This window comes from Nuphar pumila, chromosome 11 (assembly GCF_984573655.1).
Source record: "Nuphar pumila chromosome 11, dmNupPumi1.hap1.1, whole genome shotgun sequence".
NCBI classification, from domain to species: Eukaryota; Viridiplantae; Streptophyta; class Magnoliopsida; order Nymphaeales; family Nymphaeaceae; genus Nuphar; species Nuphar pumila.
Window position 1 is genome coordinate 108,837,708 of NC_143259.1, and position 65,449 is coordinate 108,903,156.

Below are 65,449 nucleotides of genomic sequence, written 5' to 3' on the forward strand. Positions count from 1 at the left end.
TCCCGTTCTTATACTTTCTTGATCTTGGGGTGAAGAAGTACCAACGTTCCTTCCCATACACTGCCTTCTCTGTATTCATTATCATCATAAAGTCGCATAAAAAATCTTTTCACAAAACTGAACAAAATAAAAAAAGAAACATATATGTATATTGAGAAAGAGAGAGAGACCGGTATCCTTAATCAAAACTCCATAACTTCAATAGTAATACTAATCTACAAATTTGCAGAAAGGTACAAGGATCGTGTTTTTATTATTCTTCTTTTGTACTACTGAAGTTTAAGAATTTTGCAGCACTATACAAGACTTGAAGATGAATCTTCTTTTTCCAAGAAAATGCCTAGATGTATAAAAGAACAAAAATACAAAAAAAAAAAGTGTAAAATTATTCATCCCCTACTTATCCCAATACAGCATAAGGAGGGCTGAATCAGCCCCAACATCAAATTGAAATAAGGTCTATTCCTATTACAATTTTTGTTAGAGAGAGAGAGAGAGAGAGAGAATAATAAAGGCAAATCGTCCACTATTGGGTTGGGTGCACATTAAGGCAAAAAAACAGCCTTTAGCCACATCTAAAGTCTGTATTTTCGCCCAGAGCACAGCAGTCAAAGACTACAACTAAAAGAACACACGTCCAATGTTTTTCCATCCACTGTTACAGGTTTTTGTGTGTGTCTATATGCTTAACTATGAAAATCTAAATTATTGTACGCTGACTTTGGTTGGATATGCAATAGAGAGAGACAGAGAGAGAGAACCTATGAGTTGAGGTGGCGCCATGGAGTAGACGTCGACACTGGCGATCAAGTCTTTGAACTCATACGAGTCATCATTAGCAGCCTTCTTCCTTTCATGGAGGAAGTACCCCACCAACTCTTGTTCAGTGGGGACAAACCTGAACCCTACCCTTGGTTCTTTGGCCATCTCCTTGTTCTTCTCTTCAGCCAAACTCTCCAAAAAAATCCCGAGAAAATATTGAACTTCTTTGAGGCAGCCAGAAAAAAAATATCATATATATATAGAGAGAGTGAAGATCTTCTTGGAAGTCTTATTAGTTAGGAATTCCTATTAGTTACGACTCTAATGGAAGCAGGTCAGGATGGAAATGAGCAAAAGCCTCATGCTAAAATCGTGACCGTCCCCCATATTTTATGGATGAATGTCACGTGGCATTAAACGGATCTGACATTAAACGGAGCTGCTTTTCCGCCTATTTTGAATGAAAAAATATTAAAAAAATAAAATGTACAAGTCTTTTTCCCTTTCCCTCTGTTCGAACTCTCTTTGAATCCTTTACAATGTATGGGTCTTCTTCTTTTCATTTCTGCAAACCCTCTTTCAACCAGCAACATCCCTCCGTCCAAGGTAAAAGAGGGAGGTGGGTCGGTGAAAACAGAGTTTGCAGAGACGGAGAGAATAATTGTATATAGTTTTGCCCTGGGGTGAACGCATAGCGAAAAACAGATAGTGCATTGCGAGATAGAGAGGCATGGAATCAAGCGAAGAAGCAAAGCTGAAGGGGGCTGAAGCAAAAGAAGAGAAGAAACAGGAAGGGCTACCACCACCCGTGTTGAAGAAGATGAAGATCTTGGTTGGGTTCGATGAGAACGGGGGCAGCTTCTATGCCCTTAGATGGGCACTGGACATCCTGTTCAGCCATGGCAACCATGACTTTGGCAGGTTGATGATTATGAATGTCACTCAAGCTTTCCAGCAGTATTTCTTCCCTGCTGGACCAGGTAACGAGACCTGAACTTGGTCATGATTTTCATGGGATGCCAAACACGCCCATTCTTTTTTTTCTTTTGGTGGGAAATAGACATATACTAAATGGGAAAAAGGATTTGCAATTGGTTTCTCCCCATGTGTTTGTTAGATTTTTTTTTAAAGATCATAATCTTGGCAAAATGTATTTGGATGAGGAATTCCCATTTGGGGCTTTTGGTTGTGCAGGTGTTTATATTACCCCTGCTGTTATTCAGTCGGTGAAGCAAGGCCGGGAAGAAAACAGTGCAATGCTCTTGGGACGAGCATTAGCGTTGTGCAATGAGAAACATGTAAGTTTTTACTTTTAGAATCTTTGCAGAAATTATCATTTCCTGGTCAGGATGGGGTTATTAAAATGAAACATCCAACTTTGCAGCTTTGTCCTTTTTTCTATAATCTAGAATTGGCACACCTAATTTAGTTAATTCTTACAGTGTTGTCACGTGTATTGTTTGGAAGAATTCTTGCTGCCAGATAGCTGATTTAAATGGTAAAAAGATGGAAGCCATGTCCTTTTTGTATGAAATATCAACATCTTAGTTTATGTATGAAAGTCTGTGCTTGGGGTGCAAACGGGTCGGATATGGGCTAGATCATTCAAGACCCACTCTGATTTTGAGTTGCATGACAGATTTTTATCAGAGTTGGATGTGAATGATATATGATGAGGTAGGGTTGAATCAAGATCTGGAATATATATGGTTATACTGAATCCAGTAAAAACATGATTGGATTTTGTTCGAATCAGAACATAGATCCAACATAAAATACTGATGTAAATCCCATCCGAGCACAAAATTAATCTAATTAAGCATATCCAAGTCCGATCTAAAAGAACATTGAGATATTATCTTAAAGATCCATATCTGAAAATAATATATCATATTTGAATTGAATTACAAATGCAATATGTTTGCACCCTTAGTCAGTTATGTTTTTGCAATTGGGGCACTACCTTTTGTTCATCATGTCTCTTAAAAGTATGATATATAGCTCTTGATTTCTTAATTATCCATTAATTTTTGCAATGTGTGCAAGTCTAATGGCTACTAGCTAGTTTTTCAATTGAGATTGATCATCACTATTTACAAGTTCACACTACAGAATATGATTACTTAAAAGCTAAATAAGTCACAGTTACTCTTTGGTCTGTGGAAACCATCCCAATCAGCTTTTACATCTATTATTTGTGGTATCTACTTTTGTAAACACGAAACGGCAAGCATGGTGATAGCTAAGTCAGGATGCATGCTTCAATGCTGTTGTCTGGTTGGAAGTAGACATATTGAAAATTTAAACCTTTTGCCTTACATATCTCACTTCATACACCCTTATGCACACCAATATTCTAGTTGTGAAGAAATGGTTTTTGCAGAGAAATAGTGCTTGTTAGCCAAGACAAAGAAAATTTACAAACAAAACTAGAATTTTAGATGAGGACATTGAACAAAAATAAATAAAGAATTAATACAACAAAAACAAAATATATAGATTGTAATTTTAGTGATGAAGCTGGTGAAAAGAAAAAATGACATAAAAGCTATGTCACATAGGTGCGGGTGCAGCGATGTGGCATTTTAAAAATACTTGGGTGTGGGTGTGTTGGCTTTGAGGTATTTGAGCAAAAGTATAAACGTTCTAACATGGGTGACTTTCTGGAATTTCAGTGTTCATTAGAAAATTTGGTGATGATGATGTCCGCTAATGTTTGCACAATAGCCCCTATCATTAAGGCGGTGTTTGGTGACTTTTTGACGGAAGCAGATCAGGTCATGCTGGAAATGAGCATAAGGCTCATGCTAAAATGGTGACCATCCCTTACACTTTTCGTATGCATGCCACATAGCATTTAACGAAACTGCTTTTCTTTCTATTTTAAGTGAAAATTTATTAAAAAAATAAAATGTACGAGTATTCTACCCTTCCCCTCTATTCAAACTCTCTTTGAATCATTTACAATGCATGGGTCTTCTTCTTTCCCTTTCTGTAAACCCTCTTTGAACCAGCAACATCCCTCTGTCCACGGTAAAAGAGGGTGGTGGGTCGGTGAAAAGAGAGTTTACAGAGAGGGAGAGAAGAATCATATATAGTTTTGCCCCATGAGAGATGGAATGTATCATGCCAAATCAATCAACCAGAGCTTGTCAAGCAACTTAAGGTATGCTTATCAATTAAAATATTTCTTATTACGTCTTCTTTGTTTTCAATATTAATTTTGGCCTTTTTATTTGGGGACTGCAAGTATTCAAGTGATAATTGTTGCATGTACTCTTAGGAAGAGTTAAAAGCAGAAAAGTACAAAGTTGCATGATTGCCTCACTATGAATTTTTTAACACCTTATAACACATATATGTATGATTGATTCACTATACAATTTTTATGACACCCTTATAACACATATACGCATGATTGAATCACTATGAAAGTTTTTTTACAATCTTACAACACATATATGCATGATTTAATCACTAAAAAAGTTTTTTGACAACCTTAAAACACATACAAATATGCTTTCATCACTATGACAACCTTATAACACATATGAGTCTGATATTAGCATATATGAAAGTTTTTTAATGCCTTATAACACATATATACATGATTGAATCACTATAAATTTTTTTTACTACCTTAGAACATGATACATATGATTGAATCACATATAAAGTTTTTTGACTGCCTTAGAATACATATGAGCATGATTGAATCACTATAAATTTTTTTGACTGCTTTAGAACATAATATGCATGATTGAATCAATATAAAGTTTTTTGACCACCTTAGAAGACATATGAGCATGATTGAATTACTATGAAAGTTTTTTGACTGTCTTATAACACATATGAGCATGATATTAACATATATGAAAGTTTTTTGACTGCCTTATAACACATATATGCATGATTGAATCAATATGAAAGTTGTTTGACAACCTTAGAACATATATATGCATGATTGAATCACTATGAAAGTTTTTTGACAACCTTAGAACACATACAAGCATGCTTTCATCACTATAAAATTGTTTTACTGCCTTAGAACACACATATGCATTATTGAATTACTATAAAAAATTTTTTAGAACATATTTATTCATGATTGAATCAATATGCAAGTTTTTTTACTGCTTTAGATCACATATGAGCATGATTGAATCACTATGAAAGTTTTTTAACAACATTAGAATACATATAAGCATGATTTCATTACTATGATTTTTTTTTTTACTATCTTGTAACACATATATGCATGATTGTGATACATAATACATTTATTTGACAGCCTTATAAACCATATATGCATACATGAATCACTGTGACATTCTTTGACAACCTTAGAACACATATATGCATGATTGAATCACTATAAATTTTTTTCTAGTCTTAGAACATATATTTAAATTCTATTAATGTCCTTCAGTTTATTGCTAGTCTATATGTCATTCAGCCATTTACTTTGTTGTATTAGATTAGGTGCATTGCGTATAATTTATTTCATTATATTTTACTTATAAATACTAAAATTTTGGTTCTCTTGTAGGATGTTGGAGATGATCAGCGTAGAGGAGCTGATGGAGGCATGGAGGTTGATGCCCAAAATCTTGGCGAGGATTAGATTTGTTTGTTTAATTTATTTGACATACTTGTAACTAATTATAACTTGGAAATCACTGTATTTGGTTGTTAAAGTTTGCTTAACTTAGAACTTGTGTTAAATTTGTTTCACCTGTATATGTATTTTTTATGTGTACTTTTTTTTTATATGTATAACAAAAATTTTTTCTCGAGTTTCAAAATATTTTAATTTTTTTTAAAATTTTTATTAAAAAATAGCGATGGATAATATCCGCCGCTAATCCATCGCCAATTTAAAGCAGTCATCGATTTGCGATGGAATTTAAGTTGTCGCTAATGGTCGTCGCCAAATTAGCAACGGACATTAACGACATATACATATCCCTCGCTAAATGATAGCGATAGATTAAATTATGTCGCATAACCAAATCAATCTTTAATTAACGATAGATTAACGACATACATGATCCGTCGCTAATTCATCGCTACTTAGTGACGAATTGGTGATAGATAAATTTTGTTGCAGTTTAGCGACTAGGGTTATGCGACGGATGCTATCTGTCGCTAATCCATTGCTAATGTATTTAGCAATGGATAGCGTCCGTCACTAATACGCATTATTCTAGTAGTGTCATACATGCTGTAAAATTCATATTTTAGTTGAGATAATGAAATCTAATGTTTTAGAGAACATTGATTGTGGTTAATTGTAATCTTATATATAAACAACATAAAGGAGTTAGCACATCGTTGATTAGGACATTATATATATATATATATATATATATTGTCAGCATACCTAATTTAAAATTTCTAGGTTATCACTCTGTTTTCCTAGATTAGCTCATTTTCTGTAGTATCATAGGATTTTGTGCTTGGGTGTTCTTTAGTGTCACATCCCTCACGTAGTTTGCATCAATATGTATATTGTCACAATTGTTTACCCATTTCTTGAGTTGGGTTCTTGTTTTTTGTCATTTCATTCACGAACTTGGTTCTAGTGAGCTAATATCACTCGCGCTTGCGATTGGGTAGGCCCCCTAGTGCCTAACTCAATTTGAAGCATCACCATTTATAAGGCCTTTGTTAGCATTTATTAAGTTTATTTAGAGCATATATCTAGTTGCGTACATTGGTGGTGGGTCACGTGTCCGTGACCCATGTCTCATAGGCCTCTCTGAATCACTACACACCAAAAATCACTAAATTCTGATATACGGTTGTAAAGTAATTTCTTTGAGATAAAAATAAAGAACTCAATCATTTTAATAATTTCAATATGTGTTGTGTGTCACTCAAGATCATAGAACAATAAAAATTGAATTGAAATAAACTATATTAAGTATAATATGTAAAGATATTATTTTAACTATTATATATATATATAGAGAGATATTCTATTATAAATAACATGAATCCATGTTTTTACACGAGCCTGCTCATGTTTGGCTGGTCTTATCCAGCTCTGATGGGCTATAAATGAAGATGAGAAGAGCCACTAACTGAATCCACTAGTAAATGAGCTGATTCTGAACATGCCTTGTTCAATTCGTTCAGTTCATTTACCATTCTTAATAATACTGAAAAACTCATTGAATTTGATACATTTTTAATATGATATATCATTTGATTCCTTTTTATTTCAAGTTGAAATAATTGATTGATACAAAAATATTTTTTTTATTTAAAATTTGAAATTAATTAGAATAGTTAATAAACTTATTATTTTAAGCATGTAATCTTCTTAATAAACAATTAATTCTATTAATTTACATATGTTTTAGTACCTTTAACTAGTGGGCTTCATGAGGGCTTCAGTTTCGATAACCCCCCTCAAGGTTCCCTTGAGAGGTGGGGCCCACTAAATGACCTGGTTCTCGGCAAGGGTTCCTCCTCATAAAAATGGGGTCTATAATACCAATCATATCAAAACCCAAGCTAAAAGCCGAACCCATTTACTTATATGGGGCCTACTTTTTTTGAGCGATACCCAGACCTGAACCCAACCCAAATCAAGATGGGTCTATTAAAAACCCCGAATGATTCTGAATGTACCGGAACCGGTTAACCCATATGAGTCCACAACTTCTAAACGGACTTGAATCCCAATTAGATTGGGTGAGATTTGGGTCTTAATTTTAGATCAACCAGTTACAACTCTAATAATGATCAACTCTAATAATGATTCTCAACTTAATGGAAATGTATCTGACAACTTTTAACCAGCAGTGGACACATGTCATAAAAATATTAAAATGCTATTACAAATTTTAATTTGATCGCCCATCTATACGATGAACATCTTTAAATTTTGTTAAGACCAATCTGTGAGGTAAACTATCCAACCATGGTGTTTGAGTTGCCGTTCATCACATGGATAGATGAATGGCTTTCAATGCACCTGTGATGGAACAATAATATCCCTCAAAAGGTACACCTTTGACATGATCCTATCACTTCATGTTTACCATAAACCTTTGTAACCATATTGTACATAACCAAATTACCATTGTATATAAACAAATTACAACCTCTATCTCGGCTTATTGAAGTGTGTGTGGCCCTACTCTCATATACCTCGAGTGAGATTCATGGTTTCCAAGTGAGATGTGGGCTAAGTATTCAGTATTATCGACTATATCATATGAATATCACCATAAGAACTGTCGGTCCAAATAACATCCTCATTCCCCACATAGTTTCTATACATGGTAGGGCAGCAAGCAAATCAGATCTGACTGCATATTCTATCGGAATCCACCATTTTTTTCTCGATATATATAGTTAATTAAGATCCAAACCTATAATCAAATCTGTTAATTGAATTACTTTTGGATATGGGTCAGATTCAAATCAGCATTTTAAATCAGTCCTGAAATTGATTCGATTTAAAGTCTGACCCGATTGCATTTGATATTTATAATTAGCTTGTTTTTGTCCATTAATTTCTGGATCTTTATTACGACATGAATTTTGGATTCAGATTCAATCTTACATTTTAAGACCTAATTCAAATTCAGATTTACTACATATATTTCAAAACAAATTTGGATCTGGCAAGATCTGATATGAGTCCAAACAGTTCACCACTAAATACAAGTCGTCAGCGTTTTGATGAAGATCCTTACACAATGAATGGTAGTGATGAAAGGCCACTAACGGCTTGTGATAAATTCACATCACAAAATATTTGTGTTTTGGCATGTCACCTAATCTTTTCATACTTTTACCAGGTTTGGTAGATAGAGTCCTTTCCTTTATGGCTTTCATGAACCTAAGCCCTTACAGTTTACATTTGGTTTATCTTTGCAGGATTCCTCTTTGTTTGGGATCCTTCTTATCTTGTCAGCTTTATCTCCAAAAGTTCCCCTTTGATCGTTATCTGCTCTTTGGATAAGACCACGACTTGGGAAGGCCAACGTAGGTAAGACACCTACGTTGCTGGACCTGGGGTGCCTTGCTGCTTGCATTAGACTGTTTGGATAGGGTCCAAGAAACGGTTACTGATAACCTCTCTCTCTCTCTCAGGATAAACAAAAAAAGTCTTAAAATGTAAAAGTATAAAATACAGAGGATAAAAAAATCGTGGGCATCAAATAGACAGACCATCATAGCTGATAAGGAAGACTGTAAAGAAGAAGAAGAATTCAATAGAATTGCAAATTTCAGAGAACAACTAACATCACAAACTGTCCCTACATGCAAATAAATAATACTTAAAAAAAAGCGTACCACCTGACAACGAACACCAAACAAAACACACACCACCAAGAAAAAAAGAAAAGAAAAGGAAATGACATTAATGAAACTCATTCGTTCAGGGCATTGATCTTGCACTACCCAACTGATCTCGAACATCTAAAACCTTTAATGAATGACACGACGAATCTCAATCATCTAAAACCCACAAAAAACTAACTCAACCTTTCAAGATCGATCATAAGATTCTCTCTCTCTCTCTCTCTCTCTCTCTAGAGTCGGCTGAAGGGATAGACCACGTTGGGTCGACCCTCGGGAATCTCTTTGAGAAAGTAGCCTCTCTTCAAGTACATCAACGCCTGCTGTGCGAGGTAGCTGTCGTCCCGTCCATGTCTGAAGCGCAATCTCTTAAACACACCCTCCACCGACTGCGGGAAAACCTTAGTCCAGAGCGAGAGGGCTCCATACACGTTTCTCACGTCGTCCAACGTTACCGAGTACCACCTAATCCTCTCCAGAAATTCAACGCACAGCTGCGGCAAGCAATCCTCGAGAACCTTCATCATCGGCCACACGGCATCAATTCCCTTGCAATAGAGCTGGTCCAAGAGGACGCACGGTAGGATACCGTTCCGCAAGTTGACCTCGACATCAATGCCATTCTTTACCATGAGCTGCCGGAAATCGGCGTTGAGATCGTTCGAGGGGATCGTCAGCTTGACATTGAACAGAAATATGCACCTCTCACTGGTGTCGGGGTGGATAGGGAGGTTGCCGGACTTGTCCACGAAGGTGAGGCCGAGCTGGAGGAGATACAGGCCGTTGTAGAAGGGGCCGAACACCGGCCGTTCATCGAAGCCGATAAAAATGGCATTGGCGGTAACGTAGGGGTACCGGACGACTATCTGGTGGATGAAGTCGAGGTCTCGATCGACGTTGTGGGCCCAGACCTGCCTGACTGTGATGGGTTCCATGTGTTGGAAAAAATGTGAAAAAACAAGACTAAGAAAGAGAAGAAGGAAGAAGACCAGGAAGGGGGTTGCTCAATCCTTGGGGGGATTCGAGAGGATATATAGGTTCGTTATGGATTGTGATGGTGGCAGGAGTCAGGATTTTTTTTTTTTTAGCGAATATAGAGTAGAGATTAATTACCGAATACGTTCTGATCGGATAAACCACCAAGATGGGGATGAACATGGGAAAGCAGTACAAGCAGGAAAGAGAAATGCACTCATGCCAGACCATACCACGTAAAATAATATTTCTTATTATTTTTACATTGAAAATTTGTGAGTCTAGTATATAATTTCACAAACTATATCAGGTCCATGCATTAATCGAACATTCGGCTCCAGACCCAGGTCTTAATTGGGTCTTTTTATTTTGGATCCAAGTAAACCCGACCCATTGAACCCCTGCTCGTCAATATATAACAGTAATCCCATCCATATTAGAACCTGCACCTAGTACCCATGTGACATAACCCACCCACATGACTGAGTGCCAGCACTCTTTGTTAGGATGCGGAAGGCTGTGCTTTCAAAACACAATAGATTTGTGCTTCCCTTCGTTTTATCACCTGATCTAACCTTGAGCTAGAGTACGAACTTCACACTTGGTATTCACAACTCTCTTTCTCTCTGAGCGCGACAGGAGTTATCATAAATAAATGTCAAGATCAACTTGTTATTTGCTTTTTTTGGGTTCCATCGTTGGCATGCAATCCTAGCGAGGTTTAACTTGATTGCTGATGGATGGTGTTAAAAAATGGTTCAGACCAAGGTGGGACCGAACCTGGATCTGATTTCAGATGTTGGTACTGGGTTTGGAATCCAGTTCAATAAAACGCACAAAAACAAAAACCATACAATTGAGTGATGTGGGACCCAACCTGGATCTGATTTCAGGTGTTGGTACTGGGTTGGGTCTAGAATCCAGTTCAATAGAACCCACAAAAAGAAAAAGCATACAATTGAGGCCAATAAAACAATTAGAGAATATGATTTGGCCCTTTCTATTACAGGATGGTCAGAAAAATAATTATATTAATACCCACTGACTGCTAAGTAGATAAAAGTGTTTACAGTAGGAATATTCATAATATGCATCACAAATAGAAGAACAAGCATAGGCATGGTACCACAAAGAGCAAAATTTGGCCACACAAGCAGAAAAAAAAGGCATTATAACCATGATATCCTGATTCCACACAATCGATGTGTTAATTCACCCAAAAAAATCATATTAGAAGTTTTTTTTTTTGTTCACGAACTATTGATTGCACTTAGTATGCCATGAATCCAAGGTAAAATGAAATATCATAGCTCATTCCCGTTAACATTTATGTATCTTATTGTTTCCAAAAGCTTCCTCCACATACCTTAAGATGCTACAGGTTTTTAATTTCTGGTCTCTCACAAAATTTTCCTTCCATGATAAATCTTTTAATGCATGATCATCAATTGCACAAACATTTGTTTCTTGCCAAAGTTCTTGTAACTAATGACCTATTTGCCTGCAATCATCACTTCACTCTATTTTATAAAAACCAAGAGGTAATCCAGTAACTTTGTAGGATGCAGCAGCCACACTTTATTTTGGCAAGAACCTTGGCATGAGAGAATCTCAAGCTAAGGGACATATATCCTCATGTTTATGAGCTCACAAGAGCCAAGTATGGCAAGGTGTGTGAGTTTTGGTCTTCCACCATGAAAACGTGAAAGATTATGCTACATAGTAACCCTTTAGAACTAGCTTTTCAACAATGGAGCGATCTCATGGTCTCCCTAGGGTACCAGTCTCTCACATCGAGAGGATGTGGCTTATTAGCCTCTTTCTAATGATGGGTTATTCTCCATCGAGTCTATGTACACTTTTCCTGGGTCTCCATCCACGCAGTGGGTTTCAAATTGGTCATTACTACTTAGTTGTAATTTCTAAATACTTTAACTTATTCCTTTTGGTTAGATTCAAACTTAGTTGTCTTTTCTATTTACTTTAACTAATTATTATTTTATAATTGCTTAGATATTTTACTTGACAACCTTAATTTATACTGATTCTATATTGGATATTATTTTTCTCAAAATTTTATATTGAGTATCTAATATTTCAAAATTCAATTTCAAGTCTATACTTTTCAAAATTCATTTCCAAGGTTTTATTTTTTCAAAATTCAATTACAAAACTATAAATTTTCAAAATTCATTTATAAGGCTTTATTTTTCAAAATTTATTTTCAAGGCAATATTTTTTAAAATTCAAAAATGACTAATTAAATTTAATCAATTCTATCAACTCAGCATTTTATATTCTAGAGATACAAATCAACGTTTTTCATATTTACAGGTGTATTAAAATACCTGAAAATTCATGGGTCATATAGCCATAGACCCATACTGTCCTTAGGCACCAAGGCCACCTTCGACCGTCGCACACTTTGCAACCGCAATGTGCACAAGATGAGGTCCTCTCCCTTTCTTGCTCACTTTAATTAGTATTTTTTATTTTATTAACAAATAAAATTATGATTATTACTTGTTAGGATTAGGATTTAGGTTTTTGTTTTACCTTTTTGTTAATAGTTGCATTTTAATAACTAGGATTTGGGGCTTTTAGTGTTTTTGTTTCAATTAATATTTTATGTTTTTAATGAGATGGATATTAATTTGTTATTTCTGTATTTTTTTAATTAACATTATACAATATTCACATGATTGATTTTAGTTAAAAATTTGGGGGTTTTATTAATTTTTGGCTCAATTAGCTTATGTATGAAAATTATGATTAATATTTGCCAGAATTGAGGCTTTCATTTAGTATTTTTTCAAATAGCATGAATATTTAATTAGGTTATAGAGTTTTTTGTGTTTTCTTCATATAGCATTTAGATTTTTATTTTGTTTTTAAATAAGATGAATATTTAATTTAAGTATTTTTGTGTGTTTGTATTTTTAAATTAAGATTCTACATGCTTGATAAACATAAATGCATGGATGATATAATTAGAATTAGGGTTGCGATTTTATACTTAAAAAAATGCAATCCAAAGGAGAATCTTATTAAATTGGTGACGCTGAATCCATCTATAGGATTGGGTTTGAAAATAATAAGATTTAAGATGGGGTATGAATATGGCATATGATATAAGGGATGTGGAACCAAACTTCAGAGGAGTCATCAAAGATTCAAGACCAACATTAATGGTTATCTTACCATACGACAGAACAAGAAAACAAGACTGCGGTCATACTGTATCCCCACTCAACATCTCAGCTGAATCGCTTCCACCGTTCCCCATGCGAGATGTGCAGTGGGGATTGACTTGTAAACTTCAAAGCACAAATTTTTGTTTGTTTTCAAAAATCACCACCATCCATGGCACTTCATCACCACCGTTCATTGGGGTGCCTTGCTGCTTGCATTAGACTGTTTGGATAGGGTCCAAGAAACGGTTACTGATAACCTCTCTCTCTCTCTCAGGATAAACAAAAAAAGTCTTAAAATGTAAAAGTATAAAATACTGAGGATAAAAAAATCGTGGGCATCAAATAGACAGACCATCATAGCTGATAAGGAAGACTGTAAAGAAGAAGAAGAAGAATTCAATAGAATTGCAAATTTCAGAGAACAACTAACATCACAAACTGTCCCTACATGCAAATAAATAATACTTAAAAAAAAGCGTACCACCTGACAACGAACACCAAACAAAACACACACCACCAAGAAAAAAAGAAAAGAAAAGGAAATGACATTAATGAAACTCATTCGTTCAGGGCATTGATCTTGCACTACCCAACTGATCTCGAACATCTAAAACCTTTAATGAATGACACGACGAATCTCAATCATCTAAAACCCACAAAAAACTAACTCAACCTTTCAAGATCGATCATAAGATTCTCTCTCTCTCTCTCTCTCTCTCTCTCTCTCTCTCTCTCTCTAGAGTCGGCTGAAGGGATAGACCACGTTGGGTCGACCTTCGGGAATCTCTTTGAGAAAGTAGCCTCTCTTCAAGTACATCAACGCCTGCTGTGCGAGGTAGCTGTCGTCCCGTCCATGTCTGAAGCGCAATCTCTTAAACACACCCTCCACCGACTGCGGGAAAACCTTAGTCCAGAGCGAGAGGGCTCCATACACGTTTCTCACGTCGTCCAACGTTACCGAGTACCACCTAATCCTCTCCAGAAATTCAACGCACAGCTGCGGCAAGCAATCCTCGAGAACCTTCATCATCGGCCACACGGAAGGATACCGTTCTGCAAGTTGACATCGACATCAATGCCATTCTTTACCATGAGCTGCCGGAAATCGGCGTTGAGAGCTTTCGAGGGGATCGTCATCTTGACATTGAACAGAAAGATGCACTTCTCACCGGTGTCGGGGTGGATAGGGAGGTTGCCGGACTCGTCCGCGAAGGTGAGGCCGAGCTGGAGGAGATACAGGCCGTTGCTAAAGGGACTGAACACCGGCCGTTCATGGAAGCCAATAAAAATAGCATGGGCGGTAACGTAGGGGTACTGGATGACTATCTGGTGGATGAAGTCGAGGTCTCGATCGACGTTGTGGGCCCAGACCTGCCTCACTGTGACGGGTTCCATGTGTTGGAAAAAATGTGAAAAAACAAGACTAAGAAAGAGAAGGAAGAAGACCAGGAAGGGGGTTGCATAATCCTTGGGGGGCGGATTCTAGAGGATATATATAGGTTCGTCATGGATTGTGATGGTGGTAGGAGTCAGGAATAAATTTTTTTTAGGAAATATAAAGTAAATATTAATAACCGAATACGTTCTGATCAGATAAACCCCCAAGATGGGGATGAACATGGGAAAGCAGTAAAAACAGTAAAGATAAATGCACTCATGCCAGACCATACCAGGTTAAATAATAATTTTTTATTATTTTTACATTGAAAATTTTTTAGTCTAATATATAATTTCACAAACTATAGCGAGGTCCATGTATTAATCGAACATTCAGCTCCGGACCCAGGTCTTAATTGGGTCTTCTTATTTGTCACCGTTACCAAACCTTATAGGGTTTGATCCTATTCGGATCCAAGTAAACCCGATCCATTGAACCTCTGCTCGTCAATATATATATAACAGTAATCGTATCCATATTAGAACCGGCAGTACCCATGTGACATAACCCACCCATGACACCGGTAGGCCCAATCACTTGACTGGGTGCCAGCACTCTTTGCTAGGATGTGGAAGGCCGTGCTTTCACAACACAAAAGATTTGTGCTTTCATCTTCGCTACCTCATGATCATCGCCATCTCGATTTCGAGCTCCATGCATTAGTTTGGTTTGTTTGTTTGTTTTTTTTTAGGTGGTGGTACGTTCTTTTCTAACGAAAGCTAGCCAACAGACTTGATCAATATTTTCACTCCTAAAGTTTCTTATAATAACCTAGACAATATGCATAAGTGCCAAATTGCCAACTTGCTCAACAATTGTAAGAAAAAAGAAAAAATTTGTTGGTGTTATTATAAATAAATGTCAAGATCAGCTTGTTATTTGCTTTTTTGGGTTCCATCGTTGGCATCTTTCGGAACTAATGGCAATCTTACCGAGGCTTAACTTGATTGCTGATGGATGGTGTTCAAAAATGGTTCAGACCTAGGTGGGACCGAACCTGGATCTGATTTCAGATGTTGGTACTGGGTTTGGAATCCAGTTCAATAAAACACACAAAAAAGAAAAACCATACAATTGAGTGATGTGGGACCCAACCTGGATCTGATTTCAGGTGTTGGTACCGGGTCTAGAATCCAGTTCAATAGAACCCACAAAAAGAAAAAGCATACAATTGAGTGATCCATTCTCCCGCAAGACATGGCCAATAAAACAATTAGATAATATGATTTGACCCTTTCTATTATAAGATGGTCAGAAAAATAATTATATTAAGACCCACTAACTGCTAGCTAGATAAAAGTGTTTACAGTAGAAATATTCATAATATGCATCACAAATAGAAGAAGAAGCATAGGCATGGTACCACAAAAGAGCAAAATTTGGCTACACAAGCAGAAAAAAAAGCATTATTACCGTGATATCCTGATTCCGCACAATCATGTGTTAATTCACCACAAAAAATCATATTAAAAGGTTTTTTTTGTTCACAAACTATTGATTGCACTTAGTATGACATGGATCCAAAGTAAAATGAAATATCATAGCTCATTCCCATTAATGAATTGTCATTTATGTATCTTATTCCAAAAGCTTCCTCCACATACCTTAAGATGCTACATTTGTTTCTTGCCAAAGCTATATTGGACCTGTGACCTATTTGCCTGCAATCATCACTTCACTCTATTTATAAAAACAGTAACCTGGTAACTTTATTTGTAGGATGTGGCAGATACACTTAATATATTTCCTTTTTTCTTAAAAAAAAAAATCAATACTAAAACCGACTTAATGTACATAAATTCATGTCAATAAAATGTGAAAATTAACTTATATACACTAGGGTGTCAAAGGGTCAGGTATGACCCGATCCCAACAGGTACCCAAGTTGGTAGGGTGAAGGTTTGGTGACAAAGGAAGAGATACAATTAATTATTCCATTTGGACTCACGAGGTTTGATTATTAAACAACCCGGATATGTTTTATGAAATGTTATATTAAATCTGCATCGAACCAGAGTTCTGATTAAGTTTGCAAATTTTTAAAAGTAATAACCCTAGAAATATTATTTTTCCGAGTATGGATTGGGCCTGGTTTTTATAATCTTTATTGGGTCCGAGTATGGTTTGTCTTATAAAAAAATCTGATTACATCCGAATTCAGATCTGATATTGATGTCTCCTAGCTAGCCCAATCCAAGTCTGAACTCTGAACCCACCCATTTTGGCAGAGGTCCAATGCAAACCAGTTGACACCCCTAACTTGACAGCAATGGATAGTGACGATGCCCCATGATCACCGAACAGTGATGATGCTTGCTCTCGTTTTATTGGGTACTGAAAACCAACGTCGTCAACCCCTCCTGCTCGCTAAAATTCTAAAAGAGTGCAAAAGAAAGGTTGTTAGAGGCAAATGGGTTTCACTCATCCCTATGTTCTCCCTATCTTCATAACCGTTATTGGGATTTTATTGATGCATGTTGTTTTGCAAATCGAACTCCACAGATGTGATTTACATAATTTCTTTAGCAAAAACCAGCATTTAAATTGCTGAAATTCATTTTTTTTACTGGATTTTTGGTGATTAAAAAATCAAAGGTTGACAAAATACAAAAATTTGTAATTAAAGAAAACACAGGGTTTTGTTCAAAAAATACAATCCAAAGGAGAATCTTGTTAAATTGGTCATGGTGAATCCATCTATAATGTTAGGTTTGATAAAAAAAAACTTAAATAATACGATCTAAGATGGGTATGAAGATGGCAGATGATATAAGGGATGTGGAACCGAACTTCAGAGGAGGCATCAAAGATTCAAAACCAACATTAATGGTTGTCTTACCATATTGTAGAACAAAAAAAACACGATTGCACATTGGGTCATACCGAATCCCTGCTCAACATCTCACCCGAATCACTTTCACTGTTCCACATGTGAGAAGTGCGGTGAGGATTGACTTGTAAACTTCAAAGCACAAATTTTTGTTGTTGTCAAAAATCACCACTAACCATCACTACAAGAAAAATGGGGATTAGCGACGGATGCTATCCGTTGCTAATCCATTTCTAATCTGTTGCTAAACAGTTAAGCGGCGAATTGATGATGGATAGCGTATGTCGCATAATCTTGGTCGTTAATTAGTGACAAAACTTATCTGTCGCTAATTTGTGATGGATTAGCGATGAACATGATCCGTCGTTATTTTAAATTAGCGACGGATAATATCCGTCGTGAGTTCGTCGCTATTTTAAATTAGCGACAGATAATATATGTTGCTAAATTTAAAAAAAAATTGCTCCCTGCTAGGCGGTATTCCGGCAGCAATAGGCCGGACTTATACCGCACCACACATGTGTTGCACCTGAGCGGCCCGGCCCGCCACTGCGGGGTCTTTTGCACAAAACCTTCGTGCTCTCCGGCGCACTCTCTGGCATGCTCTCCAGCGCCCTCCCGACTTGGTTCCCTTCTTTTTCAGCCCGGCACACCATTGTGGGGTCACAACGTAAGAGAGTGCACCTCTGAACCGGTGCACTCTCATGCATGCTCTTCGGCACCCTATCGACCTGGTTCCACGATTGTCTAGCCCTGCCCGCCACTGCGGGGTGTTCTGCACCTCTGAACCGACATGCTCTCTGGTGCCCTCCCGACCTGGTTCCCTCGCTTGTCCGTCGACCTGAAACCATGACCCCCAATAGAATCGTTAGGCCGAGAACGAAAAGCCACGCTCAGAAAAGAAAACCACTTACCGGACCAGAGAGGTTGCGCTGGCCTAGTCCTCCAGCACCGGTGGGTGACTCCGGCTCCTCTTCTTCCTCGCGTTCCTCCGCCACGAAGTCGTCCTCGTTTGAGAAGTCAAGGAGGCCCTCCTTTGAAGTAGTCAGATTAAATTTTGAACGGGAAGAGAGGGAAAATTTTGTGCCTTAGATGGAGCGGTTTAAATAAAAAATTAGCGACAGAATAGTTTCTTAGCTAATCTGTCACTAATTAGCATTGGAATTAGTGACAAAATTTTTTGATGTTAATTAGCGACAGATTAGTTACGAAGTCATTCCCTAGCTAATCTGTCGTTAATTAGCATTTTTCTTGTAGTGTTTGGGGACAAAAAAAATTTATTGCTAATCTGTCGCTCATTAGCGACAGAATTAGCGAGGAAGATATTCCTGTCACTAATTTTCCAAATATTTTGAATGTTAGCGATGGATAGTTTTCTCTCGCTAATTCGTCGCAAATTTGCAACAAAAAAAATTTGTCGCAAATGTCCACTAATTAGCATTTTTCTTGTTGTGCATGGCACTTCATCACCACTGTTCATTGTGTAATCCGTGGGGTCCACCAAATAGATGAAGGCTACGAATTGTAGAGATTTCAAAGCACAAAAGATTTGTGCCTAGTTATATCACCTGATCTGACCTCATTACATAGCGCACTTCGAACTTCATACTCTAAAGACTCTCTCTCTCTCTCTCTCTCTCTCTCTCTCTCTCTCTGTGTGTGTGTGTGTGTGTGTGTGTGTGTGTGTGTGTGTGTGTGTGTGTGGTGTAGAACTACACAATCAAGATGCCCACTACTACCACGGTTCCTCCATAACCATTCACAACGAACTTATATATCCTCCCCTGGAGAGAGAGATCCAAATCGTATCAGATAGAGTATGTTTGAATCCTGATCTAAAATATATCTGGTAATGTTGGATCTGATAAAAAAAAGCATCTAGACAAGGAACTTACACGTTAAAAAAATGCAATTGGATCGAATTTTGATCTAAGTCCAAATTAGATCCAACATGACTACAGATTCGAATATGAATCCGAATTCAAATCCGAAAATAATATGATTTAACAACCCCAAATCTGATAGGAACGCACATTCAAATCTTGCTTTCAGGATCCAAATCCAGAAATTACAGCTTAGACCGGGATCAAGAAGCCAACTAGTACCACCACCACCACCCAAAAAGAACCTATGTATCCACAAAAATAGATAGAGAGAGATCACTTCCCTGCCTTCTTACCCTCTTCTTTAGTTTTCTTGGCATTTCACTTTTTCACGAGAGAGACCTGTTGGATAATCCTTCCCTGCCTTCTTGCCCTCTTCCTTCTTTCATTTTCTTGGCATTTAAGTACGCCATGGAACATAACACAGTCATGCACGTTGGGGCTGACAACGTCCACTGAGAGATGGAGTACATCCGAGACCACATAATCGATAACTACCCCTATGTCACCCTGCGTCCCACACTCGGCAAAGCCAGCCGTGACCTCTTACTGCATCCTGAGGGCGAAAACACATTGGACACCATCTACGCCCACTTCACTGAAAACCTCAACACCAGCCTACTCCACCTCCTGCGACTGGGCCTTAGCTTCTCCGACGATAATGGCAACCTCCCCACCCACCCCCACACCGGCCAGAAGTTAGTCTGGGAGTTCCACGTCAAGGTCGCCAACTCCGCAAACGAGATCAACGCTGACTTGCAGTAGTATTTGACTGAGCATGGCATCAACGTCGATGTTAACCTGCAGAACGGTATCGACCAGAACGTCCTCAGCTCCGAGTTCAGGTGGTCGGGCTTGGTCATAAATGACAGTATCACGTGGGTGGTGTTAGGGGTGGCCTTCAACTTCTACTCGATCCTCAAGGTCGTCTTTGGGGCACTTGTGCAACACGCAGCAAGGGTTCCTCAGGTGGGTGAGATTCTTCTTCTCAGGGCTTTGATTTGATTTTTTTAAATATTATAAATGTTTAATTATGGTTTTAAGGTTTTTTGTGTTTTTTAAATTACTATTATGCATGAATTTATGAATATTATGTGATTTGATTTTGCTTAGAATATTAGGGTTATCAATTAACATAAATGCATAATCTATAATGTTTGTAGGAATTATAATTATGATTTGTTTTTTTTTTTTAGAATGACATAAATGTTTTGTTATGGTTTTAGGTTTTTTTTGTGTTTTTTTATAATTACCATTAGGCATGAGTCCATGAATATTGATTAATTTTATTTTGGTTAGAATGTTAGGGTTTTTTTTATCAGTTAGCATAAATACTTAATTTATGAACCTTGTAGGATTATAGACTTGATTTTTTTTAATGTCCTAAATTAGTATAGTTTATTAGTAGTCATTTTTTTATTTACTTTGCATTTGTGCCCACCCTAGTTTAGAATCCTAGCTTCGCCGTTGTGGGAGGACCCACCAATAATAAAAGGGCCTTACACGAAAAATACTTTTTAACCTGGTTCATTCAGTTTGACCTTTGTTAATAAATAAACACACTCTCGCTCTCTTAAGACACTCTCAATTAATTCACACGTAAAGAAGTTTGACTTTGTTTATTAAAATAAGATTTTGTGTATGAGTTACATTTAGACGAGAGCACTTCCTTAATTTCAATCTCCTTAAAGTGCTTACAAATATAGTAATCATAATTGAGGTGAGTCCTTTGTCCTATAAAAGTCTTATGTAGTTCAGGCACAAGCCTTTTTGGTTAGGTATCCTTTTGAAAGGATTATTGTATAGAGCCGCACAAAGACTCTTGAAAGTCCCTTTTTTTAGGGCTCTTGGATGTCTCTTTTGGATCTAGATCTATTATCTTAAAATGCTCCCAAGTCAATCTATATAAGGTTAAGCTTGTTACTGAAGTGAGTAAACTTTAGGTCAGCTAATGGCTTGGTAAGAATGTCTGCAACTTAATCTTGAAAAGAAATAAACTGAACTTCAATTCCTCCTTTGAAAACCTTTTTTTCTACGAGATTTGCAACCAGATATGCAGCACCTACGTTATCACATAATACAACACGTTAATAACTGAACATCTCGTTATGCCATTAGTTATTTTAACTAGATAAGTTTAGATACCACACGTGCAGTATTATGCTTTTGTACTTAACTTAATAATTATATGTTGTTTAGTGGAGCTACAAGACAATAAATTGGTTGTTATATAAGTTAGATAATCGCTTATAGATTTGTGATCGTCCTACATAGTCAGTGTTAGAAAATGCAGTTAACTACAAAAATATGATCATATATAAATTGACAGACTTTATTGACTGAATATGCCATATCAAGTCTAATAAAAGTGATATATTGTAAGGCGCCAACTATATATGCTCACATATCGAGTGGTGTTTTTCTAGTAATGTTTATCCATGCTTGGATAAAATTACATTTAGTGCAGCTAGAGTGACAACCCGTTTATAATCTATCATCTTTATTTTGAGCAAGAGGTTTATAATATATTTTCTCTGACAAAGCACAATTCTTGAGGCTTTGAGAAAACGTAGATGACTAAAAAAAATATGACTTCTTGATTTATAGGTCAAAATTAATGGTTCATGTGAGATAACCCATAATCCTTTTTCTATGAGCCAGTTATCTTAATTTGGTTTATGTATAAACTGATAGACTTTATTGATTGAATATAGTGATATATTGTATGCTCACATATTGAGTGGTATTTTCTAATATATAATGTTCCTCCATGCTTGGACAAAATCACCTTTGGTGTTGTTAGAGTGCTAACTGATTTACAATTTATCATCTCTAATTTGAGCAAGAGGTCTATACATATTTTCTCTTACAGAGCACAATTCTTGAGGCTTCATAAGCAATTTTTATTATAAGAAAGTAGTGCAAAGAGCCTAAATCTTTGATAGAAAATTTGCATTCAAAATCTTATATAATCTGCTTAATATTTTTACATGAGTTTTTTATAATAATAATATCATCAACATAAAATAGGACAAATGTATGTATACAATTTTTATGGCAGATAAATAAGGATGGATCAACTTTTGATTCAGTAAAACTTAATATTTTAAAATAAATACATAGTCTTTCAAACCACATCCTAGAAGCTTATTTAAATCATAAAGAGCACTGTTAAGTTTGCACACAAAGTTTGGATGACTCCTATTTTTAAAGTTAAGATGTTTATTCATATTCAAATCCTCTTACAATGTTATTTATGTTCAACTAATGGATCAACCATCCTAAATTGACTGCAATTGAGAGAACCATTCAAATTGATATAGGTTTAATAACCGGGCTAAATGCTTCAAAGTAATCAACTCCCTCTTGTTGATTGTACCCTTTGCTAATAAGATGAGTTTTATATTTGGCTACGGTTATATTGTGATGACTTTTAATCTTATAAATTCATTTACACCTAACTAGATTTATAGCATTTTTTGAAAAGACAAAGGCTTAGGTTTGGTTTTGACATAGGGCCTTGACTTAGGTTCAGGAAAAGCCTATTTGAACGAGTATGATTCTTGCTCTTCTTGGCTCACCTCACTCAAGAGAGCAATAGGATATTTTGTTTCAAAAAATAACCTTGGTTTGATAGTTCCATCTTAGTATGGAACTTGGTGGGAGAGATCGAACTATAAGATTTAATTATTTTGTTTGTTCTCATGAAATTTGATTATTAAACAACCCGGGTATGTTTTATGAAATTTTATATTAAACTTGGATCCAACCAGAATAAGTTTGCAAATTTTTAATATTAATAACCCTAAAAATATTATTTTTGACTTGGGCCAAGTTTTTATAATCTTTATCAGAGTATGGTTTTTCTAATTAAAAATCTGACTATATCTCAATTCATATATGATATTGATGCCTTCTAACTAAGCCCAATCTAAGTCCGAACTTTGAACCCATCCATTTTGGCAGACGTCCAACCAGTTGACACTCCTAAATTGAAAACAATGGACAGTGGCGTGATCTAGTTTTACTGCTAACTGAAAACTAACATCATCAACCCCTCCTGCTAGCTAAAATTCTAAAAGGTGCACAAAAACAAAAGGTTCTTAGAGGCAAATCTGTTGCTCATGCCTAATGTTATCCCTATCTTCATAACCCTTATTGGGATTTTATTGACGCAAGTTGTTTTGATCAAATCAGACTCCACATACATTTCTTTAGCAAAAAACAGAATTTAAATTGCTGAAATATTTCAATCTGTTTGCAAGATTTTTTGGTGATGCAAAAATCAACTGTTGACAAAATACAAAATTGTGTGATTAATAAAACACAGGATTTTGTTCAAAAAACTATACAATCAAAGGACAATCTCATTAAATTAACCATGCTGAATCCATCTATAGGGTGAGATTTTATCAAAACAACTTGAATAAGTAGATGATATAGGGATGTGGAACCCAAATTTTAGAGGAGGCATCAAAGATTCAAGACCAACATTAATGGTTGTATTACCATATGATAGAACAAAAAAACACGATTGCAGATCGGGTCATACCGAATCCCCACCCAACATCTCAGCTGAATCGTTTCCACTGTTCCCCATGTGAGATGTGCGGTGGGGATTGACTTGTAAACTCCAAATCACAAAATTTTGTTGTTGTCAAAAATCACCACCAACCATGGCACTTCATCACCACCGTTCATTTTGTGTAATCTATGGGTCCACCAAAACCTGATGATGTAATGGTTACAAATAGATCAAGGCTACGACATCACAGATTTCAAAGCACAAAAGATTCGTGCTTAGTTATATCACCTGATCTGACCTCGTTGTATAGGGTACTCCCTTCGAACTCCATACTTCAAAGACTCAACGTGTGTGTAACAGTATAATCTCTCTCTCTCTCTCTGAAAGTGTAACAGTATAATCAAGAAGCCAACTACTTAACATCATCACCACGCAAAACGAACCTATATATCCATAGATGTAGATAGAGAGAGACATCCCTTCATTGCCTTCTTGCTCTCTTCTTTCATTTTCTTGGCATTTCACTTTTTCACGAGAGAGAGAGAGAGAGAGAGAGAGAGAGAGAGAGAGAGAGAGAGAGAGAGAGAGAGAGAGAGAGAGAGAGAGAGAGCCGAAAAGCGATCAACGTTACTTAAAAGTGAAACTCAACAAAGCGTTGAGACCCACAAGCACAAACACAACAGCATAGCATGAGAACACCAATAACACAAAACAGAACACTCATAGAGGACCACAAACATCCATATGAGGATCGGTTTGTGGCAGAGGCAGGTCTTTGAGATATATGCGTAAGATAGCATACACATCAGCCAAGACCCTATGGGTCAAACGGTTAAGGTTGAACAGGACATCCCGAAAAGTAGCATCATTTCTGGCCATCCATATGAACCACCACACTGTAAACAACCAAACTCTCCAAATAGTCCTCCACTTCTTTTCGCGTCTACTTATAGCAGGGCCGAGGATAAGATCTAACGCAAAGCAACCCTCCCGCACAACAACTGATGGAGCCCTCCAAGTTTTAGAAAACAATTCTTGAAACACTTCACACGACCAGAAAAGGTGTTGTGTAGTTTCTTCAGCCTGTCGACAAAGCACACACCAACTGGGAAACTGAAAACCCATCCTCTTGATATTGTTATGGGTCTGTATCCGGTCATGAAGAATCAACCAAGCCAATACCTTGGTCCTCGGAGATGGTCCCTTCGCCCATAGAGCATTGTTGAAGATCCAGCCCCGACCTGGAGGCAGAAGAGAACGGTAGACCTTGTGGACTTGGAAAACTCCCGCATTCGAGACTGCCCATTGAAGCCAAGATCCGTCTACCCCTACGTCCAAATCCCTGTCAAGAAACAAACGCAATGCCCTAAACCACATTTTCCTCAAATGCGATGTTTATGGTCCACGAGCCCCCCGGCGAACAACAAGCGAATCGATTAGACCATATTTTAGTCGTAGGAAGTTTGCGCATGCATCCTGTGACGTATGAGCCAACCAGCACTGCTTCACAGCCAATGCCACACTCCTTTTACGCAAAGCAAAAATTCCTAAGCCAGCCATAGTCTTTGGCATAACGATGGAGTCCCATCCCACCAAGTGCCTCTTATAAGGTCCATTTACACCATGCCACAAAAACCTTGACAAGACACGCTTCAGTTGGTGCTCAACATTGACAGGCATGACACAGACCGACATGAAAAATTCTGGAATTGCTGACAAACATGCTTGATCAAAGTAATTCTGCCCGCAAGAGACAAATATCTTGCACGCCAAGACTGGAGCTTAAGACACACCTTGTCAACAACGGGTGCCCATGATGTTTTAGAGGTTGACTTGACTTGTAGGGGGAGGCCCAAGTACTTGATCGGCAACGGCCCTATTGCGCAGTTGAAAATTTTTTCCACCGTATTTTGACTGGTCGGATCGCCATTCAGAAGCATGATCGAACACTTATTTTCATTTAGCTTCAGCCCAGACAACGCTGCAAAAAACATGAGAATAAGCCTAACGTGAAGCATCTGCTGTATTGAAGCCCTTCCAAAAACTAGCATATCGTCTGCATATTGTATAATATGACCAGAAAAGCCTTGGATATCCAATGACTGTAAGAAGCCCCTTGTCTACGCGCGTCTAAGAATCACTGCAAGTCCTTCTGCCACTGTATTAAACAAAAGCGGAGATAGCGGACATCCCTGCCGTAAGCCCCACCGCAAAGAAAATTGCTCACCCTTTACCCCGTTAATGGACACCATGGCTTGTGCATTGGTAATAAGCTCTGACACCCATCTGGAAAAACGGCTACCGAATCCCATGTGATTCACCACTTGCGACAGAAAAGGCCAGTACACAGAATCATATGCTTTATTAAAATCAAGCTTCAACACGAAGTAAGGAGTCCGACTCGCGTGCATGGAGTGAATGACCTCTGAAGCCGAAATATATGCTTGTTGAACTCTTCTATTAGGAATAAAAGCAAACTAAAAAGCAGAAAAAAGATTAGACGCCACCAATTTTAGTCTTGAGGCTAATACCTTTGCGACTATACGATACAAGGCTCCCATTATGGAAATGGGACGGAAGCGCATAATATCTGTGGCAGCGCTTTCTTTTGGAATAAGAGAGATTAATCCGACATGACACTGCCTAGGCAGTCTAGAGTTACGATGAAACTCATCCAGCACTGTACACAAATCACTCTTCACTACTCTCTAAAATACTTTGAAAAAATCTACAGGGAAACCATCTACTCCCGGTGCCTTCCAACCCGACAAATCCTTAATTGCGTTCATGATTTCTGCTTCTGAAAACCTACGTTGCAAGGTTAAGACCTGATCCGGTTGAAGAGAAAGAAATAACTCATGCCCAATATTACCCTCTGTATTTGGCGGAATAGAATAAAGCTTCTCGAAATAGTCGGAGACCGCTGGCACAAGATTCTGGCCTTCCCACAACACCCCGTCAATTGTGATCGATTGAAGGATACTTCGTCTAAACCGATCAGAAGCAAAAGTATGGAAAAAATGAGTATTTTCATCCCCTGCTGCCAACCATTTCACCCGAGCACGCCGCTTCCACTTCAACTCCTCTTTTAGCCTCCAACGTTTCAATAACATTGTCCGGTCAGCAAGTCTGCTTTGCAACCCCTGCAGCTGCGCGTCCGACAACCCTTCGGTGAAAGATAATAGGTTGAATAGTGATGAGATCTCTGCCTCCCATTCAGCCATCTCGTGAAACTTACTCACAGACCGCCTTTGCAACCAGAGAGAGAGAGAGAGAGAGAGAGAGAGAGAGAGAGAGAGAGAGAGAGAGGGTAATCCCTTCCCTGCCGTCTTGACCGATTCTTTCTCTCATCTTCTTGGCATTTCACTTTTTCACGAGAGAGAGAGAGACCTGTTGGGTAATTCCTTCCGTCTTCTTGCGCTCTTCCTTCTTTCGATTTCTTGGCATTTACTTACGCCATGGAACATTACGCCATGGAACATGACACGGCCGTGCAAGTAAGGGCTCACAACGTCCACTCAGTGATGGAGTACGTCCGAGACCACATAATCCACAACTACTCCTACGTCACCGTGCATCCCATCTATGTCAAAGCTAGCCGCGACCTCTTACTACTGCCCGGGGGCGAAAACACAACGGACGCTATCTACGCCCACTTCGCCGAAAACGTCAACACCGGCCGACTCCGCCTCTTGGAGATCGGCCTCACCTTCTTCAACGAGCACGGCAACCTCCCCACCCACCCCCACACCGGCAAGGAGTTCGTCTTGGCATTCCACGTCAAGGTCGCCAACGCCCCAAATGAGATCAGCGCTGACTTCTGGCAGTATATGACGGAGTCTGGCATCGACGTCGATGCTAATCTGCAGAACGGCATCGACCTGAATGTCCTCGGCTCCAAGTTCAGGTGCTCGGGCTTGTTCTTGAATGACGGCGTCACGTGGGTGGTGTTAGGGGTGTTCTACAAATTATGCTTCATCCTGAAGGTCGTCTGGGGGCACGTGTGTCACACGAAGCAAGAGTTCCTTAGGTGGGTGAGAATCTTCTTCCCAAGGTTGTACGACGTCAGGCATCTGATGATCGCCTGCGATTTCTCGGGGACAATGGATGATGTCGCAGGGTTGTTTATGGTCTTCTACGGGTTCTCGGAGCCTTGGATGAAAGTGCAGGTGATGGCCACTTTCAACGTGGGTTGGAGCGGCAGCCTTATAACGATGCGGACGTTCATGGCGTTGAAGTACCGATACTTTTGTTATACCAACCTAGTGAAAACAGGATTTCAGAAAAGAGAATTCAAGCCTAGAGGCACGTTCTTAAGATCGCTATCTTTAGAACTTCAATCGCCCCACTCCGGAAATTCCGAAGATGCGAAAAAGGGTTTTGTTACGACTGAGTTCCCAGGATACAACTAGGGTTGAACCTCAAGAGAGTCACTGCTTCGCAAGAACAGATGACCTCTCCCACACATGAACTCTGCAAGCCAAACCGAGAAGAAAGAAAGGAGAAAACTGGAGAGTCAGAAATTCTGATATCCAAAAGACGAAGATAGAAGATATTTATAACCTTTTAGAGAGGCCAAAATGTTTTGCGATAAATGAGATTAAAGGCCATAAATCTGACAGTTTGAAAATAGGATGAAAGGTACCTGAACGGTCACCCACCTTTGACTGTCAATCAAAGGCCTCCAAAACCGTCCAACAGTCACAAAGCGCCTTAAACTCAATATAAATGCTATTAAAACCTTTCAAACGGCCAGATGTCTCAAAACCGAAAAATCAAAATGGATATTTGCGCCTCATATGCACCTCGCACCGCTGCGAAGTGCGCCATCAAAACGCCACATTGCGCCTCAAGCGCACGCGCGTGTGCGCGAACGGCGCGTCCGATGCGCAGCAACGTCCGCAATCCACCTAAATACTCAAGGCTTACCAAAGTAAAGAATAGATTACAAACTCTCTATTTAAACCTCTTGAAAAGCTTTTCTCTCTTAGATATGGGACTAAACTTTTCAAAACACTTTTGATAGTAACCATTAATAATTTAAAACTTTCCTAACAACTTTCCCAACGGCATTCCGCAGAATCTTGTCAATGTCATCCACGGGGAAAATTGGGTCTGAAAAGAGAGAGTTTTCTTGAATGGTTTTTAGTTTCTTGCTGGTGTTGGTGGTTCAAGATTCGTGGTGGTGGTGCAAGATTGCTGATGTTGGTCGATCGTTGCTGGGTTTGTTATCGTCTTTTCTTTTTTCTTGGTGTGGTTGTGTTTTGTTGTTCTCCGACTTCCATGCATCAGTTTCATTTGGTTTCTTTTTTCTTGGTGGTGGTACGTTCTTTTTTCTAATGAAAGCTAGCCAACAGACTATATGCATAAGATAAGAGCCAAATTTCCAACTTGCTCAGAGTAAATCAATAGTAAGATAAAAGAAAAAAAAAAGAAAAAAAGTCAGACCAAAGGCTGGGGTTATCATATAAACGTCAAGATCGCATTGTTCTTTGCCTTTTGGGGTTCCAATGTTGTCAGCTTAAGTTGATTGCTGGTGGATGGTGTTGAAAATGGTTCAGACCTAGGTGGGACCGAACCTGAATCTGATTTCAGGTGCTGGTACCGGGTCTGAAATCGAGTCCAATCGAAGCCAAAATAACAAAAAGGATTACATGATTCAGACCCAAACCAAAAACAGTAAAATAATATTTTTTATATTGAAAAAATATGAATCTTAATCCGAACTCCGGTTGGTTCAGGGTCTGGTAAGAAATTTCACAAATCACACTCTGCTCCATATATTAAACAAACTCTTCAAGTTTGACCCAGATTATAATTAACCCTTTGAGTTGGGTCTCCGTGTCAAACCCAACCAGTTGACACCCCTCATCAAGGAATCTATCTTGTCCGTAAGCCTGTTCGATTTCAAGGTTTAAGTGGGAAATTAAACCACAATGGCCGTTAAATTTTATGATAAATTTCCACGATATTTTTAAAATATCACAAAAAAACGCATATGATATTTTCGTCATCATTTCAAATCCATAATATGATTATAGTATCGATACACAAGTATCGTGATTTTGTCAGGATATTTTTTTTATATGACCTAAAACTATATTTATTTTTTAAAATTAATTCATATTTTTGCCAATGTTGTGCAAGTACAAATGTGAGAAAAACAAAAAATTTCAATTTCTCACGAAAGTTTGGCCTCTGTCACTTCGTGGTCTTTAATCTTTTGTCATTAAGCCTATAAGAGATCTGTTGCATTATTCTCACTGATACTATGAGCTAGGGATGTCAACAGTTCATATCTGGGTTGGATACTTATGGAAGCCAAAATTATATATATATATATATATATATATATATATATATATATATATATATATATATATATATATATATATATATATATAATCGGATTTGGCGGTACAGGAAGGTGTTTTCCATGAACAATCATACTTTTAGATTCGATATAGGTTTCCACATCAGAATCCGAATTTGAGCCAGAACCAAATATGAATCTGATTATGTAAAAGTATGTCTAATCTGAAAAGAAAGTTCACACGCATGGAACAGGAAACAATACAAAAAAACGCACTCTCTCACTCTCTCTTAATTCATGCAGACAAGAGTGTCTCTCTTTATTTAAATAAGATTTTATGTATGAATACATTTAGATGAGATGACTTTATTAATTTCAATCTCTTTAAACTGCTTACAAATATGATAGTCATAATTGATGTGAGATCTTCATTTTGTAGGAGTCTTATTTAGTTGAGGCTTCTTCTTTTCACAAGCCTCTTCGTCTCAGAGGTCTGTTTGTCGGGTAGCTTTTTAAAAAGATTTGGAGCCAAATATGTAACACTTAGGTTATCACATCACACAATTGGAATATTGTAGAGAAGAATATTCAATTTTGTCATTAGTTGTTTTAACTAGACAATTTTAAATGCAGCACCAGCAATAATTTTGTATTTTGCTTCTATACAAGACCTAATAATTGCACATTGTTTGATGGAGCTAAAAGACAATAAATTGGTTCCTATATAAGTTAAATAATCAGATGTAGATTTGTGATCATTTTTAATGGTTCCTTTAAGACAACGTAAGATCCTTTTTATATGATCCCAATTATCTTGATTTGGCTCATACATAAATAACCTAGGTTAGATAGTTTCATTCTGGGATGTAACTTGATCCGAGAGATCAACTATAAAATTTAAACTTATAGATGAGGTTCTAGACCACATCCACTTGTCATTGGATCCACTTGGTTGACTAGCCTAGACTGTTATGAGAATTTTAGGCTCAGGTTGTGATTCAAAGACACTACAACAAAGCAGTAGATTAGCGACGACCACATTCCATCGGTAATCGGTCGCTAATCCGTCGCTAAGAGGCATAGAGAAGGATTAGCGACGACGAGGCGACAGTATGCTTATGTCGCGATTTTTTCGACGCTAACTGGCGACGAATTTATTCTGTCGCCAGGTCCGTCGCTAATTGCGACAGACTAACGAGCGCTGTATTCCATCGCCAATCCGTCAGTAATAAACGACGACCACGGCTTGGCGACGGATTTACGTCCGTCGCTAGTCTGTCGCTAGATTTATATGAATAGCGACGAATGGTTCTGTCACTAATCCGTCGCAAACACGAAAAAAAATTTAAAAAAAATATTTGAAAATTAAATACCGAGAACGGTACAATTTATATTTCCTGTACAATTTATATTTTCTGTAAATAAAAAACAAACCACACAAAAAATTCCATATAAAAAGAATCTACAACAATTAATCATTCTACCTTAAAATTAACAAGTTTAATTATTTACAATTCAACAATTACAATTAGGAAACATAAAAAAATAGAACTTCTTCAACACAGTTCTCTAATCATCGCCAAGATTTTGTGCGTCTTCTTGTTCATTGCCTTCATCTGTCCCTTCAGCTCCACTACGCTGATTATCGCTATCAGCCTACACAAGAAAACAACAGTCAGTATTGATAAACAAAATATAATGAAATAAATTACACATTATATGTGATTCTATCATGTGCTCATGTGTGTTCTAAGGCAATAAAAAAACTCTATATGCGATTCTATCATGCTCATATGTGCTCTAAGGCAGGCAAAAAGTTATATATGTGATTCTATCATGCTCATATGTGTGCTAAGGCAATCAAAAAATTGAATATGTGATTATAGCATGTTCATATGTGTTCTAAGGCAGCTAGAAAAACTCTATATGTGATTCTACCATGCTCAGATGTGCTTTAAGGCAAGCAAAAAACTATATATGTGATTCGATCATGCTCGTATGTGTGCTAAGGCAGTCAAAAAATTGAATATGTGATTATAGCATGCTCATATGTGCTCTAAGGCAGGCAAAGGAAAAAAAATTATATATGATTCTATCATAAATGATATATGTTCTAAGGCAGTAAAAAAACTCTATATGTGATTTGTGCATGCTCATATGTGTTTTAAGGTAGTCAAAAAACTGAATATGTGATTATAACATGCTCATATGTGTTCTTAGGCAGTCAAAAAACTGAATATGTGATTATAGCATGCTCATATGTGCTCTAAGGCAGGCAAAAAAACTTTATATGTAACTATAGCATGCTCATATGTGCTCTAAGGCAATAAAAAACTCTATATGTTATTATAGCATGCTCATATGTGCTCTAAGGCAATAAAAAAACTCTATATGTAATTCTATCATGCTCATATGTGTGTTAAGGCAGTCAAAAAACTGAATATGTGATTATAACATGCTCATATGTGTTCTTAGGCAGTCAAAAAACTGAATATGTGATTATAGCATGCTCATATGTGTTCTAATGCAGTCAATAAAACTTTATATGTGATTCTATCATGCTCATATGTGTTCTTAGGCAGTCAAAAAACTGAATATGTGATTATAGCATGCTCATATATGTTCTAAGGCAGGCAAAAAAACTTTATATGTAATTCTATCATGCTCATATGTGTTCTTAGGCAGTCAAAAAACTGAATATGTGATTATAGCATGCTCATATGTGCTCTAAGGCAGGCAAAAAGTTATATATGTGATTCGATTATGCTCATATGTGTTCTAAGGCAGACAAAAAACTGAATATGTGATTATACCTGAGAGGGACCTGGAATCGAAGATCCTCTTTCCAGAATAGCGGCCTTGATCTCATTTCGGAGAAAGGGGGCGACAGTGTCATGGAAGTAGTTATTCAGTGATTCCGTAACGATCTGGCGTACATCATCACCGGAAAGAATAGTCTGCTGCTTGGAGCTTATGTCGGCGCAAGAAGTCGGTGAGCCGTAACTGGAAGAAGCAATAACTGGTGAAGTGTTCATATTACTCCCAAACCCGAACACGCGACCTTTTTTGGGTTCACCTGCTGCAGTCACCCATGCTGTAGGATCAAATGATGGATGTTGAGTAGCATCATCGCCATATCGTTCTACCATCTGTTGCTCATATGCCTCCTACAAAATAATGTTTAAAGTATTCATTAATAATTAATGATAACATTATGATAACTTGCATATATATTGCAATGATTATTAATAGAATAAATACATATCCTTGTCGTTCTCGCCTTCTCTAATATGAAGACTCTCGTGGTCTTCCGTTTATGTGTTTCAACAAACACATCCTTATATGGTACACTGCCTCCTTTTTCTGCTTCCTGCGAAGTTAAATGACAAAAGATTTAGTACACAAGTTTGCAACAATACTTATAAAATTAATATTATATATTGATGAGTTACCATTTTCTTCAGGTGACTCCCAAATGTCTTAGATCCACCTGTGTGTAGATGGGCTTCGGGCATCTTCGATCAATTTTGTGCAGCCTTCGCAGAGCGATTTCTAAATGCATCTCCCGCCCACTTATCGCACATTTCATCCCAGTAATCTCTCCTGATAGTAATAGGGTCATGGCCCTTCCACAATAATGGATCATCTACTACGCCAGATGCTTTTTTTGCTGCAGTCTTCATAGTGTGCAACATGTCTGCAAATCGATTGACAGCCACCTTCTGCCACACCTTCCTTGCATCATTTTCTTCCACCGTGGTTGCGAAGCGATTCGAAGCCTACAAATATTTCCAGAAAGTTAGTAGACATTACTTAAATAAATTAAATATGAAACACATTAACTATGAGGAACAACTGTATACCATGAATGAGGACCACAATCTGTCTAACACCTCCTTTGGGTACTCTTTCCATTGCGCAACCGGTCCTGGTAGATGTTGAAGAAGTGAATTCCTAATCTCCCGTACTACTTCTTGTGGCTCAAACCTCATGTTGCACATGAATTGTTACACAGTAAATATCAATATAAAATATTTATAAGATATGCAATAATTGAAAACAAAATACTTACGGTCGATTATCGATATACACTATTCGAATGAGTTTTCTTGTGTCAGCCTCAGAAGACCCTGTTTCCTGTGTTGGTTGTTGACTTGTGTGATCAACTGGTGTAGGTGGGTCGTGTACAGGCGCAACATTATCTGTAAAAAAAAATATTAGAAATTCTCAGAATGCGCATTTGAACTAATCAAGCATCCAATTAGTTATATGATATACCTATCACAAGAGCCCGTGAAGATGAAGGCTGAGCCTGACTACTACTGGATGAGCGACCACTATAACCTCCACGAACTATATTCTAACAAATAACATATGTCATACAATACATTCAAATAATTCACATCAAGTATTACAATGCATTCAAGTCATTCACATCAAGCATTGCAATGCATTCAAATCATTTGTATCAAGTATTACAATGCATTCAAGTCATTCACATCAAGCATTGTAATGCATTCAAATCATTCGCATCAAGTATTACAATGCATTCAAATAATTCAAATCATTCACATTAAGTATTGCAATAATTCAAATCATTCATTGCATAAATTATAATACATTCAAATAATTTAAATCATTCACATCAAGTATTGCAATGCATTCGAATCATTCGTATCAAGTATTACAATACATTCAAATAATTCAAATCATTCACATCAAGTATTACAATGCATTCAAATAATTCGTATCAAGTATCACAATACATTCAAATAAAATTTTTAATCATTCACATCAAGTGTTGCAATACAACTCATGCATTCACATCAAGTATTACAATACATTCAAATGATTCAAATCATTCACATCAAGTATTACAATGCATTTGAATCATTCGTATCAAGTATTATAATACATTCAAATAAAATTTTTAATCATTCACACCAAGTATTGCAATACAACTCACATCAAGTACTGCAATGCATTTAAATAGAGGTTTGTAGTATAAGATTTTGCTCACTAGCTTGAGAATTCTTCCTCGTCACTAGTTTGACTTTCTTCTTCTTCTTCTTCTTCTTCTTCATTGTTTACCCATCCACTTGGTACATCATTTGGATCACATTCCTCTATGAATGTTTCATCGGCCAATGGGGATATGACATGCATATCATGCGCAACATCGTGACCATAAGCGAAGTCATAGACATCATCTGATTGATAGTAATCGTTGTCTTCAGCTAACTCATCATCCTGTAACTGATCATACTCAGGGTATAGTTTGGACTTCACCTTGCAAACTGCCCACCATTCATTTCTATCTGACTTTTTTATACTCGGATATGAAGTATAATAAACTTGTTGAGCTTGCGAGGCTAATATGAATGGTTCATATGTTTCAAACCTGGATTTATGATTCACCTCCACAATGCTTGAAACTTTGTCGAGTCTTGTTGCAGTTGGATCAAACCAATGACACTTGAATAAAGTTACCCTGTTATTCATGCTTAAGTAAATCAACTTTATTATTTCCTCTATAACACTGTAGTAATCATGTTCATTTTCACTGTAGCTGCTACCCTTGACACACACGCCACTATTTATCGTTGATTTGTTTATACCGTAATCTTTTGTATAGAATCGATAATCATTTACGATATGCCCGTTGTAGCATTGCACAACTTTGGTCGGACCATTTTCTAAATCACATATTCCTTGATCTTTAGCATCACCATGGCGAACCTATGCACAGACATAAACAATGATTGTGAACACGATCAATTAAGTAACTTAGTGTTGTTTATAAGTACACAATTTATGTTAGCTTCTTTACCAACTGTTTCAACCACTCCACAAACTTAGTTTCACGTTCTTTTTGTACTTCTGCATCAGTGAGATGTGAAACTTCGCTTTGCAACTCCAGATCAAATCGTCTGCAAATCACAAATACTTATATTACCGAGCCATGTATCCACATATAGAACATAAAAGGATTTATAATTGAGTTGCATATACATATACTTACTCGATGTATGGGTCAATCACGGAGCAATTAAAAAGAATATAGATGTGTGATGCATCTTGCTCTCGATCTGTCAGTAGCCTTGATCGGCAACTACCAAATGCATGCCCAAGTGGTTGAAATATCGACAGCTTGTCAGCTACAGTTACTTGTTCTCCATCATCGTTATGGGGCGGGCATGTGTAACGTGTTGGAATATGAGGTTCGAAGTACATAGATGAGAAATTTAAAATCTTTTCTAAAGTTTACGCCTCACAAATAGAGCTTTCTACTCTTGCTTTATTACGAACCTTTTTTTTTAGGTCGAACATGCATCTGACAAGAATATACATTTCAAATTTTAAATATCTGACATTAAAGAGACAAATATAAAAAAACATATATCTTTCAAATGGGTACATCCATCGATATTGCACAGGGCCACCAACCCTTAGTTCATATGGCAAATGTATGATCAAATGTTTCATAACATCGAAAAATGCTGGCGGAAATATCTTTTCTAGCAGACAAACAGTGGTGATGACAGAGTCCTCGAGATTCTTTACATCTGATACTACGACCTCCGATGCGCACAATGTTCTGAAAAATCCACTCAACTCAGACAATACCCCCCATATAGGTTTGTCTAACATATCATGCAATGCTAGGGGTATCAATCGTTGCATAAAGATATGACAATCATGTCTCTTCAACCCATATAACTGTCCATCGTCAATCTTCACAGCCCGAGCAATGTTAGAGACATATCCATCTGGAAATCTCAGTTGTCTCAACCATTGACATACATGTTTTATTTGATCAGGTCTGAGCACGTACTTTGCCTTTGGTTTCAGTACTTTGCCATTATACTATTTGAGCTCCAATTCTGGTCTTTTACATATTAATTTTAAATCCATACGGGCCTTCGGATTATCCTTCGTTTTTCCTTTAATATTCATTACTGTATTGAACACATTATCAAACACATTTTTCTTTATATGCATCACATCCAAATTATGTTGTATCAATAGGGTCGGCCAATACGGTAGTTCCCAAAAAATAGATTTCTTCGTCCAATTGTGATCCTTCCCAAATCCACAGAAGGGTGTAGGACTGCGGGCATTTGTTAATACATCTGGAAAGTATCGCAATCTTCTTAGAATCTCTATGCCAGACAATCTTGAGGATGGACCTTCTGTTTCAGTTGTGCCTGCTTTAAACACATTCTTTTATCGTCAGAACGGATGATCGCTGGGTAGAAATCGACGATGGCACTAAAATCAGCAAGGCTTCCTTCCATGCCTCAATCTAAAAGCTTTGGAATCCTCCATGCAGTACGGACAAGCCAACCTCCCATGTGTGCTCCAACCAGATAGCATACCATATGCAGGGAAGTCACTGATTGTCCATAGAACAGCGGCCTTCATGTTGAAATTTTGTTTTTTGTGGGCATCATACGTGGTAACACCGTCATCCCACAATACTTTTAGTTCATCAATCAATGGCCTTAAATATACATCAAGATTTTGGCTAGGTAAGGTCAGACCAGAGATCAACAGAGACAAGAAAAGATTTGGACGTTTCATACACAAGCTTGGTGGAAGGTTGTATGGAGTTACAAATACTGGCCAGCATGAGTATGGAGTTGATCTACCCCCAAATGGATTAAATCCATCTGTATATAGACTGAGTCTAACATTTCGCACTTCCATTGCAAAGTTCTGATGAGTACGATCAAAGTGCTTCCAAGCTTCAGCGTCAACAAGATGCGTGATCTTGTTTTCATCGTGTCGAACTTTATTTGCATGCTATCTCATGTGTTTAGCTGTCCTTGAAGACATATACAATCGCTGCAATCTATGAGTGATAGGAAAGTAGCAGAGCAACTTGTATGAAACTTCCTTTGATCTCGTGCTACCATTGCCTCTTGTCTTTGGCTTGAACTGAGGATGCCCACATGACGGGCATGATATGTTGTTTTCTGCTCCTTGAAATACAACATGCAGTGATTTGGACAAGCATCAATCTTTTTGTAACACATACCTAGAGCGTTGACCATAACTTTTGCACGATAGAAATTTTGTGGCAATTTCTCATCTTTGGGCAACATACTCTTCACAATCATGCACAAACGGTCAAAACATGATTGACTCAAATTATACTCAGACTTCAAATTCATTAGTTGAAGAACTGCAGACAAGATAGTGTGACTCTCACAACCGTTCCAAAGTGGCTTATCAGCATCTCTAAGTAAATCATAAAATCTACTAGCTACATCGTTTGGTGATTCTTCATCTACGACAATTCTTACATCACTAGAACTCATAGCAGAACCCAGTTCTGTTCCTGCGGCATCAAATATCAAATCTGTATATGGATTAGCGTGCACCACATTCACCCGTGCATCAAAATCGTTTCTAAATTCTTCTCTATGAAACGTCCAGTTTTAATAATCACTCACAAAACCCTTCCTATATAGGTGATGTCTAACGCCATGAGGTTCTACAAATCGATTATTTTTACAAATCTTGCAGGGACACCTAATCTGACCTGTGGGATCTACTGTACTAACATTTGCCGTTGCAAATTCAATAAAACTGTCAACACCATTCATATATTCATGCGATAACTCATTGTCCACTATCCTACGGTACATCCATTCACGGTTTGCAGTCATTTTGTCGTATGATGTTACGAATAGTATCCTAACCAGTTAAAAGAGAACCATCAGAATGCTATGATGAAGAAAATATCAAATTTATCATGCAATATATGATGTCATACAATCACAAGAATTATGATGCATGCATTGATAACTTAATATTTTTATGTGCAAATTATTCATGACACGATACATTCATTTGAAGCATGCTTTCAGTATACAATTTCACATGGAAGACATAATCAAATTGAAAGTAACTACATGCAAGCATGGATACCATCACTTCAAATATTACAATACATCGAAATAATTCATATCAAACAAATGTCAAACATGTACCTGCAGCAAACATACTTCAATATCCCACTAACTACTACCATGCCTAGTATGGACTCCGTACTCCAAAAATAAGAACACTTCCATATTCATACATTAAAATCATGCTCAGCATGATCTCTGAACTCCAACAAAGCATTCCTAGATATCAACAACTAAGTGAGTGTGTGAACAATAAAGTGTTACATTCAATAAATTAAATAACATGTGATGCGCTTGCATCACTTACTCACCACGAGTATTTACCCGATTTGCATTGTTTTTGTCACTTACTTACCACGGGTGGCGGGGCACAAGCGAGTTCCGTTGAGAAATCTGCAAAAAACACTATGTTAAAATGAATATTGAAGCTAATTAGGGAAACACAAATACTTATGCAATGCAAAAAACAACTAAACTGATGATGATATATCTAATGATGAAATGCGATGAAATAAAGTGTGCAAGTAATGTACTGCAATGAATATTGAAGCTAATTAGGGAAACACAAACACTTATGCAAATGAAGCAAAAAGACTAAACAAAACTTTTACAAGAATGAAAAACTAAAAGATTAACAAAAATTAGTAGAACAAGAAATGCAGATAAGGAATTATCTAAACATGAAATGCAATGATCAAAAGCAAACACAGAAAAATGAAACAAGAAAATAACGAGAAAAACACAACTGGAAATTGAAATACAGGAAAACAGAAAAATGAACTTGTAAAAAAATTCAGGAAAATAAAATTTGAATGAAATAGACATAAAAAAATCAGATAAAAGTATGAAACATAAAATTGGACAAACAGAATTTTGAATGAAAGAAAAGAAAACAGGTAAAAATTAAAAGCAGGAAATTAGAACCAGAAATTAAAAACAGGAACAATTAGCAACAGAAAAAAAAAACTAAAAACTATACCTAATGTAAACAGTAAAGCAAACAAAAAATTACTGAAAATTCAGAAAAGAAAAACAGGTAATGCAATGCTGAAAAAGAAAGCAAACAGGAACTGACTCAATTGAAAAGCAGGAAATTCAACAATGAAAACAGAAAAATAAAAAATTGACATCAAACAAGACATAAAATGAAAATCAGATTTATGCTAAAGATGAAAACAGAAATTAGAATAGTTCGAGAATTAGGAAACACAAATCTATTACGATGACTGAATCATAATGCAGAAACACAAATATTTTTTATATATCATATTTGTGATGTGTTTGGCCATCTTCTCTCCATAATATATAACTGATATAGTTTATTTTTGAAATATTTAATGTTTCATGATATATATATATATATATATATATATATATATATATATATATATATATATATATATATATATATATATATATATATATATATATATATGTATATAGTTGAGATGTTTTGTTAGCTTTATTTACATGTTCTCAACTATTAAATGATAATAAAGACCATTTCTGAAAGAGAACGATCAGTGGCTTGGTGTGAAAACATAAGCTTTTTCTTGCTTTTGCTTTGATATAGAAATCATGTAGTAAATGGATCCATCTTGTAAGGTCTGACTGATTGAATACTGTATAGTAACCATGTTTGAATGAAAGAATTGGAAGCGTAACGTGAAGTCACCCGAGTGTTGGACGTAAAAAGAAGTCCTCAAAAAAGGAGGGAAACGGGGAAAAAGATTAGAAGGCTTCCTGTGCTACAAGTTCTTATGCAGGTTTGCCTGGCATGCCTAGGGCACAAGGGTGCATGGGCCTAGTTGTTAACGAGGCCCTCTTTATGATACCGCCAGGATCCCCCTCAGCTGTCATTCCTTAATGCAATGAATGTCATCCAACCACCATGGATGGGTTGTTTGGTTCTCAGCCAGAGCTCAACAAAATTCTTTGAAGCTCAAGAAAGGCAGTTCAGCGATGGATGCCATCATTGTATGAATCAACAGCCAATGACCCTAGCGGTTAGCGGAGTTGGAACGGAACCAGCTGCTAGACAGGCAGTTTGGATTCAATTGTTGTGGCCATTATCTCCTTTGCATAAGCCGAACCCAAAATAGGCCATGGGGTCAAGGGTACTAGCCATGGCATTTTATGGCCCCCCTGCCAGAAAATACTAACGAGGCAAGGGGGCCGACCCCTTGCCGGAAAAACTAAAAGGGGCATCCGCCCCTTTTATCAGAAAAAAAGGGTATTTTATCGGAAAAACCTGGGTGACGCCGGTCGGGGGGCGGCGGACCGGGGGCAACAGGCACGGCGGCAGGCCGGGGAGCGACGGGCGGTGGGGGCCGGGGAGACGCCGACAGGCGAGATATGGGGCGACAGAAGGGAGAGGGCGGCCGGCGGGAACAACGAAACAGAAAAGAGAAAAAGGGCTCTGATTAGGGATTTACGCGTATTTTAGCGACGGATTTAGCGACGGCCTAAATCCGTCGCAAAGCCGTCGGAAATTAATATAACTACGTAGCGACGAAAATATTCCGTCGCTAAATCCGTTGCTCAATAGCGATGGCACACTTTCCCTCGCAAAATCCGTCGCTAAAATACGTGGTTACTACGACCAAACATTCCATCGCTAAGCCGTCGTTAATTTGCGACGGATTGTGCGACGGAAGCTATTCCGTCGATATTTTCGTAAATATTATGGTTCTTAGCGACAGATTTGTTTCTCTCGTTAAGCCGTCGCTAATTAGCGACAGAAACATTCCATCGCTAATCCCCTATTTTCTTGTAGTGTGATAGGAGTCTCGAGAGGAGTTAGCCTATTAGGCATGCAACAATTAGGAGACCCTTGGACATTTTATTAGATAGGTTGGTGGATAGTTTAGTATTCTAATTATGCATGACAATTCAATGGTAACCTATGAGATTAAGCAAAAGAATTGGAACTAAAGATAAACCCTGTGTTGGACTTTTAGGAGGATTGACTTTCTGATTTTGACTCCAAATTTACAGTTCTTGAGATGTGAGAAGCTCTTTTTTCTAATATTGAAAAATTTATCTTCATCAAAGACAACATACCCTGTGACAAAGGTTTTTAAAGTTATTGGGAAATAACAAAGGCAATCTTTATACTCCCAAGAAATCATAGGGCTTAGACTTAGGAAAAAGTTTGGAATTAGCATATGAGACCAAATATGAATAACATGTGCACCCAAAAAAATTCAAATGTTCATACCCAGAGACATGCTTGAGAATGAGCTTGTATGAGGAGTTTTGAATAAGATTAGATATAGAAAGCTTGTTGATATGATAAGTTGCAATTCTAATGGCATCGACCCTAAATATGTTGTTCAAGAATGCACTTAACAACAATGTCAAGCCTATTTCAACAACATGACGATATTTTTTTCTACTACACCATTGTGTTCATGAGTTTATGGACAGGGTAACCATTGTTTGTGTGTGTGACAAACATTTTTGACAATATATTTTTCCAACAAAGAGGGGCATCGATTGAGCTTTTTCCCATATATTGTCTATAGTTAGCCTTTTACCATGTTTGTCTTTAAGGTTTTTCTAACTACATACAAGATTGTTGTCAAGAGTTTGTCATCTCATGAAGTGTCATTAGCTCATACTGCTAACAGCGCTTAGTGTTTGTCGTCAGCATTTTTAGCAAATTCTAAAAGTTGTATCCTTTTGATAAATCCTATCCTACCCTCCTTCGAAACTCAGGATGAAATATTTTGAGTCCTAAACTTCTTTACAAAATTCACCCCTTACCTCTAAGGCAATATACCTTGGATAAATCTCATCCCTTCATTAAAAATCTAGGTAATAAAAGCCCTACATTCCAATCTGGGGTAAATCTGAAATGACAGATCATGAATATTTAGAGAAAATATCTAGATCCATGAAAAAGCTATAAATAAAGGGCTACCTCCTTATTTCAACATTTGTGCCCAAGTCGCTAGCTATAGCCCTACTCTGCCAAAATCTTTATCGTACCTTAGTTGAGCCTATCTAGCCTAGTCTAGAACTCAAATTCCCTATCTCACCCTTCTTTCGGAGTCCACACTTAGCCAAAGTATTTCTCATGTTTCACCGCATTCATCAACAACATAGAAAGGTTACTTAAGCCCCATGAGATATTCAATTCATTTTGATATTTATTTTGTTTATTTATTACAACTTTATAAGTATTGAATCAACTAACTTCAACATATTTTTTGTTTGTTTCACCTTTTTTCAAGTATTGGGAATTGCCTCTCGCCACTAAGATCCACATACGAGGTACGAGCACTAACAAGTTGCGGCCTCAAAGACAAAGATCTTGAGCTCCTAGTATGGCCAATCCCTGCTCAACAAAGGAGAAAAGGTGTGAATCCTTAAAGAACAGACTCCAAAAACTCTCACATTTGTATCTAGTCATTCAGACCCATTTCTAAAAATTTTCTTGTGAAAACCCTTTTGTTTTAAAAAAATTTGGGGTCCACACTTAGTCACTTTTGGTTAAAGGTTCAAACAATTTTTCAAAGTTTGCCAATGTCATCATCTTTAAAAAAAAAAGTCTTTATCTTTTAAAATCATGTCTATTATCTATCTGTGCAATCTTATGAGACATGACACTTGTTTTATCTTTTGTTCGACCTTATTCAATAAAGACTTCTTACTTGCCTATAAAATTTAAGGAAAATCCCTCATATGAAATAAAATACTAGCTTTTTTCTTTAGCCTAGTGTCATTCGGCCAAGACCTCTCTGCTCATATAAAAAATCAACATATATATAATGTCATGTGTGGCTTTATACATGCCTTAAGCCACACTTGTCATCATGGCTTGCCCTTTTTTGAAAAACCTTTGTGTTTGTGTCAACAGTCATCTTTTGACATTGATGTGTCTACTTTTTTTGTTATCGATCATACTTTGTATGCATAACAACAATGAGGGATACACTGCAACTTTGATCCATTTGGATCTTAGGTAAATTAGATATTTGATTGAATTTCTCAAATGAGTTGTTTCAGGTCCAAAAAACCGGATAAACTTGAATTGCAATGTGATTTTTACCCACGGGATGACATTTTTGACATTTTTACCAAAAGATCTTATATTTTAAAATGCCTTACCTTCTAAATAAAATAAATTTGTCCAGAAGCATTTTAAAAGGATTATCATATAGAGCCACACAAATACTCTTGTGTGTTCCTTCTTGAGAACTCTTGGGCATCTTCTATGAATATGGATCTATTATCTTAACATGCTCCCTTAACCCAAATTACATTAGGTTGAACTTGTTCCTAAAGTGATTAAACTTTGGTCTAGCTAATTGCTTGGGCAAGATGTCTACAACTTGATCTTGGAAAAAAAATAAATTGAACTTTAATTTATCCTTTAAAAACATTATTTTGCACAAAATGATAACCATTTTCTCCTTTAAAAGACAAGATTTGCAGCTAAATATGTAACACTTAGGTTATCACATCGCACAATTGGAATATTGTAGAGAAGAATATTAAATTTTGTCATTAGTTGTTTTAACTAGACAATTTTAAATGCAGCACCAGCAATAACTTTATATTTTGCTTCTATGCAAGACCTAATAATTGCACATTGTTTGATGGAGCTAAAAGACAATAAATTGGTTCCTATATAAGTTAAATAACCACATGTAGATTTGTGATCATATGGTTATCTATCCGAGTCAGTATAAAAAAACACAAATAATTACAAAAAAAAAGACTTCTTAATTAATCTGTAGGCCAAAATTAATGGTTCCTTTAAGACAGCGTAAGATCCTTTTTATATGATCCTAAGTATCCTGATTTGGCTCATACATAAATAACCTAGGTTAGATAGTTTCATTCTAGGATGTAACTTGATGGGAGAGATCAACTATAAAATTTAAACTTATAGAAGAGGTTCTAGACCATAGCCACTGGTCATTGGGATCCACTTGGTTGACTAGGCTAGATTGTTATGGGAATTTTAGGCTCAGGTTTTGATTCAATGATAGGAGTCTCAAGAGGAGTTAGCATGTTAGGCATGCAACAATTAGGAGACCCTTGGACATTTGATTAGGTAGGTTGGAGGATAGTTTAGTATTCTAATTATGCATGACAATTCAATGGTAACCTATGAGATTAAGCAAAAGAATTGGAACTAAAGGTTAACCCTGTGTTGGACTTTTAGGAGGATTGACTTTCTGATTTTGACTCCAAATTTACAGTTCTTGAGATGTGAGAAGCTCTTTTTTTCTAATATTGAAAAATTTATCTTCATCAAAGACAACATACCCTGTGACAAAGGTTTTTATAGTTATTGGGAAATAACAAAGGCAATCTTTATACTCTCAAGAAATCATAGGGCTTAGACTTAGGAAAAAGTTTGGAATTAGCATATGAGACCAAATATGAATAACATGTGCACCCAAAAAAATTCAAATGTTCATACCCATAGACATGCTTGAGAATGAGCTTGTATGAGGAGTTTTGATTAAGATTAGATATAGAAAGCTTGTTGATATGATAAGTTGCAATTCTAAAGGCATTGACTCAAAATATGTTGTCCAAGAATGCACTGAACAACAATGTCAAGCCTATTTCAACAACATGATGATATTTTTTTCTACTACACTATTGTGTTCATGAGTTTATTGGCAGGGCAACCATTATTTGATGCTACAACAAGATAAACATTATTATAAAATTATCATTAATTCTTGTCAGTAGTATCATAAAATTCATCAAGTTGTCCTCTAATTTGGTTTTGAGATGAATGTGGTTGATGAATGCATATACCATAAGTTCAATGGGAGTAAACTTATTTTTTTAATTTTGTATGTGGATGAGATATTGCTTACCAGAATGATATAGGCATACTGCACGAAACCAAGAGATTTCTAACAAAGAAATTTGAAATGAAAGATCTCGAGAATGCCTTTTTTATATTAGGGATCCAAATACATCGAGATCATTCTCGGGGTATTCTTGGATTATCACAAAAGTGCTATATTGAAAGGATTCTAGAAAGATATGGCATGAAGGATTGCAAACCAGGAGATACACTTGTTACTAAAAGAGAAAAATTTAGTCTTGCTCAATGCCCCAAACACCAGTCTAAAATTAAGGTTGTGGAACAGATTCTCTATGCATTTGTTGTGGGGAGTCTTATATATTCTCATGTATATACACATCTGGATTTAGCACACATTGTTGGGATGTTAGTCAGATATCTTAGTAACCCAGGTATCGATCATTGAAAAGCAACCAAACGGGTTATACAGTATTTGCAGAGAACAAAATGTTACATGCTCACATACAGAAAGTTAGATCAGTTGGAGATCATTGGGTATTCTGATTCTGACTTTGCAGGATGTCAAGACAAATATAACCAGTTGAAGATCATTGGGTATTCTGATTCTGACTTTGCCGGGGGGGAGGGGGCAAAACATAAATATTTTGTAATGTGAAATCATCTCCGGCAGTTTGAGGCCTTTCATCACAACTACTCATTATGAAAAACAGTGGGACATGATTTCAACCTACAACATACCCCCTAATGCTTGTTTAAAACAATGTTAAGCTGATGTATCATTGTGTTAATTGGCTGCCATGGTTTTATTTTTCTATTTGCTCAAAGGGGATTGTTTACATTGGGATCTGGTAGCCTTAAGAAGTTTGGGTTCTTAATTTCCTAATCTGCCCTATTCATGTTTGTTACTAGTTGAGCTCACATCGAATATTCACTATGTTAATATTTTTGCTTAGATAAAAATCTAAGTTCACATTTTTCTTGCATGTTTCTTTGCTCTCAGGCATGTTGTAAAATTCATATTTTAGTTGAGATAATGAAATCTAATGTTTTAGAGAACATTGATTGTGGTTAATTGTAATCTTATATATAAACAACACAAAGGAGTTAGCACCTCATTGATTAGCAGTAATAGGTCGTGGCTAGCGTCGGCGTAGATGGGCGACATGGTGGCGTAAGGAAAGTTGTTGACTATGTGGTTTCGGATGTACTGCAACTCTGAAAGGAGGTTGACAGCCCTGACGTGCACGACTGTGCCAAGTTCCATGGTGTACGTAAATGCCAAGAAAATGAAAGAAGGAAGAGGGCAAGAAGGCAGGGAAGGGATTATTACCCAACAGCTCTCACTCTCTCTCGTGAAAAAGTGAAATGCCAAGAAAATGAAAGAAGAGGGCAAGAAGGCAGGGAAGGGATATCTCTCTCTCTAGATATCTCTGTGGATATATAGGTTAAATTTCGGTGGTGATGATGGCACTAGTAGTTGGCTTCTTGATTATACTGTTATAGAGAGAGAGTTATGGTAGCCAGCGTTTAGTCGGATCCCGGTCTAAGCTGGTTGTCAAATCAGATTATCTCTGGATCTGAATTTGGATTCATATTAGAATCTATATTCATGTTGGATCTAATTTGCACTCAGATCAAAATTGGATCAGATTGCACTTTTTTAACATGCAAGTACCTTGTCTGGATGCTTCTTTATTAAGATCCAATATTACCACATACATTTCAGATCCGGATTCAATCATATTCTATCCGATCTGATTCGGATCTCTCTCTCTCTCTCTCTCTCTCTCTCTCTCTCTCTCTCTCTCTCTCTCTCTCTCTCTCCTTTTGTGCTTTGAAATCTAGGCACAAATCTTTTGTGCTTTGAAATCTTGGCCGTCAGTCTTCATCTATTTGTGACCATAACATTATCGGGTTTTGGTGGACCCCACAGATTACACAATGAACGGTGGTGATGAAGTGCCATGGATGGTGGTGATTTTTTAAAACAAACAAAAATTTGTGCTTTGAAGTTTACAAGTCAATCCCCACTGCACATCTCGCATGGGGAACGGTGAAAGCGATTCAGCTGAGATGTTGAGTGGGGATACAGTATGACCCGATCTGCAGTCTTGTTTTCTTGTTCTGTCATATGGTAAGATAACCATTAATGTTGGTCTTGAATCTTTGATGACTCCTCTGAAGTTTGGTTCCACATCCCTTATATCATATGCCATATTCATACCCCATCTTAAATCTTATTATTTTCAAACCTAATCCTATAGATGGATTCAGCATCACCAATTTAATAAGATTCTCCTTTGGATTGCATTTTTTAAGTATAAAATCGCAACCCTAATTCTTATATCATCCATGCATTTATGTTTATCAAGCATGTAGAATCTTAATTTAAAAATACAAACACACAAAAACACTTAAATTAAATATTCATCTTATTTAAAAGCAAAATAAAAATCTAAATGCTATATGAAGAAAACACAAAAAACTCTATAACCTAATTAAATATTCAAGCTATTTAAAAAAATACTAAATGAAAGCCTCAATTCTGGCAAATATTAATCATAATTTTCATACATAAGCTAATTGAGCCAAAAATTAATAAAACCCCCAAATTTCAAACTAAAATCAATCATGTGAATATTGTATAATGTTAGTTAAAAAAATACAGAAATAACAAATTAATATCCATCTCATTAAAAACATAAAATATTAATTGAAACAAAAACACTAAAAGCCCCAAATCCTAGTTATTAAATTACAACTATTAACAAAAAGGTAAAACAAAAACCTAAACCCTAATCCTAACAAGTAATAATCATAATTTTATTTGTTAATAAAATAAAAAATACTAATTAAAGTGAGCAAGAAAGAGAGAGGACCTCATCTTGTGCACATTGCGGTTGCAAAGTGTGCGACGGTCGAAGGTGGCCTTGGTGCCTAAGGACAGTATGGGTCTGTGGCTATAAGACCCATGAATTTTCAGGTATTTTAATACACCTGTAAATATGAAAAAACGTTGATTTGTATCTCTAGAATATAAAATGTTGAGTTGATAGAATTGATTAAATTTAATTAGTCATTTTTTAATTTTAAAAAATATTGCCTTGAAAATAAATTTTGAAAAATAAAGCCTTATAAATGAATTTTAAAAAATTATAGTTTTGTAATTGAATTTTGAAAAAATAAAACCTTGGAAATGAATTTTGAAAAGTATAGCCTTGAAATTGAATTTTGAAATATTAGATACTCAATATAAAATTTTGAGAAAAATAATATCCAATATAGAATCAGCATAAATTAAGGTTGTCAAGTAAAATATCTAAGAAATTATAAAATAATAATTAGTTAAAGTAAATAGAAAAGACAACTAAGTTTGAATCTAACCAAAAGGAATAAGTTAAAGTAATTAGAAATTACAACTAAGTAGTAATGACCAATTTGAAACCCACTGCGTGGATGGAGACCCAGGAAAAGTGTACATAGACTCGATGGAGAATAACCCATCATTAGAAAGAGGCTAATAAGCCACATCCTCTCGATGTGAAAGAGACTGATACCCTAGGGAGACCATGAGATCGCTCCATTGTTGAAAAGCTAGTTCTAAAGGGTTACTACGTAGCATAATCTTTCACGTTTTCATGGTGGAAGACCAAAAATCACACACCTTGCCATACTTGGCTCTTGTGAGCTCATAAACAAGAGGATATATGTCCCTTAGCTTGAGATTCTCTCATGCCAAGGTTCTTGCCAAAATAAAGTGTGGCTGCCGCATCCTACAAAGTTACTAGATTACCTCTTGGTTTTTATAAAATAGAGTGAAGTGATGATTGCAGGCAAATAGGTCATTAGTTACAAGAACTTTGGCAAGAAACAAATGTTTGTGCAATTGATGATCATGCATTAAAAGATTTATCTTGGAAGGAAAATTTTGTGAGAGACCAGAAATTAAAAACCTGTAGCATCTTAAGGTATGTGGAGGAAGCTTTTGGAAACAATAAGATACATAAATGTTAACGGGAATGAGCTATGATATTTCATTTTACCTTGGATTCATGGCATACTAAGTGCAATCAATAGTTCGTGAACAAAAAAAAAACTTCTAATATGATTTTTTTGGGTGAATTAACACATCGATTGTGCGGAATCAGGATATCATGGTTATAATGCCTTTTTTTTTGCTTGTGTGGCCAAATTTTGCTCTTTGTGGTACCATGCCTATACTTGTTCTTCTATTTGTGATGCATGTTATGAATATTCCTACTGTAAACACTTTTATCTAGTTAGCAGTCAGTGGATATTAATATAATTATTTTTCTGACCATCCTGTAATAGAAAGGGCCAAATCATATTATCTAATTGTTTTATTGGCCTCAATTGTATGCTTTTTCTTTTTGTGGGTTCTATTGATCTGGATTCTAGACCCAGTACCAACACCTGAAATCAGATCCAGGTTGGGTCCCACATCACTCAATTGTATGGTTTTTGTTTTTGTGCGTTTTATTGAACTGGATTCCAAACCCAGTACCAACATTATCTGAAATCAGATCCAGGTTCGGTCCCACCTAGGTCTGAACCATTTTTTAGCATCATCCATCACCTAACAAAGAGTGCTGGCACTCAGTCATGTGATTGGGCCTACCGGTGTCATGGACTCATGGGTGGGTTATGTCACAAGGGTACTAGGTGCAGGTTCTAATATGGATAGGATTACTGTTATATATTGACGAGCAGGGGTTCAATGGGTCGGGTTTATTTGGATCCAAAATAAGAAGACCCAATTAAGACCTGGGTCGGGAGCCGAATGTTCGATTAATGCATGGACCTGGATATAGTTTGTGAAATTATATACTAGACTCACAAATTTTCAATGTAAAAATAATAAGAAATATTATTTTACGTGGTATGGTCTGGCATGAGTGCATTTCTCTTTCCTGCTTGTACTGCTTTCCCATGTTCATCCCCATCTTGGTGGTTTATCCGATCAGAACGTATTCGGTTATTAATCTTTACTCTATATTCCCTAAAAAAAAAAAAATCCTGACTCCTACCACCATCACAATCCATAACGAACCTATATATCCTCTCGAATCCCCTCAAGGATTGAGCAACCCCCTTCCTGGTCTTCTTCCTTCTTCTCTTTCTTAGTCTTGTTTTTTCACATTTTTTCGAACACATGGAACCCGTCACAGTCAGGCAGGTCTGGGCCCACAACGTCGATCGAGACCTCGACTTCATCCACCAGATAGTCATCCAGTACCCCTACGTTACCGCCCATGCTATTTTTATCGGCTTCCATGAACGGCCGGTGTTCGGTCCCTTCAGCAACGACCTGTATCTCCTCCAGCTCGGCCTCACCTTCGCGGACGAGTCCGGCAACCTCCCTATCCACCCCGACACCGGTGAGAAGTGCATCTTTCTGTTCAATGTCAAGATGACGATCCCCTCGAAAGCTCTCAACGCCGATTTCCGGCAGCTCATGGTAAAGAATGGCATTGATGTCGAGGTCAACTTGCAGAACGGTATCCTACCGTGCGTCCTCTTGGACCAGCTCTGTTGCAAGGGAATTGATGCCGTGTGGCCGATGATGAAAATTCTCGACTGCATGCCGCAGCTGCGCGTTGAATTTCTGGAGATGATTAGGTGGTACTCGGTAACGTTGGACGACGTGAGAAACGTGTTCTGGACTAAGGTTTTCGCGCAGTCGGTGGACGGTGTGTTTAAGAGATTGCGCTTCAGACATGGACGGGACGACAGCTACCTCGCACAGCAGGCGTTGATGTACTTGAAGAGAGGCTACTTTCTCAAAGAGATTCCCGAGGGTCGAGCCAACATGGTCTATCCCCTCAGCCGACTCTAGAGAGAGAGAGAGAGAGAGAGAGAGAGAGAGAGTCTTATGATCGATCTTGAAAGGTTGAGTTTGTTTTTGGTGGGTTTTAGATGCTCGAGATTCGTCGTATCATTCATGAAAGGTTTTAGATGTTCGAGATCAGTCTGGGTAGTGCAAGATCAATGCCTTGAACGAATGAGTTTCATTCATGTCATTTCCTTTTCATTTTTTTCTCTTGGTGGTGTGTGTTTTGTTTGGTGTTCGTTGTCAGGCGGTACGCTCTTTTTTTTAGGTATTACTTATTTGCATGTAGGGACAGTTTGTGATGTTACTTGTTCTCTGAAATTTGCAATTCGATTGAACTCCTTCTTCTTTACAATCTTCCTTATCAACTATGATGGTCTGTCTATTTTATGCCCAAGCACTTTTTATCCTCTGTATTTTATACTTTTACATTTTAAGACTTTTTTGTTTATCCTGAGTGAGTAAGAGAGAGAGAGAGAGAGAGAGAGAGAGAGAGAGAGGTTATCAGTAACCGTTTCTTGGACCCTATCCAAACAGTCTAATGCAAGCAGCAAGGCACCCCAGATCCAGCAACGTAGGTGTCTTACCTACGTTGGCCTTCCCAAGTCGTGGTCCCATCCAAAGAGCAGATAACGATCAAAGGGGAACTTTTGGAGATAAAGCTAACAAGATAAGAAGGATCCCAAACAAAGAGGTGCTAACTCCTTTATGTTGTTTATATATAAAATTACAATTAACCACAATCAATGTTCTCTAAAACATTAGATTTTTCTATCTCGACTAAAATATGAATTTTTCAACATGCATGAGAGCAGAGAAAACATCAACAAAAAATGTGAATTCAGATTTTTATGCAAGCAAAAATTTTAACATAGTGAATATTCAATGTGAGCTGAACTAGTAACAAACGTGAATAGGGCATATTAGGAAATTAAAAACTCAAACTTCTCAAGGCTACCAGATCCCAATGTAAACAATCCTCTTTCAGGAAACAGAAAAATAAAACCATGGCAGTCAATTAACACAATGATGCATCAACTTAACATTGTTTTAAATAGGCATTAGCGGGTACGTTGCAGGTTGAAGTCATGTCCCACTGTTTTTCACAATGAGTAGTTGTGATGAAAGGCCACTAACTGCCTGTGATGATTTCACATTAAAAAATATTTATGTTTTGCGCCGCCCCCCGCCCCCTCTCCATCTAGCTGAACCATCTAGCCATTGATTGGGCATGACAGGATTGAATATATGATGGAACCCATCTTATTTCAAATGATGGGATCCATGTTTTGTCTTCAAATGTAAAAATATAAATAGATGCAAAAAATGCTAGCATTAAATGTAAAAATATAAAAAGAGTTCAATCAAATTGCATGCAAATTCAAGAAAATGGGTCGCATCACAAACCTCCACCTACATGCAAAGAAATAAAACCCAAAAAGGAACATAGTGCCAAGACAGAAAACATAAAACAAAGCACAAACCACTAAGAAAAATGAAAAAATAAAAAGACAAATAAAACACATCCAAAACATTGATCTTACACTATCCACATGACGAATTTTGAACATCTAAAACCCACCAATAGCAAACTCAAACCTTTCAACATCTCTCTCTCTCTCTCTCTCTCTCTCTCTCTCTCTCTCTCTCTCTCTCTCAAGGTTTGCTCGACCCTCAGGAATGCCTTTGGGAAAGTAGTGTTCCTTCAAGTCGAAGAATGCCCGCTTTGTGAAGAAGTTATTGTACCGTACATGTAAAACCTGTAAAATTTAGGTATTATTAATAAATAATGAAATTAGCTTTATCTTTGAGTCAGAAATATATTTTTATAGTTTAAATGTCAATCATGGGTATTTTATATGTTTAATTATTTTTTTGACTAATAAGGGTAAAATAGTCATTTCAAACAAAATATTATTAAATATTTACATTGTCATGAAAACTAATTGTTTTAGTGAGTTACAAACTCATCTAGGTACTTTCAAACTGGTTTAAACTTAACAACATGTATTTTGGTAGTTTTCAAAAGAAATTCTAATGAAGGGTATTTTGGTTATAAAATAATTTATGAGAAATATTTTAATCAACAAATCATGATTTTAGAAGATACCAAAACTATGAACTATTAGAATTAATATAACTATTTTGGTGCTAATAGGATAAGAAAAATGAATTTTAGAAAGATTATGAATTTTTTATTGGACCCGGTGTCTAAGTGAGTTCGAACCCAATGGGTCAACCCAGTTTCATAATAAGGATTACTTTTCTTAAATTTAAATATTCATTGAATACATATTCTAACCTTTTAATTTTTAAAATAAAAAATAATAATTAATTAATTAATTCTTATTATGTTGTTTTGTTTTAGTGTGGTAGTGTGGGAACCAGAGCCGATCTAGTACGCACAAAGGATTAAAAAAATATATAAACCCTAAATGTTAATGAAAAACTTTAGGTTATTTTTTTTTTGTGTTCTTTGTTCTCTCTGTCGTAGAGCTCCCTTCTCTCACTTCTGCAACTCCTCTTCCCACCACCACCAATGATCATGACCCACTGCACCACCCTTCACCAGTGACACCGTCATCGCATGTACAGTGTTTGGATGATGACTGCATACACCCTAGTCTGACCCACTCTCTCTCCCATACACGTTGCCTCACCTTTCTGAGTTTTTTACATAAGGGAATCATTTGATCATGTTTGAGATTGCCTCACCTCTCGTCTCACCTCATTTTCCCTAATTCATGGAAACGCCTTGTTATCTCTCACTCTGAGGAGGTGATAGATTATGGATCATCTTATATGCCGATTGTTCTCTCTTCCATCCTCAACAGCTTGTGTTTTCTATGCATTCCTCAAAGCAACTATTGTCTCTGCACATAGCAGTCAAGGGAAGGAGTGATGGTTAGCAACGCAGTATTGCTCAGTTCTTTGTAGGGGTGCCTACGTCTGCATTCGATGGTGGATGAACATTGTGGGAGCTAGGGGTGGATGTGGAGTGCGATTGAGATTGCAGGAGGCATCCCTAGGCAAAGTCCTTCTAGATCCCTTTAGTGAGACATTTACAGAGCTTTTTATTTTCCAGCTATTCTCGTTGGTGATGGACTTCTCTCATGATGTTGGTGGATTTTTTTTCATTTACATTTATCACCCTGTTTTGGCATTCATTTTCGATGGGTTTTCATTTGTTCTTCCTTCTGATGATGATACCATTTTGCATATTCAGAAAGCACTATAAGGTTCTCTCCTCAAAGCCTTCATGTATGGTGTAAAACCCAAGTTTGGGTTATAGTTTGGGCTTGTGTCGGTTGTTTGGTTTTTTGTTTAGATTTCATAAGGGAGGTTGCATAATTTGCATATGAGAATGGGTTAAGAATGGTGTGATTTTTTGTTTTCTTGTGTTGGGGTGTCTTTCTGAGAATTGGGGATGATGCTTTTTAGTGAGTAATTGGAATCTTGTGGGACTTCCTTTTTATTTCTTTGGTTATTTGTTTTCTTCTACTTAATTGGTAGGAAATTGTTTGAACCTTCCATGCTTCTTCATGAAATAAATTAATGTAGGACATCACTTTCTACTAGAAACATTATGAACTTATCGAGGGTTGTCAAAGTCTGATTGGCCAAGGATGCTTCAGATGGTATTTCGATGACAGAATTGATGGCAAGCAGTGAGTCTCGTATCATTGATTGAGTGGTCATTGCGGATTTTGAAACCCCTTAGTCTTTTAACTTTTGATTCATTGTTCTTCACATTATTAATATAAACTACCTTAATTGAACTTGTAGAGAGCATGCTTATTTTATCTTGTAAGTATGATGTATGGCATTAAATTCTTAACTGAATTGTAAATACAAATTATGCACACACACCACACATAGTTGTGAAAATCTAGGGCTGTTATGTATGCTTAAATGCCTATATTTTGTTTCAACATCATTATGTGCACACACACATAGTTGTGGATATCTATGAGTGCTATGGTTGCATATATGTTCAACTGATTTGAGTGTAGGATATATCAAAAAAGTGATACTTAGGCTAAGTATTAAAACAGTTGTAAGTCAGTATGCATTGAATGCAATACAATGTGAAATACAAATTTGTTAAATGCCCATGGTAAGGACGTGGTGCAAATGCATCACCCAATAAATTTATTTTATTGTATACAACACCATGCTCACACACTTAGTTGTGGATATCTAGGACTCTTTTGATTGTAGTTCAGAAATCATGCTTGTCATGATTGTACCTAGCATAGTATGGTATGTGTTTGTTGTGGGTACACTTGTGTGTGAGTTTGAATGCTCGTGTACTTATAAATGTATAATATGTATGCAATGTGTGTTATCATACTTTGGTTTGTGCATTCTATGTTATTTAGTGTGCTTGTATGAATTTGATACATTATGCATATATAACTACTATGGATATGTGTAACTCATGCTTGATGCATACTATAAATGTTACATATTGTCTTGTCATATGTTGGACTTGTATGTCTTGTTTGCTTGAGTAACATGTACATATGATATGGTTTGACACGGAGACCCGAACCCAACCCATACCAAACCCTATAAGATTAGTGTTTGGTGATCAAGAAAGTGGGCTAATTAGAATCCGTATCAAACTCAAAGAGTTTGATTAATATTTGGCATTAGAGTATGATTTGTGAAATTTCTTACAAGACCTTGGCTCAACCCAAGTTCTGATTAAGATCCATATTTTTCAATATAAAAAGCATTAAAAAATATTATTTTACTGGGTCAGGTTTGGATCCGAATCATGTAATCCTTATAGGACTTAGGTATGGATTTTCTTATTTTGGCTTCGTTTGGGATCTGCTACCAGACCTGAAATCAGATCCAGGTTGGGTCCCACCTAAGTCTAAACCATTTTGAATACCATCCACCATCAATCAAGTTAGGCCTCGGTAAGATTGTCGTTAGTTTGGAAAGATGCCAACATTGGAACCCCAAAAGTCAAAGAACAAGCTGAGCTTGACATTTATATGATAACCTAGGTCTGACTTTTTTTATACCTTTATCAGTGAGACATAAGGCAGTAGATCGCTTATGGGCTTAATGACAAAAGTTTAAAGATCACGAAGTTACTGCAGCCAAACTTTAGCGAGAAATTGAAAATTTCTGTTTTTCTCACATTTGTACTAGCAAAACAGTGGCAAAAAAAACATAATTAATTTTTAAAAATAAAAACTAAAATAAATATATTTTTAGGTCATAAAAAACAAATATCATGACAAAGTCATGATACTTTTGTTTAACGATATTATCATGATATTTTTGGATTTGAAATGATGACCAAAATATCATTTGGCGTTATCATTTGGCGTCATCAGCGTTATCTCATATCTTAACCACCTACCTACAAACGAGGTAGTGGTTAACGGATTGTGTTATCCTTTTATTCCTTTGTACATAAGATGTATCTAAGTATAAATATCGTTGTATTGTAAAACTACCATTCAATGAAAATCGGCAGTTCTTTTACTGCTCCAACTCGTCTTTTGTAACATACTACCACCAAGAAAAGAAAAACAAAACTAAACGAAACGAAACGAATGCATGGAGCTTGATGGATAACAACAAAATATAAACACACCAAGAAAAAAGAAAAGACGATAATGGAACTCAGCAAAGATTGATCAACAGCAGTAATCTTGCACCACCACGACGAATCTTGAACAACCAACACCAGCAAGAAACTAAAACCTTTCAAGAAAATTCTCTCTCTCTCTCTCTCTCTCTCTCTCTCTCTCTCTTCAGAACCAACCCATCCCGTGGATCACATTGACATGATTCTGCGGAATGCCGTTGGAAAAGTATCGGTGCTTCAACAACATGAACGTCCGCATCTACTTCTAAGCTGTTATTTCCGATCAGATTTGGGGTTGTTAAATCAGATTATTTCGGGATCTGAATTTGGATTCATATTAGAATCTATATTCATGTTGGATCTAATTTGGACTCAGAGCAAAATTCGATCAGATTGCACTTTTTTAACATGCAAGTACCTTGTCTGGATGCTTCATTATTGAGATCCAATATTACCACATACATTTCAGATCCTGTTTCAATCATATTCTATCCGATCAGATTCGTCTCTCTCTCTCTCTCTCTCTCTCTCTCTCTCTCTCTCTCTGCAGGGGAGAATATATAAGTTCGTTATGAATGGTTATGGTGGTACCGAGGTAGTAATGGGCATCTTGATTGTGCAGTTCCATACGACACTGAGTTTTTGGAGTATGAAGTTACAAGTCCGCACTCTGTAACGAGGTCAGATCAGGTGATATAACTAGGCACGACTGTTTTGTGCTTTGAAACCTTGGTCGTCGCAGCCTTCATCTATTTGTGACCATAACACATCATCAGGTTTTGGTGGACCCCACAGATTACACAATGAACGGTGGTGATGAAGTGCCATGGATGATGGTGATTTTTTACAACAAACAAGAATTTGTGCTTTGAAGTTTACAAGTCAATCCCCATTGTACATCTCGCATGGGGAACGGTGGAAACAATTCAACTGAGATGTTGGGTGGGGATTAGGATGACCCGCACATGGTAAGACAACCATTAATGTTGGTCTTGAATCTTTGATGACTCCTCTGAAGTTCGGTTCCACATCCCTTATATCATCTGCCATATTCATACTCATCTTAGATCTTAATATGATCAAACCTAACCCTATAGATGGATTCAGCACGTGACCAATTTAATAAGTTTCTACTTAGGATTGCATTTTTTTTAAGTATAAAATGGCAGCACTAATTCTTATATCATCCATGCATTTATGTTAACCAAGCATGTAGAATTTTAATTTAAAAATACAAAAACAGAAAATTACTTAAGTTAAATATTCATCTTATTTAAAAATAAAAATAAAAATCTAAATGTTATATGAAGAAAATACTAAAAACTCTATAACATAATTAAATATTCAAGCTATTTAAAAAAATACTAAATAAGAACCTCAATTCTAGCAAATATTAATCATACTTTTCATACATAAGCTAATTGAGAAAAAAAATAATAAAATCCTCAAATTTCTAACTAAAATCAGCCATGAAATATCTAAGAAATAATAAAATAACAATTAGTCAAAGTAAATAGAAAAGACAACGAAGTTTGCATCTAACTGGTGTGAGTTTTGAAAAATGATTTTTAAAACAATAATTTTATGTAAAATCAAGTGAAGTCAGACACCAAAAATATAAAAACGGACTTACACTAGTTGTGGAGTTCGGGTCGATCTCAGAGAACGGGAAATACTTTGTATTCAAGTACACAACTAACTACTCTTTATTGCCTTAAAAAATAAAAGAATTAATTAAATAAATAAATGAGAGTGTGTGGCCCTCTACGAAGGGCTGAAACAAATAAAATAATAGTGCCTTATTACAAACTCCAAATTTGTAATAAGGATAGATCCTAGAATTAAGTGGTGGGCACTGAAAGGAGCTAAACAAGGAATGTTTGTAGAGCAGGTAGTTAAGGAAGTTGATTGGTGTCTCGAGGAGGATTCAGAATCAATGTGGAATAAGATAGCGGGTGGCATGAGAAAAGTAGCTAAGGAGGTATTGGGTGAGTCTAAAGGCGGTGCACCACTAGGTAAGGATACATCATGGTGGAACGAGGATGTCAAATTAGCTATTAAGGTTAAAAGAGAGTGTTATAGAAATCTCAGTAAGAGTCGTGATAATGAGAATTTGGAGAAGTATATGATAGCAAAGAAGGAAGCTAAAAAAGTTGTTCGAAACGCGAGGGCTAAGGTATATAATGAGGTTTATGACAAGTTGGATACCAAAGAAGGCGAGAAGGATATTTATAGGCTTGCAAAGATGAGAGATAGGAAATCGAAGGATTTGGGTATATATGGTTAAATGTATCAAAGATGAAACGCAAAGGGTTGTAGTCAAAGATGAAGAGATTAAGGAGAGATGGAAAGATTATTTTGATAAGCTATTTAATGATAGTTATGCTCAAGATCTTAGAGACTTCTTCATTCCTTTTCATGAGATAAATCGTGACTTCATGCGCAAGATTCAAAAGAAAGAAATTGCAGAGGCTTTGAAGAAAATGAAATCAAGAAGGGCAGTTGGCCCAGATGGTATACCTATCGAGGCTTGAAAATGCTTGGGAGAAAAAGGTTTAGAATGGTTGACAAATCTTTTTAACTTGATTTGGCGAACAAATAAGATGCCTAATGAGTGGAGGAAGAGTACTTTGGTGCCTTTATATAAGAATAAGGGTGATATACAAGATTGCACAAACTATCGTGGTATAAAACTCATGAGTCATACTATGAAACTTTGGGAGAGGGTGATTGAGTCTAGGTTGAGGAAGGTTGTCATGATATCGGAGAATCAATTTGGTTTTATGCCTGGAAGATCAACTATGGAAGCTATACATCTTCTTAGGCAACTTATTGAAAGATATAGAGAGAGGAACAAAGATTTGCATATGATTTTTATTGATTTAGAGAAGGCATACGATAGAGTACCTAGGGACGTTCTCTGGTGGACAATGATGAAGAAAGGTGTTTCTCTCAAGTACATTAGTATAATTAAAGATATGTATGAAGGAGTAGTAACCAATGTCCGCACTTGTAGAGGGGTGACAACCAATTTTCTGATAACGGTTGGGTTACATCAAGGATCTGCTTTAAGCCCTTTCCTATTTGCGATAGTGATGGATGAGCTTACGAGATCAATTCAAGAAAATGTATCATGGTGTATGTTGTTTGCTGATGATATTGTTTTGATTGATGAGTCTAGAGCTAGGGTTAATGCTATGTTAGAATTATGGAGACAGACATTGGAAGCTAGAGGTTTTAAGTTGAGTAAGAGTAAGACTGAATATATGGAATGTCGGTTTAGTAAGCAACAAAGTAGTGATGGGAGTGTAGTGAAGCTTGGTGAGCAAGAAATACCGGTGAATGATTATTTCAAATATTTGGGATCCATCATTCAAAAGTATGGAGAAATTGATGGAGATGTAAATCATAGGATAAAGGTTGGGTGGATGAAATGGAAAAGTGCAACTGGAGTGTTGTACGATCGTAGAATGCCATTGCGGTTGAAGGGAAAGTTTTATAGGATGACTATTAGACCCGCTTTACTATATGGTACAGAATGTTGGGCTGCCAAGAGACCATATTCAAAAAATGAGTGTAGCTGAGATGCGGATGCTTAGATGGATGTGTGGAAATACAATAAAAGATAAGATTTGGAATGAGGTGATACGTAAGAAGGTAGGTGTTGCACCCATTGAAAATAAGATGCGAGAGAATCGTTTACGGTGGTTTGGACATATTCGGCAAAGGCCTAATGATGCTCCAGTTAGAAGGTTGGAGAAATGGGAAAATATATTAGTTAAAAGTGGTCGGGGTAGGCCTAGGAAGACTTGGATGGAGATGATCGGAAAGGATATGAATGCTTTGAACCTCACCGAGGACATGGCATTGGATAGAAATGATTGGAGGAAAAGGATTCATGTGGAAGACCCAAAATGAATTTCTTTTTTGGTTCATATCGTTGACCCCAATTGTTTTGGGATGAAGGCGTAGTTGTTGTTGTTGTTGTATTACAAACTCCAAATTAATGAATAAAATAAAATAAATCCTAAGCTAGAACAAAAAAAAATTTGTCACTGCTTTGAGTCTTTTAGTCCCCTCTTTGCTTCTTTGTTGACTTTTGTATGCGTTTGATTAATAGCTTTCTGAGGGGCTCCTTGAGAGGCTCTTTTCAAGACCTCAGAGGGTACTTTCGAGGACTCAAAAGAGGGTTCACCGCACGTCCGATCGCTTCTCTGCAAGCATAAAACACACAAACGCAGCAAAACAAAACAAAACAAATCTACACAGAAATTAAGGCACTAGAAGACAAAATAGGAAAACTAACTAACAAACTAGTAACAATTTATGAAACTAACTACTTAAATCAAATAAGCAACTAATGAATTCAAATCAAAGAAGGAAAAATGAAACCGACTATCAACATGTAAAGATATCAAATGACTAACCAAATTAACAATAATACTATAAACTGAGGTTAATGAAAGTAAAACAGGACGGCAAATAATTAATTTCTACAAACATGAATTCAGAATCAACTACAAGCTAACTATACATGCTATAACTTAAAGCACTAAGTATACTAAATCAGGAAAACAATGTGAATCTAAACTTAATTAATAACCAAATGAGTAGACTTGAAATCAACGTCTAATGCTGGATTACCAAAAACAAATAATTCTCATGAAATCCTGGCTAATGCAGTAACTAAAACAATTGAACACTAATGAGTTTAATGTCTATTGATGAATGAAATAAGTAAAACAACTAATAGCTAATGCTCTGAATAATGAAATCAACTAACGTCTAATGTTAGTGAAATAATAACAACAACTAATAGCTAACATTAATTGCTAACTAATAAAAGATGTTAACCTACTAAGGAAATACATATACTCAAAACCACTATGTAAACAAAAGGTATCAACTAATTCAGGCATAAAAAGGAAAAAAATGACTAGTGCCTACTCTATTGAAACTGGACGATTGATAATATAATAAAATTAAATTTGCAAACACAAAAAAAAATGAACAGAAACAACCTAATTTAATCTATTCTAGATTAATACCAGAGTGAGATTAACGGATTAAGTACCGTCAATCACACCTATTGCATGTTTGACGTTACTCAATTATGCTTAAACAACTACGATAAAACTGAACTTAAAACCGAAACTAACAGGCTGGAGTAAATTGAAATCAATTAAAATCAGATGAATAGCTCAGCGCAGACGTCAATCACGCATGGACAAAAGCAAGAAAAACAAAACAGAAATGTTGGATTGAATCCATAGTAAAAAAAGAATTTAATCTAAGCTAACAAACCCAAAACAAAGAAAAACTTGAACTAGCGACTCCTAGACACAGTAGACGCTGCAGATTCTGATAGAAAAAAAATAAAAACAATAACACGTGCCGTGAATTAACACTAAGAACCAAAAAAAATATTAATCTAACGATCTATGTGCAAATCAAGAAATTCGACTAAAATAGATTAAGCTATATATTCTTTTTTTTTTCAGATGCTGAATCTAAACTAATCCAAACTAAATATGCAGAATATGCAATGATCAAATAAAACTACATGCAATGCTATGCTTTATGATATAAAAAAAAACAAATAAAGCTACGTTAAAACAGGGGGAGAAGAAGCAAACCGTCAGATCCGCTTCCGATGGAGGGGTTGAGAAAAAAAATGTTTCCTCCACTTCCTCCTTCTGCTTCTTCCTTTCTCTTTCCTTTTCTTCCTCCTCCTCATTCACCTTCCTTTCTCTTTCATTTTTTTCCTCATCCTCTTTCTCCTTCATTTGCCTTTCCTTCTCTTTCTCAAACTCCTCCCTCCTTTGCCTTTCATTTTCTTCCTCATCCTGAAGCTTCTTTTTTTTCTTCTCTTTTTCCTCCTTATTCAATTGCCTTTGCCTCTCCTCCTCCTCCGCCTCCTTAATTTTTTTTTACCCTCTTTCGCATAGCTATATGCTCCATCAATAGCTTTTGTGTTTCCCTCTTACCCACTTCCTGTATATTCTTTCATTGCCTTTCCCTCTCCTCCTCATTATTTTTTTGCCTTTCGCTCTCCTAATTCTTTTTTTGCCTTTCCCTCTCCTCTGCCTTCTTCCTTTGCCTTTGCTTTTCATTCTCCTCCTTATTTCTTTGCTTTTTCTTCTCTTGGTCATCCTTCTTCATCTTTAGTTCTTTCACATTCTTCCTTTGGTCTTCATCCTCAATATCTAATGAATAATCCTCTATATAATACAATTCCAATGTTTTTTCTATGTCTTTATCATTATCAATCTTCAGTATATTTTAGTACCTTTCAAAACACTGAGATAGATGAGACTGGTGGACCACTTCTCTAATACACAACCCATAGAACGACGCGATATTTCTTCTCTAATGAGTTGCAAACATTGCTAACCTACACAACACATTAATTTAACCACATCATTATACGTTACAATCGTCTCCCCAGGTATACAATAATACAAATTATCCCATTTGATAAATGATCACCATCATTACAAATCATCACAATATTTGGCTTCATAAGTAAACATCGTTGTAAGATTTAGTAAACTTAAGTACAAATCGAGGTATTTTCATAAATACACATCGTTATTGCTTTGAATGTATAAATTATCGCAGATTCAAACTTACAAATCGTTGTATAAATCGCAACCTTCATAAGTACATATCGTTGAAAGGTTTGGCCTTCGTAAAAACCAATGGTGATGCCAACAAGGTGGATATGTACAAATCAATTTCTTTTCGTATGATATAAGGTGTCATTTAGCATGGAGATGGCGACCCAATAGTAAGATTTAGCACTCAAATTTACAAATCGTTTTGATTGCATAACGAAACCTTACACAAAACTCATTGAAACAATATGAGTTTGGGTAATACAACTGTAAAGTAAGAAACACCCAAAAGGTAGATGCAACAGATGGTGACAACGATGTTGCCACTATGCATAAGACAGAAAAGGATGCTCTGGCGGTAGCATAAGAAAGCAAAGGATGCTCCGGCGGCAACATAAGAAGGCAACGGATGCTCCGACGACAACAGATGAAGGCAAAGGATGCTCTGGTAGATTTTCTGCTTAGGGCAAAAACGGATTGTTAGGACTTTTTAAATCCTAAAGATAAACCTTCTTACATACGCAAACTATGCTGAAAATCTTTGGCGCGTTCATGATGCGTCGTTTCACTTTTTGACATGGAGGGCAGTTTTGTCCTTTTCACATATCGACGATTCAGTTTTCTAGATGGAGGGCATTTATGTTTGTTCCAGGAAGAGAATGGCGGTAAAGGATACTTAAGTCTTTGCGACGGCACCAGATTCCGATGCTAAGTGATGCGAACACACATGGAGATACTAGCAGGACGGGATCTTATATGTGGCACTCATTGGGACCCCGAACATGAGATGTAGCTACCTGCCTTGTTGGGGGGGGCATATAACCTGCTTCAGAGTTCTTGTGTTCTGGCACCATCTGGAAGGACCACATCACGTGGGTAGCCTTCCAGTCAGGCTTTGTCTTTGGCCTGATGCTGAAGGTCTTTCGGAAGTGCGTGTCGAACATGCGCTAGGATTTTCTGGATTGGGTGAGGCTCTACTTCCCCAAGTTCTACGACATGAGACACTTAATGGACTCCTGCGGCCTCTCGAGGACTCTTAATGAGGTTGCTGCATTGCTCCGTGTGCGGGTCGAGGAAGCGGACTCTTTCAACCAGGGTGTGCCTCGTAGCCTCTTCACCCTGCAGATTTTCTTGGCATTGAGGGGACACTACTTTCCCAATGACATCCCTGAGAATGAAGCCAATGTGGTCTTCGCAATCGGTGGGTGGGGGTGGGGGATATTCTTGAAAGGTTTGGTTTCTTGCTGGTGTTTGTCGTTCAAGATTCGTCGTCGGTAGTGTAGGATTAGCCTATTAGTGTTGTTGATCGGTGCTGTTTTCTTCTTCTCCGTCAAGATTCATCGTTGCGACTTGGAGTTCGTTTCGTTAATTTCTTTTTCTTGGGTGGTTGTGTTTTTCTTGCGAC

At 36.8% G+C, this 65,449-nt stretch overlaps 5 protein-coding genes across 5 annotated transcripts; 3 read left to right on the forward strand and 2 right to left on the reverse strand.

Moving 5' to 3' along the window:
• Positions 1-9,317: 9,317 nt before the first annotated feature.
• On the reverse strand, positions 9,318-10,019 carry LOC149822767 (putative CCR4-associated factor 1 homolog 6). The gene has a single exon (XM_089980367.1). The coding sequence runs from the start codon at positions 10,017-10,019 to the stop codon at positions 9,318-9,320; it is 702 nt and encodes a 233-aa protein (XP_089836493.1).
• Positions 10,020-14,279: 4,260 nt separating this feature from the next.
• Positions 14,280-14,648, reverse strand: LOC149822768 (putative CCR4-associated factor 1 homolog 6). The gene has a single exon (XM_089980368.1). The coding sequence runs from the start codon at positions 14,646-14,648 to the stop codon at positions 14,280-14,282; it is 369 nt and encodes a 122-aa protein (XP_089836494.1).
• A 5,218-nt stretch (positions 14,649-19,866) lies between these two features.
• Positions 19,867-20,409, forward strand: LOC149822769 (putative CCR4-associated factor 1 homolog 7). The gene is made up of 2 exons (XM_089980369.1): positions 19,867-20,127; positions 20,212-20,409. The coding sequence occupies exons 1-2, from the start codon at positions 19,867-19,869 to the stop codon at positions 20,407-20,409; spliced, it is 459 nt and encodes a 152-aa protein (XP_089836495.1).
• A 6,978-nt stretch (positions 20,410-27,387) lies between these two features.
• Positions 27,388-29,132, forward strand: LOC149822770 (putative CCR4-associated factor 1 homolog 6). The gene is made up of 2 exons (XM_089980370.1): positions 27,388-28,166; positions 29,105-29,132. Exons 1-2 carry the CDS (start codon positions 27,388-27,390, stop codon positions 29,130-29,132), a joined length of 807 nt encoding a protein of 268 aa, XP_089836496.1.
• Positions 29,133-51,135: 22,003 nt separating this feature from the next.
• On the forward strand, positions 51,136-51,819 carry LOC149822771 (putative CCR4-associated factor 1 homolog 6). Its single transcript, XM_089980371.1, has one exon. It carries the CDS (start codon positions 51,136-51,138, stop codon positions 51,817-51,819), a length of 684 nt encoding a protein of 227 aa, XP_089836497.1.
• Positions 51,820-65,449: the final 13,630 nt, after the last annotated feature.

Coding starts and splice junctions, on each gene's coding strand:
- LOC149822767 (XM_089980367.1), bottom strand. CDS start 10,019: ATGGAACCCATCACAGTCAGGCAGGTCTGGGCCCACAACGTCGATCGA.
- LOC149822768 (XM_089980368.1), bottom strand. CDS start 14,648: ATGGAACCCGTCACAGTGAGGCAGGTCTGGGCCCACAACGTCGATCGA.
- LOC149822769 (XM_089980369.1), top strand. CDS start 19,867: ATGGAGTACATCCGAGACCACATAATCGATAACTACCCCTATGTCACC. Junction 20,128..20,211: donor TCTGGGAGTTCCACGTCAAG/GTCGCCAACTCC, acceptor GTTAACCTGCAG/AACGGTATCGACCAGAACGT.
- LOC149822770 (XM_089980370.1), top strand. CDS start 27,388: ATGGAACATTACGCCATGGAACATGACACGGCCGTGCAAGTAAGGGCT. Junction 28,167..29,104: donor CGGACGTTCATGGCGTTGAA/GTACCGATACTT, acceptor TGGTGGTTCAAG/ATTCGTGGTGGTGGTGCAAG.
- LOC149822771 (XM_089980371.1), top strand. CDS start 51,136: ATGGAACCCGTCACAGTCAGGCAGGTCTGGGCCCACAACGTCGATCGA.